This window comes from Pseudorasbora parva, chromosome 14 (assembly GCF_024679245.1).
Source record: "Pseudorasbora parva isolate DD20220531a chromosome 14, ASM2467924v1, whole genome shotgun sequence".
NCBI classification, from domain to species: Eukaryota; Metazoa; Chordata; class Actinopteri; order Cypriniformes; family Gobionidae; genus Pseudorasbora; species Pseudorasbora parva.
Window position 1 is genome coordinate 14,618,396 of NC_090185.1, and position 72,089 is coordinate 14,690,484.

General features: G+C 35.7%; 4 protein-coding genes across 5 annotated transcripts; all 4 read right to left on the reverse strand.

Moving 5' to 3' along the window:
- Positions 1-7,867: 7,867 nt before the first annotated feature.
- Positions 7,868-11,650, reverse strand: LOC137040164 (WAP four-disulfide core domain protein 3-like). Its single transcript, XM_067415599.1, has 6 exons — positions 11,507-11,650; positions 10,641-10,784; positions 10,155-10,295; positions 9,916-10,056; positions 9,127-9,270; positions 7,868-8,067 (listed from the first exon to the last, which is right to left on the reverse strand). The coding sequence occupies exons 1-6, from the start codon at positions 11,520-11,522 to the stop codon at positions 8,012-8,014; spliced, it is 642 nt and encodes a 213-aa protein (XP_067271700.1). The 5' UTR covers positions 11,523-11,650; the 3' UTR covers positions 7,868-8,011.
- A 5,757-nt stretch (positions 11,651-17,407) lies between these two features.
- LOC137039738 (zinc finger protein 721-like) lies at positions 17,408-50,293 on the reverse strand. The gene is made up of 5 exons (XM_067415015.1): positions 50,231-50,293; positions 49,172-49,339; positions 46,539-48,477; positions 44,221-44,273; positions 17,408-19,350 (listed from the first exon to the last, which is right to left on the reverse strand). The coding sequence occupies exons 2-5, from the start codon at positions 49,224-49,226 to the stop codon at positions 17,408-17,410; spliced, it is 3,990 nt and encodes a 1,329-aa protein (XP_067271116.1). The 5' UTR covers positions 49,227-49,339; positions 50,231-50,293.
- Positions 31,265-40,964, reverse strand: LOC137040165 (WAP four-disulfide core domain protein 2-like). 2 transcript variants are annotated; one of them, XM_067415602.1, is made up of 7 exons: positions 40,788-40,961; positions 39,916-40,059; positions 39,671-39,814; positions 33,561-33,701; positions 33,322-33,462; positions 32,526-32,669; positions 31,265-31,466 (listed from the first exon to the last, which is right to left on the reverse strand). In XM_067415602.1, exons 1-6 carry the CDS (start codon positions 40,801-40,803, stop codon positions 32,629-32,631), a joined length of 627 nt encoding a protein of 208 aa, XP_067271703.1. In that variant the 5' UTR covers positions 40,804-40,961; the 3' UTR covers positions 31,265-31,466; positions 32,526-32,628. The 2 variants fall into 2 exon arrangements, with proteins under 2 accessions (XP_067271703.1, XP_067271701.1); XM_067415600.1 differs by lacking the exon at positions 39,916-40,059 and having other exon boundaries at positions 40,788-40,964.
- A 15,211-nt stretch (positions 50,294-65,504) lies between the features above and the next one.
- Positions 65,505-69,455, reverse strand: LOC137039739 (WAP four-disulfide core domain protein 3-like). Its single transcript, XM_067415016.1, has 8 exons — positions 69,452-69,455; positions 69,153-69,299; positions 68,287-68,430; positions 68,064-68,185; positions 67,802-67,823; positions 67,563-67,703; positions 66,764-66,907; positions 65,505-65,704 (listed from the first exon to the last, which is right to left on the reverse strand). Exons 1-8 carry the CDS (start codon positions 69,453-69,455, stop codon positions 65,649-65,651), a joined length of 780 nt encoding a protein of 259 aa, XP_067271117.1. The 3' UTR covers positions 65,505-65,648.
- Positions 69,456-72,089: the final 2,634 nt, after the last annotated feature.

The window sequence follows — 72,089 nt, forward strand, 5'->3', positions numbered from 1 at the left end:
TGTCAATTTTGAATTTGTGTGATAATTGAATAATTTCCACTTTTTTGTCATGGTATACACTGTCGTAATTCAGCATTTTTGTCAATTTTGAATTTGTGTGATAATTGAATAATTTCCACTTTTTTGTCATGGTATACACTGTCGTAATTAAGTATTTTTGTCAATTTTGAATTCGTGTGATAATTGAATAATTTCAACTTTTTTGTCATAGTATACACTGTCGTAATTCAGTATTTTTGTCCATTTTGAATTCGTGTGATAATTGAATAATTTCAACTTTTTTGTCATAGTATACACTGTCGTAATTCAGCATTTTTGTCTATTTTGAATTTGTGTGATAATTGAATAATTTCCACTTTTTTGGCATGGTATACACTGTCGTAATTAAGTATTTTTGTCAATTTTGAATTTGTGAAATAATTGAATAATTTCCACTTTTTTGTCATGGTATACACTGTCGTAATTCAGCATTTTTGTCAATTTTGAATTTGTGTGATAATTGAATAATTTCCACTTTTTTGTCATGGTATACACTGTCGTAATTCAGTATTTTTGTCCATTTTGAATTTGTGTGATAATTGAATAATTTCCACTTTTTTGTCATGGTATACACTGTCGTAATTCAGTATTTTTGTCCATTTTGAATTCGTGTGATAATTGAATAATTTCAACTTTTTTGTCATAGTATACACTGTCGTAATTCAGCATTTTTGTCTATTTTGAATTTGTGTGATAATTGAATAATTTCCACTTTTTTGGCATGGTATACACTGTCGTAATTAAGTATTTTTGTCAATTTTGAATTTGTGTGATAATTGAATAATTTCCACTTTTTTTGTCATGGTATACACTGTCGTAATTCAGTATTTTTGTCCATTTTGAATTTGTGTGATAATTGAATAATTTCCACTTTTTTGTCATGGTATACACTGTCGTAATTCAGTATTTTTGTCAATTTTGAATTCGTGTGATAATTGAATAATTTCCACTTTTTTGTCATGGTATACACTGTCGTAATTAAGTATTTTTGTCAATTTTGAATTTGTGTGATAATTGAATAATTTCCACTTTTTTGTCATGGTATACACTGTCGTAATTCAGTATTTTTGTCCATTTTGAATTTGTGTGATAATTGAATAATTTCCACTTTTTGTCATAGTATACACTGTCGTAATTCAGCATTTTTGTCAATTTTGAATTTGTGTGATAATTGAATAATTTCCACTTTTTTGGCATGGTATACACTGTCGTAATTAAGTATTTTTGTCAATTTTGAATTTGTGTGATAATTGAATAATTTCCACTTTTTTGTCATGGTATACACTGTCGTAATTCAGTATTTTTGTCCATTTTGAATTTGTGTGATAATTGAATAATTTCCACTTTTTTGTCATGGTATACACTGTCGTAATTCAGTATTTTTGTCAATTTTGAATTCGTGTGATAATTGAATAATTTCCACTTTTTTGTCATGGTATACACTGTCGTAATTCAGTATTTTTGTCCATTTTGAATTCGTGTGATAATTGAATAATTTCAACTTTTTTGTCATAGTATACACTGTCGTAATTCAGCATTTTTGTCTATTTTGAATTTGTGTGATAATTGAATAATTTCCACTTTTTTGGCATGGTATACACTGTCGTAATTAAGTATTTTTGTCAATTTTGAATTTGTGTGATAATTGAATAATTTCCACTTTTTTGTCATGGTATACACTGTCGTAATTCAGTATTTTTGTCCATTTTTAATTCGTGTGATAATTGAATAATTTCAACTTTTTTGTCATAGTATTTACACTGTCGTAATTCAGCATTTTTGTCTATTTTGAATTTGTGTGATAATTGAATAATTTCCACTTTTTTGGCATGGTATACACTGTCGTAATTAAGTATTTTTGTCAATTTTGAATTTGTGTGATAATTGAATAATTTCCACTTTTTTGTCATGGTATACACTGTCGTAATTCAGCATTTTTGTCAATTTTGAATTTGTGTGATAATTGAATAATTTCCACTTTTTTGTCATGGTATACACTGTCGTAATTAAGTATTTTTGTCAATTTTGAATTCGTGTGATAATTGAATAATTTCAACTTTTTTGTCATAGTATACACTGTCGTAATTCAGTATTTTTGTCCATTTTGAATTCGTGTGATAATTGAATAATTTCAACTTTTTTGTCATAGTATACACTGTCGTAATTCAGCATTTTTGTCTATTTTGAATTTGTGTGATAATTGAATAATTTCCACTTTTTTGGCATGGTATACACTGTCGTAATTAAGTATTTTTGTCAATTTTGAATTTGTGAAATAATTGAATAATTTCCACTTTTTTGTCATGGTATACACTGTCGTAATTCAGCATTTTTGTCAATTTTGAATTTGTGTGATAATTGAATAATTTCAACTTTTTTGTCATGGTATACACTGTCGTAATTCAGTATTTTTGTCCATTTTGAATTTGTGTGATAATTGAATAATTTCCACTTTTTTGTCATGGTATACACTGTCGTAATTCAGCATTTTTGTCAATTTTGAATTTGTGTGATAATTGAATAATTTCCACTTTTTTGTCATGGTATACACTGTCGTAATTAAGTATTTTTGTCAATTTTGAATTCGTGTGATAATTGAATAATTTCAACTTTTTTGTCATAGTATACACTGTCGTAATTCAGTATTTTTGTCCATTTTGAATTCGTGTGATAATTGAATAATTTCAACTTTTTTGTCATAGTATACACTGTCGTAATTCAGCATTTTTGTCTATTTTGAATTTGTGTGATAATTGAATAATTTCCACTTTTTTGGCATGGTATACACTGTCGTAATTAAGTATTTTTGTCAATTTTGAATTTGTGAAATAATTGAATAATTTCCACTTTTTTGTCATGGTATACACTGTCGTAATTCAGCATTTTTGTCAATTTTGAATTTGTGTGATAATTGAATAATTTCCACTTTTTTGTCATGGTATACACTGTCGTAATTCAGTATTTTTGTCCATTTTGAATTTGTGTGATAATTGAATAATTTCCACTTTTTGTCATAGTATACACTGTCGTAATTCAGCATTTTTGTCTATTTTGAATTTGTGTGATAATTGAATAATTTCCACTTTTTTGGCATGGTATACACTGTCGTAATTCAGTATTTTTGTCCATTTTGAATTCGTGTGATAATTGAATAATTTCAACTTTTTTGTCATAGTATACACTGTCGTAATTCAGCATTTTTGTCTATTTTGAATTTGTGTGATAATTGAATAATTTCCACTTTTTTGGCATGGTATACACTGTCGTAATTAAGTATTTTTGTCAATTTTGAATTTGTGTGATAATTGAATAATTTCCACTTTTTTTGTCATGGTATACACTGTCGTAATTCAGTATTTTTGTCCATTTTGAATTTGTGTGATAATTGAATAATTTCAACTTTTTTGTCATAGTATACACTGTCGTAATTCAGCATTTTTGTCTATTTTGAATTTGTGTGATAATTGAATAATTTCCACTTTTTTGGCATGGTATACACTGTCGTAATTCAGCATTTTTGTCTATTTTGAATTTGTGTGATAATTGAATAATTTCCACTTTTTTGTCATAGTATACACTGTCGTAATTCAGCATTTTTGTCAATTTTGAATTTGTGTGATAATTGAATAATTTCCACTTTTTTGTCATGGTATACACTGTCGTAATTCAGTATTTTTGTCCATTTTGAATTCGTGTGATAATTGAATAATTTCAACTTTTTTGTCATAGTATACACTGTCGTAATTCAGCATTTTTGTCTATTTTGAATTTGTGTGATAATTGAATAATTTCCACTTTTTTGGCATGGTATACACTGTCGTAATTAAGTATTTTTGTCAATTTTGAATTTGTGTGATAATTGAATAATTTCCACTTTTTTGTCATGGTATACACTGTCGTAATTCAGTATTTTTGTCCATTTTGAATTCGTGTGATAATTGAATAATTTCAACTTTTTTGTCATAGTATTTACACTGTCGTAATTCAGCATTTTTGTCTATTTTGAATTTGTGTGATAATTGAATAATTTCCACTTTTTTGGCATGGTATACACTGTCGTAATTAAGTATTTTTGTCAATTTTGAATTTGTGTGATAATTGAATAATTTCCACTTTTTGTCATAGTATACACTGTCGTAATTCAGCATTTTTGTCAATTTTGAATTTGTGTGATAATTGAATAAATTCCACTTCTATGTCATGGTATACACTGTCGTAATTCAGTATTTTTGTCCATTTTGAATTTGTGTGATAATTGAATAATTTCCACTTTTTTGTCATGGTATACACTGTCGTAATTCAGCATTTTTGTCAATTTTGAATTTGTGTGATAATTGAATAAATTCCACTTTTTTGTCATGGTATACACTGTCGTAATTCAGTATTTTTGTCCATTTTGAATTTGTGTGATAATTGAATAATTTCCACTTTTTTGGCATGGTATACACTGTCGTAATTAAGTATTTTTGTCAATTTTGAATTTGTGTGATAATTGAATAATTTCCACTTTTTTGTCATGGTATACACTGTCGTAATTCAGCATTTTTGTCAATTTTGAATTTGTGTGATAATTGAATAATTTCCACTTTTTTGGCATGGTATACACTGTCGTAATTAAGTATTTTTGTCAATTTTGAATTTGTGTGATAATTGAATAATTTCCACTTTTTTGTCATGGTATACACTGTCGTAATTCAGTATTTTTGTCCATTTTGAATTTGTGTGATAATTGAATAATTTCCACTTTTTGTCATAGTATACACTGTCGTAATTCAGCATTTTTGTCAATTTTGAATTTGTGTGATAATTGAATAAATTCCACTTCTATGTCATGGTATACACTGTCGTAATTCAGTATTTTTGTCCATTTTGAATTTGTGTGATAATTGAATAATTTCCACTTTTTGTCATAGTATACACTGTCGTAATTCAGCATTTTTGTCAATTTTGAATTTGTGTGATAATTGAATAAATTCCACTTCTATGTCATGGTATACACTGTCGTAATTCAGTATTTTTGTCAATTTTGAATTCGTGTGATAATTGAATAATTTCCACTTTTTTGTCATGGTATACACTGTCGTAATTCAGTATTTTTGTCCATTTTGAATTCGTGTGATAATTGAATAATTTCAACTTTTTTGTCATAGTATACACTGTCGTAATTCAGCATTTTTGTCTATTTTGAATTTGTGTGATAATTGAATAATTTCAACTTTTTTGTCATAGTATACACTGTCGTAATTCAGCATTTTTGTCTATTTTGAATTTGTGTGATAATTGAATAATTTCCACTTTTTTGGCATGGTATACACTGTCGTAATTAAGTATTTTTGTCAATTTTGAATTTGTGTGATAATTGAATAATTTCCACTTTTTTGTCATGGTATACACTGTCGTAATTAAGTATTTTTGTCAATTTTGAATTTGTGTGATAATTGAATAAATTCCACTTCTATGTCATGGTATACACTGTCGTAATTCAGCATTTTTGTCAATTTTGAATTTGTGTGATAATTGAATAAATTCCACTTTTTTGTCATGGTATACACTGTCGTAATTCAGTATTTTTGTCCATTTTGAATTTGTGTGATAATTGAATAATTTCCACTTTTTTGGCATGGTATACACTGTCGTAATTAAGTATTTTTGTCAATTTTGAATTTGTGTGATAATTGAATAATTTCCACTTTTTTGTCATGGTATACACTGTCGTAATTCAGCATTTTTGTCAATTTTGAATTTGTGTGATAATTGAATAATTTCCACTTTTTTGTCATGGTATACACTGTCGTAATTCAGTATTTTTGTCCATTTTGAATTTGTGTGATAATTGAATAATTTCCACTTTTTGTCATAGTATACACTGTCGTAATTCAGCATTTTTGTCTATTTTGAATTTGTGTGATAATTGAATAATTTCCACTTTTTTGGCATGGTATACACTGTCGTAATTCAGTATTTTTGTCCATTTTGAATTCGTGTGATAATTGAATAATTTCAACTTTTTTGTCATAGTATACACTGTCGTAATTCAGCATTTTTGTCTATTTTGAATTTGTGTGATAATTGAATAATTTCCACTTTTTTGGCATGGTATACACTGTCGTAATTAAGTATTTTTGTCAATTTTGAATTTGTGTGATAATTGAATAATTTCCACTTTTTTGTCATGGTATACACTGTCGTAATTCAGTATTTTTGTCCATTTTGAATTTGTGTGATAATTGAATAATTTCCACTTTTTGTCATGGTATACCCTGTCGTAATTAAGTATTTTTGTCAATTTTGAATTTGTGTGATAATTGAATAATTTCAACTTTTTTGTCATGGTATACACTGTCGTAATTCAGTATTTTTGTCCATTTTGAATTCGTGTGATAATTGAATAATTTCAACTTTTTTGTCATGGTATACACTGTCGTAATTCAGTATTTTTGTCAATTTTGAATTCGTGTGATAATTGAATAATTTCCACTTTTTTGTCATGGTATACACTGTCGTAATTCAGTATTTTTGTCCATTTTGAATTCGTGTGATAATTGAATAATTTCCACTTTTTTGTCATGGTATACACTGTCGTAATTCAGTATTTTTGTCCATTTTGAATTCGTGTGATAATTGAATAATTTCCACTTTTTTGTCATGGTATACACTGTCGTAATTCAGTATTTTTGTCCATTTTGAATTTGTGTGATAATTGAATAATTTCCACTTTTTGTCATAGTATACACTGTCGTAATTCAGCATTTTTGTCTATTTTGAATTTGTGTGATAATTGAATAATTTCCACTTTTTTGGCATGGTATACACTGTCGTAATTCAGTATTTTTGTCCATTTTGAATTCGTGTGATAATTGAATAATTTCAACTTTTTTGTCATAGTATACACTGTCGTAATTCAGCATTTTTGTCTATTTTGAATTTGTGTGATAATTGAATAATTTCCACTTTTTTGGCATGGTATACACTGTCGTAATTAAGTATTTTTGTCAATTTTGAATTTGTGTGATAATTGAATAATTTCCACTTTTTTGTCATGGTATACACTGTCGTAATTCAGTATTTTTGTCCATTTTGAATTTGTGTGATAATTGAATAATTTCCACTTTTTGTCATGGTATACCCTGTCGTAATTAAGTATTTTTGTCAATTTTGAATTTGTGTGATAATTGAATAATTTCCACTTTTTTGTCATGGTATACACTGTCGTAATTCAGTATTTTTGTCCATTTTGAATTCGTGTGATAATTGAATAATTTCCACTTTTTTGCATGGTATACACTGTCGTAATTCAGTATTTTTGTCAATTTTGAATTTGTGTGATAATTGAATAATTTCCACTTTTTTGTCATGGTATACACTGTCGTAATTCAGTATTTTTGTCCATTTTGAATTTGTGTGATAATTGAATAATTTCCACTTTTTTTGTCATGGTATACACTGTCGTAATTCAGTATTTTTGTCCATTTTGAATTTGTGTGATAATTGAATAAATTCCACTTCTATGTCATGGTATACACTGTCATAATTTAGCATTTTTGTCCATTTTGAATTTGTGTGATAACTGAATAATTTCCACTTTTATGTCATAATATACACTGTTGTAATTGTGTATTTTTGTTAATTTTGATTTTTGTGATAATTGAATAAATTCACTTTTATGTAATAGTATATACACTGTCGTAATTGTGTATTTTTGTTCATTTTGATTTTTGTGATAATTAAATAAATGCACTTTTATGTAATAGTATACACTGTTGTAATCGTGTATTTGGCCGGACAATGTATTGTACATTTTAAAAAAAAGAAACCCACACAGAAGATTAAATCATGCAATTTATTTGGTGAAAGACAGGCCTCAAGTATGGCATGCAAAAAAAACTCCAGAGGACTCTTTCTGATGGTTAAATCAGCACTTAACTGCATTCATTTTCCAGAGCAACACTTCTGTCTCTCAGGACACTGGCCATTATTGCAACCGTTCTAGGCACATAGTCGGGTTGAGGCAGTCACCACGAGGCTTCACTGCAGGGATACAGACACACAGCTTTAGTCAGTTTATAGCAGCATTCAATCTTCGATACAGAGAACTAAACATTGCTTATAGAGCGAATTGTACTCCAAGTACTAGAGAGCATGCTGCGATGCCATTTCCCTGCCGGAACTTGTGCCGGAAAGGTTTTGTGTTTCCTGACATGAGCCCGTTTATATATTCACTGTCAGTCATCAGTTTCAAGAGTGAACCCCACATGTATATGCAGATATGGGTCTATGTATTAAAGCGTATGTGGCCACTTGTCAAGAATGGAAAACAAATTGTATTCGAATTCTGAACTCATAGGCCTATTATTTTATATTACCTAGACAGCACACTCTTTATAAATCACTAAAAGCAGGCACTAATTTAATGAACAATCTCACGGTCCCATTCAGTGAAGCTGACGACACAATGAATCTCATTTGCATGGATTGGTGCATGTGCAGGACTCAGCACTGGACAACTCGAGCGGCGAGTGGATTCGAACTTTAACGCCGTGATTGGCCTTTGCGTTTTAGAAAAGAAAACCTGGTGATCGGCTACATTATTCACCGAAGGGAAAACATACTGGAAACGTAATTTGAGGAGCGCAAAGACCGAAACAAATTAACTAATTATGCAATCATTAAGAAGAAAACTGATCCTAGAGCTAACATGCCAGCAGTTATGGGCAGCTTTTCCCTCTGAAAGCAATCAGTAGCAGAAGCGGCTGTGGTTTGAGTGAGAAAATAACACTCCTTGAAATGATGCTATGGGCAAAATTCAGGTAATTTGAGAAAGAAAAGGTGTGACAATATAACAAATACTTTAATTGGAGCTCTACACTGATGTCCACATCCATTGCCGCAGCATTTCTCAGCCTTCGGACAGTCACTGTCATCAACACACAACTCCACACACACCCCACGGTCAAGGAATTTGTTTGGACACAATCCTTGCTTTACTGTTACACAAACACAGAGACCAGATGAATGCTGAAAGTCTCATTCTTTGTAATGGAGAAAGAAAAGGAAATAAAACCCAATCCATGCATAAGTAGAACATACCTTTATACGGCACTGTGCATGTATGTCCACATCCATTGCTGCAGCATTTCTCATCTTTTGGACAGTCGCTGTCATAGGAACACTTCTCTACACACACTCCTACTCCAAGGTTGTTGTTTGGACACACTCCTGGCTTTGGTTCATCTGTTACGCGTTTGAAAAACAGCATTTCTGAATGACTTAGCATTTAAAACATACATGTGACTGTGCTGGAAAAGTGAGGACAACGAGCACTTTCGAGAGTGTTAGTCATATGCAGTCTCCATTAAAAACCCTTCAAAATGTCACAACCTTTCCATACCTTAAATCCCTGGTAATAGCAAACAAATTAGAAAAATCATGGGCTACTTTTCATTTTTGAACTAACACCAGAGTTCATTTAGAACATGACATGTTTGTACATCGGGATTGTGTCTGAGGTGTTGGAGCTGTCAGTCAGCGCAAGCGATTTCTCAGGGACAAAGGAAAGGTAATTTAAGAAAAAAAAAAAGATTTTAAAGGCATTTAATTGCCATTTGGAGCGCTAGATAAAAGTTTAACCAATTTGTGTGACAAACTTAAGATTACACGTTTCACTGGTTTTGCCTGTAGCTCAATTATCCTGTGCACTTGCCGACTTTTTGTCAACATGGGATATTTTACTCATTTTTTAAAAAAGAAAACTTTATATGGAGCTGTACATGCAGGTCACATCCATTGCTGCAGCATTTCTCATCATCCAGACAGTCGCTGTCATAGGTACACATCTCAGCACACACTCCAAGTTCGACACACGCACACAATAAATACCTGTATATGGAGCTCTACACTGATGTCCACATCCATTGCTGCAGCATTTCTCAGTATTTGGACAGTCACTGTCATCATTACACAACTCCGCGCACACTCCACGTTTAAAGACTCTGTTGTTTGGACACACTCCTGGCTTTGCTGTTACACAAACAAGAGACCAGATCACTGAATGTTTATGGTCTTATTCTCTGTAATAGAGAAGAAAACACCCGACTCCATGCGTCAGTATAACATGCCTTCATATGGAGCTCTACACTGATGTCCACATCCATTGCTGCAGCATTTCTCAGTATTCGGACAGTCGCTGTCATCTTCACACAACTCCGCGCACACTCCACGTTTAAAGACTCTGTTGTTTGGACACACTCCTGGCTTTGCTGTTATACAAACACAGAGACCAGATCACTGAATGTTTATGGTCTGATTCTCTGTAATAGAGAAGAAAACAACCGACTCCATGCGTCAGTATAACATGGCTTCATATGGAGCTGTACACGCATGTCCACATCCATTGCTGCAGCATTTCTCATCGTTCGGACAGTCGCTGTCATAGGAACACAACTCTGCACACACTCCTACTAAAGATTTGTTTCTTGGACAGACTCCTGGCTTTGGTTTCTCTGTTATGAATTTGTATAATAGCATGGCAATGAATGCTAAATGACTCATTGCATACATAAAAAAAAGAAAAAAAAGGATGACCCACACACTAATATAAATACCTGTATATGGAGTTGTACACGAATGGCCACATCCATTGCTGCAGCATTTCTCCACTTTTGGACAGTCACTGTCATTCACACACGCCTCCACACACACCCCTGTTCCATTGGTTTCACTTGGACACACTCCTGGCTTTGGTTTCTCTGTTATGAATTTAGCATAGGAATGAATGCCGAATAACTCGCGGCACGCGCTTTGGTAAAGGCTGGGATTTTTTTTTTTTTTTTACATGCAGCTTGTTAGTGAAGCACAGCTCTGTGACAAGTAGTTAATGCTGCTCAATCTGAGAGCACTCATGCAGAAGTACGCAAGTGCAAATCATTCCAGGAAATCCCCATGTCGTCATACTGTAGCTGAATAAAAATGTTTAAATTCTTAAATTTAGGCCTGTCGAGATAAGCGACTGAAAGTAATTTTAGTGTGACTAAAATAAGTGTCCTCCACACCACTAGTATGAGCTAGCGTTATGGCAAATTTCCACAGCAGTAAGTGAAGCGGAGTCGAGTGTGATTTGAAAGCAAAGGATTTCAAAGGCTGAAGGAGCCTAAAGTATGGGATTACTTCAGATTAGCCGATTAAAAATAAAAAACATTAAAAAAAAAAAAAAAAAAAAAAGGTTGTTTGTACACCGAAGAGCTTCATTGGCATACCACAGCAGCACATGCTCAATGCATGAACATCTGAGGAGCAAACATGCAGGCTATTCTGGATAATGGGCTGCCGGGAAAAAATAAGCCATTACTGCTGCTCATGTTTTTGCCCATTACAATTAACTTTGTAGGCAGGATATTAAACCCTGCCTAATACTTTTTGAAGCAAGAGAAGTTGGGTGGCGATATAAACTGATGTAATAAAGTATAAATACCTGTATATGGAGGCATACAAGCATGTCCACATCCATTGCTGCAGCACTTCTCAGCTTTCGGACAGTCACTGTCATGGGAACACAACTCGACACACTTGCTTAACACTCCTACTGTAATGTGGTCTCTAGGACACACTCCTGGCTTTACTGATATACACGAACAACAGAAAAACCACAAGTCACTGACGGCCTCATTCACTATTCAACAAACAAAAAGTGCCCCAGAATGACAATGTCAAGATTCATCAGGGTCAAACTGTGAAAGAATGGTTGAGAGGGAGCATGAAGGATAATTTTACACATCGGCTCCCGAGTCCAGATCTTAAATTCACTGAAAGTCCTTGGGATGTGCTGGAGCAGACTTTACAGGGTGCTGGACTCTTGCATTGTCAATACATATTCTTGAACAAAAATATATAAACCTCTTGATGAAAATGAATGCGGGGTGTATGGTGCATCCAGAAAATATTCACAGCGCTTCACTTTTTAGAATTGAGGAAATTATGAAGCCATTTAGGAAGAAGTCTAACATAAGATGTAGATGTCTAACACTTATTAATAATAAAATAAAAATACTCTTGTAGGCTACGAGAGAAAAATAAAATACACACCTTTACTTAGAACTACAGACATGCATCTGCAGCCTACTGTACATTTAATGTAGGCCTACCCAAAAGTCATGTTTTGTATAGGGATTCTAATAATGTACATATATTTCTTTGCGCTGTGTAACGAAATTAAAAGACCTCACCTGTTTCTAATACTTCGGCATCAGTTGTGCGCAAGCATGAGGAAAACAAAACAGAAATACAAGGTTATTCAATATAATGTCCTAAGAGTGCGTAAAGACAAAATTTGTATTTAGCTTATTTACATTTTCTTAGCGCTGTATAATGAGGTTAAAATAGTTTACCTGTGGATGGTTCCTCAGGGACTCTTAATGTGCAGCATACAGAGGGACACAATAAAACAACGACCAACAAGCAGAACAGTCGAGCTGCCATCCTCTCAACCAGCAATCTCACAATGACTGCAGGAAAATCAGCTGAATTAGAGGATATGGGGATTTTAAACGCGAAACGGGTTAAACGATTAAGTCTTGTGCAAATTAAACCCTACTCACTTTCCTGTATCTTTCCAGCAGTAGCTAGACTCTTGAAGACCGATTACCTGTTCAGGTGTGTTTGATTAGGGAAGCTGCGTTCAGGCAATTATTATAGCCTACAGCTGAATTGGGATAGTTCAAATGAACTCTGTAAACTATAGGCTTCGTTCGAAACCGCGTACTCATTGAGTAGGTACTTTATTTCAATAAGTTCTTCACCTAAAAGCGCTAAAAGAGTAGTAGGCTACTCGCCTGATCACGCATGTGGGCCCTGGCGTTGATCACAACAAACCGTGATCATAATCTGATTACCAAAAAACCAATGGAGGACCAAATTACTCAAAATGAAATAATTCAATAAATAATGATTTCAATAAAACAACAATTAAATGTACCAGTTTATTCAGAAAAAAATTAAATAATTTATTAAATAATTTATTTATTAAATATTAATTAGATAATTAAATAAATAAATGTGTCTATTTATTTTGTAAAATTACATGAAATTGTTTAGTATATTTCACAATTACCTCTTTCAAACACACTATTGTCGTGTTTAAAAATCTATTTTTTCATTATTTATTGTGCTTTTTCAAAAAGCCGTTTTTTATAATAATATGCTGCATTTACAAACTTGACACCTATTTGACGAATCATTCTAGCCTGACGAGCCAGACCCACATCAAGATGTTTGGTCTGGAAACTCACCAGGGCTCAATCCGAGGGGCGGAATAAACGGTTGTCTTTCAAACTCCCTCTGCACGCGATAGGATAGCGCTACCACCAACCAGAGCAACGAAGGTGAATCAGAGCTTGTTGATAGATTAAACATTCACCGTATCCGGTTGGCTAAACTCCGAACACATCTTCCCTTTTTAAGAATGACTTCAGTGCCGTTCTTTGTTCTTTTCTCAGAGAAAAGCTTAACTCCAAGTCTTCCAGAGTCCCGGTCAAAGCTGATTCGAAAGACCGCCATTCGCCAGTTTCTGTGTTTACTAGAATCACGCAAAACACAACTCGGCCGTCGTCATCATGGCCCCGCCCACCGACTCTATACACGATGTGATTGGCCCAGCAAGAGTTTGTTTACAGCTCAGAAGGGTATTGAGAGGTGCTAGACGACACTCGCTGGCAGATTAGGGTGCGTCTAGATTTCTAGGCTAGAATCATGCATTTCCAAAGCACGATTTTCCCAAAGATTTTTTTCATAATAATAGAGGACATTTCACAAATGCCAATCAACAGGCAGTGGGCAGTGCTTGGCACTGATTGGTTTGAAACCGAAGAGACGACAGACATGACAGATCGATCTTTGTGTGGTGTGATGACATCACAGAACACCAAGGGTGCTTCTCATTTCTGATTTGTGACTGAAAATGTATTTTGACTCTATTGAATTTTCTAAAAACCTGAAAACTATGAGAACTGTGGCTGTGTTTAAGGCAGTGTTTTTATCTTGATCAATTCCTTCCACCATATTAATTTTAGATCAATTCCCTTGTGCCCCTTGCCACTTGCCAGATCCAGACCAAAAAAAGAAGAAAAAAAAGTCATCAATATGAAAGGATTATCCAATCAGCGCCAAGCACCGCCCACTGCCTGTTGATTTGCATTTGTGAAATGTCGTCTATTATTATGAAAAAAAATCTCTGGGAAAATTGTGCTTTGTAAATTCAAAATAAATGCAAGTTCGTGGCATCAGTAACTTTACAGCTACCTAGTCCTGTTCTGTAACTACAGAAGAGTCAAGTTTTAAATAGGAAAAATATCAAAACGCTTTGGTCATTTTTGAGCGAGACGCTAACAGTCTAATCAGAATCAAATAATTATGCTGAGCTATCCTAAAAGTGCTACCACCAGACCTGGCTGAACTTGGCTGAATAAAATTTGAAAACGTTAAAGCTCACCTGTTTAACACAAGGGGAGTTTGAAAATGAGCCTATTTTCAAAAAAAGTAGTGTTTTTTTTAAGGCATAGAATTAACCGGTGATCTATTTATATAAATATAATGTTTATTTTCTGGTGGTGTATAATGATTGTATAACATAACTGTATGATAAACATATTGCTTGAAACAAATGGGGCTATCAAATGTGTGCAAACCAATTATTTGGTCATAACCGGTATGACCAATTGGCTGGGTTTAAGTGAGAAGAGGGCAAGATTTGAATCGCTTCCAGAACCTGTCAGGCTGAAGCGAGGCTTTGAACGTCATTAATGATGTCATTGGTCTAAAGCGATACAAGCCTCGATACGTACTTCAGATTTTTCCGTTGACCCAAGATGGCAGCCGGAGTGGTCACATTTTTTTTAACAGCGGAACCAATTTTACTTTACAATCCCTATATTGTTGGTTAAGTACATTTAAACCTGGACGCTGAATATTGCTTGAATATGCACCAGGCCATCTTTCTGCTTTGTTCCAGCAAAAAAAACTTTTAAATCAGCTTAATTTTTGCTTAAATTGCCAATCGTTAACTGCCGCACATGGAAACTAAGGACAGCATGGTGAAACGCAAAGGAAAAATAAGAACTCTACCTCTAAGAGGCTTGTGAAAGAGATGGAATTTGATGTTCCTGTTGGCAATAGAGCTGCTCCACAAATCGAGGTAGACCTTCAGTAAGACCAAAAACATTTAGATGTCAGCCGGTCTGATAGCCCAAGTCTCAACTAAGTTCGTACATGACTTCGATAGATACGCCACATTGCAAGACAATGGCATTATTGACATCCAGAATTAAGGAAAGTGCAAACAACCTTTAGAAAAATGATTACCAGCAACATATGAGCATCGAGGCCCTTAAGAAATCATTTGACTTTGTGTTTGAAGAAGTAAACCCCTTCTGTACAGAATTCCTGAACATTCTGATGAAAACAAGCAAAAAGTCATCAGAGTCTGTATTTCAGTTGTTCCTGATTCAAGCGTTTCTTTTAAGGATGACATAGATGTTGTGCATTGACTGGGAAAGCTGAATGAGCAGGTCAGCAGACCAAGAGTGATTATTCGCTTCGTGAGAAAATCTATGTGGGACCTGATCTGATGGCAAGCCAAGAACTCTGAATACCATAGGAATCACAAGCTGAGATTCTCCGAAGATCTGTCCCAAGCAGACAAGTTGCTGAGGATGAAGAGGTGGCCATTGGTTAAAAGTTTAAGGTTAAATGTAAGGTTTGTGTTTTATTTGCATGTAATGTAAATTACTGGAAATCACAATGGGTTAATGGTATTTGGCTCGCTCATGGGCCTGAGTTGGGGCTAGTGTTGCAGGTTTAAAAAATATTTTTCTGGGGACATTTTATTTAAAAAATTGGATAAAAATCTGTCCCAAGTAGGTCTTTAAATTCAATATACTTGTGCATCTGATGATTTCATGTGTGGATTATTTGGCTTTATTTGAAAAACAGAAGCAGGCTGAATGGACTCTGATGTAAATCTCCAGTTTAAACAGCTCTGATAAATACGGTAATAAATAGATGATATGTGATCGGCCAGTGTTAAAGTAGTTCACCCAAAAATCAACTAACCCTCAATCCACCGTATGGATTTGTCCTTTCAGACAAATGCAATCAGTTTTATATATATATATATATATATATATATATATATATATATATATATATATATATATATATATATATATATGTAGAATAAGCATCAGGTCAGAAATCACTTTCACCGCAACTAGACTTAGTGTATGGCCATTACTGGTGATTTTAGTTTATATATATATATATATATATATATATATATATATATATATATATATATATATATATATATATATATGGATTTTTTTGAGCTTCAAAAACACTCTATTCACTCCCATTACAAAAGGATTTTTTTTTTTTTTCAATTGTGTTTGATTGAAAGAAGAAAGTCATATGCACCTATTGCTTGAGGGTGAGATGCTTTATGGGATACTTTTTATTTTGGGGTGAACTAATCTTTTTACTCTATAGTGAGAAACACACAAAAACATATTTACCCTGCTTACAAAATATAATTTTCTTAAGTGTTGATGTCAATAATTATGAATGTCAGACGAGTTGGCAGTTGGTAAAATATTTGCAGTCCGTGTGTTTCTCTTTGAGAAAATAATAGAAAATATTAAAGATGAGAACTACAGACATGCTATCATTTACACATAGTTTCATAGTTATCATTTACACATGCTTCAGCACTATATTGCATTGCAATAGGTAACACTTCAAAGTCAATACCAAATCAAAACAAGTTAGCAAATAATTTGTAACTTAAAGAATTTAATGACAAAATCTGGGTATGGTTACACTTAAAATAGTTACAAAGTATATGTATGAAATAAGTATATTAATGTATCAATTTAAAAGTAGATTAATATATCTACCCAGCATGCATAGAATGTTACTTGAGGGATAGAAAGACAGAGAGAGAGAAAAAGTCAAAGAAGAGAGCATAGAGAAGAGCCAAAGAGAAGGCCCCCCAAGATAAAAGAGATAGACCAACAGTTACAATCTTCTTTCAGCTGTTCCTTGACCATGTGACTGAACACCTAATGTGAGACATTCAAAGTGACCAATCAGGCCAAACTTCCCCCACTATACTACAGGTGTGACACACATTTGGCCATCAGATCTCATTGTCTTTAAGAATTCCAAATGGCCCTTCTGATTAAAGGGAGGGGGGTGGATCTTAAGGCTTCCTTTTTGTGTGAAACTCTTCCCGACACTAATCACGTGTGCGGCTTCTCTGAAAACGCACAAGAAGGGTCCACATTGGAGATATCTCAACTGACTGAATCTTGTTATGGTGTGATCATTTTTCAAGTTTTTCTCCATTGTGAGTTATCTGGTGCAGTTTCAGTCCAGCACCTGTAACAAAGGTCTTCCCACATTCAAAGCACATGTGATTCTTCACACCATTGTGTCTTTTCAGGTGTGTTTTTAAAGAATCCAAGTGACTAAAACTCTTTCCACACAAAGAACACAAGTGAGGCTTCTCTTGTGTATGAACACTCAGGTGGGCCTTTCGGTTTGATGCTGATAAAAATGTTTTACCGCACTGATCACAGTTAAATGGTCTTTCTCCAGAATGAGAACGCAGATGTAATTTAAGAGTGTTTGCATGTGTGAAACTCTTCCAGCACTGATCACATGTGTGCTGCTTCTCTCCAGTGTGGATTTTCATATGAACATTAAGGGCTGTTTTTTGTCTGAATCTCTTCCCACACTGATCACATGTGTGCGGCTTCTCTCCGGTGTGGATTTTTGTGTGATCCTTAAGGGCTGTTTTTTGTCTAAAACTCTTCCCACACTGATCACATGTGTGCGGCTTCTCTCCGGTGTGGATTTTCATGTGTTCCTTGAGGTATTCTTTAAGTGTGAAACTATTCCCACACTGATCACATGTGTGTGGTTTCTCTCCAGTGTGGATTTTCAAGTGAACATTGAGGGAGGATATTTGTGTAAAACTCTTCCCACATTGATCACATTTATAAGGTTTCTCTCCAGTGTGGATCCTCTCATGTAATTTCAGAGATCCTGGTCTGTGAAATCTCTTGTCACAGTATGAACACTTGTAAGGGTTTTCTCCAGTGTGAATTCTCTGGTGAATTTTCAGTTCAGCATATATAACAAAGGTCTTCCCACAATCAAAGCACATATGATTCTTCACACCGCTGTGTCTTTGCTGGTGTAATTTTAAACCATTCAGCTCGCTAAAACACTTTCCACACAAAGAACACGTGTGAGGTTTCTCTTTTGAATGAACTTTCAGGTGGACCTTTAGGGATGATGCTGACGAATAGGTTTTTCCGCACTGGTCGCAGAAAAAAGTTTTTTCTCCAGAGTGAGAACGCAGATGTACTGTAAGACTGTTTGCATGTGTGAAACTCTTCCAGCACTGATCACATGTGTAGGGCTTCTCTCCAGTGTGGATCTTCATGTGTCCCCTAAGATGTTCTATTCTTGCAAAACTCTTTCCACATTGATCACATGTGTGCGGCTTCTCTCCAGTGTGGATCTTCATGTGTACCCTAAGATAATCTGTTCTTGCAAAACTCTTCCCACACTGATCACATGTGTGCGGCTTCTCTCCAGTGTGGATCTTCATGTGTATCTTAAGATGTCTTTGTTGTGTGAAACTCTTCCCACACCGATCACACGTGTACGGTTTCTCTCCAGTGTGGATCCTCATGTGTTCCTTAAGGGTTTGTTTTTGTGTATAACTCTTCCCACATTGATCACATGTGTGTGGCTTTTCTCCAGTGTGGATTACCATGTGTGTCTTTAAATTTACTTTCAATGTAAATCTCTTCCCACACTGATCACATGTGTGTGGCTTCTCTCCAGTGTGGACTCGTATGTGCCCCTTTAGAGACTCTTTTTGTTTGAAACTCTTCCCACACTGATCACACGCGTGTGGTTTTTCTTCACTGTGGATAATCATGTGTCTCTTCATGGTTCCTTTTTGTGTGAAACCCTTCCCACATTGAGAACATGTAAAAGGCTTCTCCCCTGTGTGCATTCTTATGTGACTCTCAAGGTTTACTTTTTGTATATAACTCTTCCCACAGTGATCACATTTGAACTTCTTCTTTTTGCTATGAAGTGTCATGTGAAGTTTAACACTTTCTTTGTGTCTAAATTTCTTTCCAAACTGAGGGCAAGATTTTTTGTCCTTCCTCGAAGATTTTTCTTTGTTTTTCTTTTTTTTGACATTGCTCAGTTCTTCACTCTCCTCGTTCTGTTCCATTAAGTCTGAAATTAAAAAAAGTTTTGTATTTATAAATCATTTGGCCAAACCACTAATTCCATGAGGGAGATAATTTTCTGTATATCGTTAAAAAGTTAAAGGAAAAATATATAGTGAACACTAATGACACCAGCACATAGAGAACTGCAATACAATTTTACAATAAATTTAGATTTTTTTATAATATAAATCAATTTATATACCCCTGGGACTTTCAATGAAGTTGGGCACATTGATCGAACGTGGCTTTTTAGGCAAAAAGGTGCCAATCCCATGTTTATGACAGTCTCTTAGATATTTAATTTAGTTGATTTTTTTAAATATATGTTTTATTTATGCAGTTATTAGCATTGGACCAATTGCATCTCAATCCAATCCCAGATTTTAAGACAAATTAAAGTTAAATATAAAACTATTAAAGTTAACATTATCTATGAATCAAGTTTCCCCGAATTTATGACATTCAGTTCTAAACCAGATGTAAAATACAGCCTCCTTTGTAAAGACAACTCCTTACAATTTGTTGTAAAAAGATTTCATTTTCTAATTTGTACCCAGTTCATAGAAAGTGTGTTGTATATAATTTGGTACTTTAACTGTTATTTCACAGCTCTTGTGACTTTTCTAACTACTACAAAATTTTATGAATTTAATATTAATTAATCATCAATGAGGGATCTAAAATAAAATAAAAACTACCTCTTTGTTCTTCAGTATCTTCATGTTCCATTCTGCAGGGCTCTGGATCACTCATGTTCTCACTCTTCAACTCAGTTTTCACTTAGAGGCTGATGGGAATAATCCAGTATTTATTGGTCAACTGCTGTGGGAGGAGCTTCAAATTCTGTGGTAGGAACAGCAGATCTGCTAAAATAAAAAATAACCAGTTACTGAACCTTCATTATTGCACACATTTTATTGTTTTGTTTACGTTTTCATAGATGGCTAGGTAAAGTTACATATTCACAATCTATGTATTTCTGTTTTGTTTGTGGGTAGATCTAATATATATGTTTTTGTACTATTTTATCCATCTTAAGAACAAATGGACAAAGAAATGGAACAATATAAATAAAGGAGATAATTAAAAGGTTTCCGTTTCAAATAAAATTAATAAACAGAAGATTTATAGCCGACAGAAATACATTTATCCTGGTAAATTCAAAAGTGGTAATGGTGTAGTTTGTTTCTGTTTGTTGACACAAATTAAATGAGCTTGTTTACGGGCGATTGAAGAAATCAGCATAATGAACGAGGTGAAAACAGGAAATACTGTATTGACATAGAAGCATTCCAGCAGCTGTTGATAGCGACACTCCTGAAGCAAGCCACAGGATCATCAGAAGAGATCCGTCTTTATTCTTTATTATAAGCCTGCATTTAATCTTTTAATACTGATATCCATTAATATTGTCATATGTCAACGTTTTATTTGTGACATATATATATCATTAGGTAAACCTTATGATTAATATTGTATGTATTTCGTTTTTCCAGAACAGTGATGCTGTGCTGAAGTCTGACGTCAACATCCTACTTCCTACCAAAAACATGTCCGCGAACTGCTAAGTGTGGTAAGGCCACCAGTTCCAGCAGCATCTGCCTTTGACCATGATGGAAGTTTACTGGTTTATAAAGCTGGATATATGGTCATTAAGCTCGTGGGGGAATTCGTAGTCATAGCTCTGGAGTCTAACTTCTGAAAAAAGATCAGTTCAGTTTTCCACACAGTTTGGCTAGGTAGGAAACTATTTACCAGTAGTATGGTGATAATGAGTGAGTGCGGGGGAGTAGTGTCCAGCTTGTTACGTTCCTTAACTAGGGTAATAAATCCCTCCTCTCCCATTTAATAGATGATGTTTTTGACAGAAGATTTTGTCTTTTGAAGATGCTGCAATAATAATTAAGTTTTTGACAGAAGGTTGTGAAGTTGGTATAATATATCATGTTTTTGTCAGAAGGTTTTGTCTTTTGAAGATGCTGAATCCCCCCTCAGCATTCCAGAGCTTATCCGGCTGTTTTGTGAAAATTGTGAAGTGTCTCACACAAACATTCTGTTCTTTTAAAATAATATAAATGAAAATCTACCTCACAAAAATAAAAATTTTATAAAATAGCTTACAAAAAAAAAAAAAAAAAAAAAAAAAAAAAAAAAAAATCAACTGAACCAAACATATCAGTTAAAATAAAATGGAGTCACAAAAAATTGCAATCAGTTAAATATTTATAGAGTTGAAGAAAAAACATACTGCGAAGCAACGCAATGTATGAAACGGGTTCACAAAAATTATATTACATGTTTAGAGAGTCTGCATCTGACTTTCCACATCTTTAAAAAATAAAGTTCCTAACCTGATGTAGCCATCCATACATCCTATTTCCTGAATGTCTCTCAGCCACAGGGCTGTGTGTGTGTGTGAGAGAGAGAGAGAGAGAGAGAGAGAGAGAGAGCGAGAGAGCGAGAGAGCGAGAGAGCGAGAGAGCGAGAGAGAGAGAGAGAGAGAGCGAGAGAGCGAGAGAGCGAGAGAGCGAGAGAGAGTCGGATAAATAACCATACCAAGATCTCTCCTAATGTATTTTCTAGGAAGATACAACTGTATTTAATTTTATTTAGATCTAATTTCAACATTTAAGATCATGCTTTAAAATAAAATGAGTATGAACAACATTGGCTCTGGAAAGGCATTAGCCGACTAACTTTACATGTGCAGTGACATGATGCTCAGAGGTTCATCTGGTAACTCCTCTCGTCTCTGTGTGGGTCTGAAACACCATTTCATAAAGGAGGAGGCTCATGGGCTGTATTTCACCAAAACTATCCATTTCATAAAGCAGGAGGCTCATGGGCTGTATTTCATGTCAGACTGTCACACTCAGGCGACTCCTGCGAATGAACTACATTCCAAAAACATTATAATCCGTAAAATACATTAAGAGAGATCTACAGCGGTATGGTTCTTCATCTGAACCTGTCACACACACACACACACACACACACAGCCCTGAGGCGATGCTTTGAGAGACATTCAGGAAATTAGGAACTTTAATTCAAAAAAATGTTAAAGATGTGAAAAGTTAGATGCAGACTCTCTAAACATGATGATTTTTGTGAACCTATATCATACATTGCGTTGCTTTTAAGCATTATGTTTTTTATTCAACTCTATAAATATTTAACTGATTGCAATTTTTTGTGACTTTTTCATTTTAAAAATGTAATTTTTAAATGTAATGTAATTTTTCATTTTATTTCAACTGAAATGTTTGGTTTAGTGGATTTTTTACAAAGCTATTTTATAAACATTTTGAAATTTTGTGAGGTAGATTTTCATTTATATTATTTTAAAAGAACAGAATGTTTGTGTGAGATACACTTCACAATTTTCACAGTACAGCCGGATAAGCTCTGGAATGCTGAGGGGGGTCCTGATAACAGCATCAAAACCTTGTGACAAAAACATGATTTACATTTATGCATTTAGCAGACGCTTTTATCCAAAGCAACTTGCATTGCAAATTTTTTTTTGAAGGTACACATTTTTTACATTTCTGTCAGTTCTTGCTTTCCTTGGGAATCGAACCCATGACCTTGGCATTGCTAGCGCCATGCTCTACTGTTTGAGCTACTGCAAAGCGATATATTATATGATATATTATACCAACTTCAAAACCCCAAACCTTCTGTCAAAAACATGACATATTATACCGGAGAAGAGGGGAGGTCCCCAAGGTCAAACGTTAGTTCTGCCCTATTCTGAAAGTCCCACTCCCGGAATTTCAACCTGGGTCAGTTAGGTCAGTTTTGTTCATTAGTCTTTAGATTTTTGTTGTTTTTGCATGAAACATGGTTTATGAAATAACTATAAAGTATATAAGACTATAAAGAAATATATGCTGTTAAGAGATGGAAATTGAAAATGGTCTGGTGATTTGTTCCAATGAATTGTGCTTTAAGTGTCAGTGATTTGACACCCCCCACCCAAAAAAACACACACACACACACAAAAACCTGATTTGGACGAAATGACAGAGTATTTCTGTGCCAAATACACTTCTTCGGGATTCTTCTATTAACTCTTTTAAACTAAAGTTACATACAATTATTTCCTCACTGCACAACTTACATTTTACAGACTCCATCTAAATATTAGAAAGTCAAGCAAATATTTCAATTTTGATGTCAGCGGTGGGCGAGCCTTCTGCAAGCATGCGTTTCAATCAGACGGAGCACATATAATAGGAGAGTAATAATTCTAAATATACTATTAAATATAATATACTAATATTAATTTTTCTAAAATATTTGTTGCTTGTGAACACACACATGCCATATGTAGAAATTCAAACCTTCAAGTAAGTGGATTTTTATGAGTAGCAGTAGGGTAATCAAATGCCTAACAATTAATGTGCTTTTGTTTTTATTCATTTTCATTATTAGTTTAGTAAATGTAACTGCTGCTTTGAGAAGCATTATTTTGTTTTTAGATTACAATAATGTTAGAATGTAGGCTAATGTGATTTGACCCCTTTTTGCACATAAATAGGCTATCACAGACTACATGGCTATATTGACTATATTTGCTTCTGTAGCCTTCAATATGAACATTATTTTTAGGGCAATGTTCGGCAGGATGTGAATAACATTTTTAAAATTAAATGCAGATTTTTAATCAATTCAAATAGTTATTAAAATATTATTAAAAATTATTATATAAAAAAAGCCCATATTGCCCAACACAACACTATTGCAAGGTTTAAAATCTTTATTTTAAACCTTGCCATGTTTCAGCTAAGCAGTAATTATACACATGTAACTTCTTAAATGGTTATTTAAAAATAGTAGCTCTTCAATCCTGCATAGGCCTACTAATTCAGTTAAATTTACTAAGTTTTTTATACCATGATCAAACATACCTGAGCAGGGGCTGTGAGATCACCTCCTGTAACCTAAAATAGGGCATTGTTTATAGGGACAGCCATGTAGTGATGTCCAAAACCATAGTGGACTTTTTCGACTGCACTCATTTTATCCCACAATAGCCTACCAAAACAACAAGCGTACAATTGCCTACACTTAACGACTGTCCGAATTCATTCTAAACTAGGACAATAGGCCACCAGGACCGAGTTTCAGGAACCCTAAGTTAAACAATCGTACACAAAATTGATCGCGACATAGTGGATTACTCACATGCTCGATGTCTTCAGTCTTTTCAGCCAGCAAACACCAGAAACGAAACACTGTAGGCCATTGAACAGTACAGAAATGAACATGTGGGAAAAAAATAACTAAAGTGTATTTTATAGTAAAACGACACTGTAATGTTAACTGCTCATCAACTCACCTCAGAAGACTCGCGCACGGTGTTGTGCCTATTCGACTGCCTGCCTGACTGCCAGAATCAGACTGCCCTTAGCGTGCACGCGCATGAATGAATTTCGGTGCAGCCAATGAATGTAGTGTAACCCTTTCATTTCTAATTATTCGTAATTATTGTATGTAGTTATTGTGTCCTTATGCTGATAAACATTGATTGTTAAATGTCTCGAGAACATACTTAATTGTTTTGTATTTTCGACATTCAATTTAAAAAAGACGAATAAATAAATAAATAATAGGCCTACATAATACGTTTCCTCTTCTTGTAACGTTAAAAAAGCGCTAAGAAATAGTGAAAATTAGTCTAAAGTTGAACTGAAACTAAGATTCAGTTCATATAGAGATTTGGTGTTGTTGTTTTATTGGGTTTATCAACACAAATTATAAGGGAATGTGTGAATTAACCCTAACACTCTAAAGACATTTTGTGTTTTCTAAAAACACAAGACATTTTGTGTGTGTGCCCCCCCCCCCCCCCCCCCCCAATCATGTTAGTGCCAAGTGTGCATTTGAATAGGAATCATAATATTCCACAGTATTATTATATTTAGCTAAAACTATAACTAAAAGTGTTGAAATAATTTTAGCAACATATTTGTTAGTATTCATTTAAAATAGAGGAAAGTTAATTTTATAGAACCAATTACCGTATGTGTGTGTGTGTGAGAGAGAGAGAGAGAGAGAGAGAGAGTGTGTGTGTGTGTGTGTGTGTGTGTGTGTGTGTGTGTGTGTGTGTGTGTGTGTGTGTGTGTGTATGAGCCATGAGGAAAACAGCTTATAAATTATATAAATTAATTTATTATTGAATTATTTTTTAAAAGATGTGGAAAGTTAGATGCAGACTCTCTAAACATGTAAGATGATTTTTGTGAACCGTTTCATATATTGCACTATGAATTTTGGTCTCTGGTCACTAGCTTCTCGTGACCTGTGAGGCCCTATAGCGTATTTCACGGCAGACTGTCACGCGTGTCCAACCCGGTGGATGAGTTACGTTTCAAAAGGGGCGAATTGTGTCATATATTAGGAGAGATCTGATGTGGAATGGTTATTTATCGCAACCACGTATCGGGAATACACGCACATACACACCCCCATACGCAACCATGTCATGGTATACACTGTCGTAATTCAGCATTTTTTCAATTTTGAATTTGTGTGATAATTGAATAATTTCCACTTTTTGTCATAGTAAACACTGTCGTAATTCAGCATTTTTGTCCATTTTGAATTTGTGTGATAATTGAATAATTTCCACTTTTTGTCATAGTGTACACTGTCGTAATTCAGTATTTTTGTCCATTTTGAATTTGTGTGATAATTGAATAATTTCCACTTTTTGTCATAGTATACACTGTCGTAATTCAGCATTTTTGTCAATTTTGAATTTGTGTGATAATTTAATAAATTCCACTTCTATGTCATGGTATACACTGTCGTAATTCAGTATTTTTGTCCATTTTGAATTTGTGTGATAATTGAATAATTTCCACTTTTTTGTCAAGGTATACACTGTCGTAATTTAGTATTTTTGTCCATTTTGAATTTGTGTGATAATTGAATAATTTCCACTTTTTGTCATAGTATACACTGTCGTAATTCAGTATTTTTGTCAATTTTGAATTTGTGTGATAATTGAATAATTTCCACTTCTATGTCATGGTATACACTGTCGTAATTCAGTATTTTTGTCCATTTTGAATTCGTGTGATAATTGAATAATTTCCACTTTTTTGTCATGGTATACACTGTCGTAATTCAGTATTTTTGTCAATTTTGAATTTGTGTGATAATTGAATAATTTACACTTTTTTGTCATGGTATACACTGTCGTAATTCAGTATTTTTGTCCATTTTGAATTTGTGTGATAATTGAATAATTTCCACTTTTTTGGCATGGTATACACTGTCGTAATTCAGTATTTTTGTCCATTTTGAATTTGTGTGATAATTGAATAATTTCCACTTTTGGCATAGTATACACTGTCGTAATTAAGTATTTTTGTCAATTTTGAATTTGTGTGATAATTGAATAATTTCCACTTTTTGGCATGGTATACACTGTCGTAAATAAGTATTTTTGTCAATTTTGAATTTGTGTTATAATTGAATAATTTCCACTTTATTGTCATGGTATACACTGTCGTAATTCAGTATTTTTGTCCATTTTGAATTCGTGTGATAATTGAAAAATTTCAACTTTTTTGTCATAGTATACACTGTCGTAATTCAGCATTTTTGTCCATTTTGAATTTGTGTGATAATTGAATAATTTCCACTTTTTTGTCATGGTATACACTGTCATAATTCAGCATTTTTTTCAATTTTGTTATTTGTGTGATAATTGAATAATTTCCACTTTTTTGTCATGGTATACACTGTCGTAATTCAGCATTTTTGTCAATTTTGAATTTGTGTGATAATTGAATAAATTCCACTTCTATGTCATGGTATACACTGTCGTAATTCAGTATTTTTGTCCATTTTGAATTTGTGTGATAATTGAATAATTTCCACTTTTTGGCATAGTATACACTGTCGTAATTCAGTATTTTTGTCAATTTTGAATTTGTGTGATAATTGAATAATTTCCACTTTTTTGGCATGGTATACACTGTCGTAATTCAGTATTTTTGTCAATTTTGAATTTGTGTGATAATTGAATAATTTCCACTTTTTTGGCATGGTATACACTGTCGTAATTCAGTATTTTTGTCCATTTTGAATTCGTGTGATAATTGAAAAATTTCAACTTTTTTGTCATAGTATACACTGTCGTAATTCAGCATTTTTGTCAATTTTGAATTTGTGTGATAATTGAATAAATTCCACTTCTATGTCATGGTATACACTGTCGTAATTCAGTATTTTTGTCCATTTTGAATTTGTGTGATAATTGAATAATTTCCACTTTTTTGGCATGGTATACACTGTCGTAATTCAGCATTTTGGTCAATTTTGAATTTGTGTGATAATTGAATAAATTCCACTTCTATGTCATGGTATACACTGTCGTAATTCAGTATTTCTGTCCATTTTGAATTTGTGTGATAATTGAATAATTTCAACTTTTTGTCATGGTATACACCGTCGTAATTCAGCATTTTTGTCAATTTTGAATTTGTGTGATAATTGAATAATTTCCACTTTTTGTCATAGTATACACTGTCGTAATTCAGCATTTTTGTCAATTTTGAATTTGTGTGATAATTGAATAAATTCCACTTCTATGTCATGGTATACACTGTCGTAATTCAGTATTTTTGTCCATTTTGAATTTGTGTGATAATTGAATAATTTCCACTTTTTTGGCATGGTATACACTGTCGTAATTCAGCATTTTGGTCAATTTTGAATTTGTGTGATAATTGAATAAATTCCACTTCTATGTCATGGTATACACTGTCGTAATTCAGTATTTCTGTCCATTTTGAATTTGTGTGATAATTGAATAATTTCCACTTTTTGTCATGGTATACACCGTCGTAATTCAGCATTTTTGTCAATTTTGAATTTGTGTGATAATTGAATAATTTCCACTTTTTTGTCATGGTATACACTGTCTTAATTCAGTTTTTTGTCAATTTTGAATTTGTGTGATAATTGAATAATTTCCACTTTTTGGTCATGGTATACACTGTCATAATTCAGTATTTTTGTCAATTTTGAATTTGTGTGATAATTGAATAATTTCCACTTTTTTGGCATGGTATACACTGTCGTAATTCAGTATTTTTGTCCATTTTGAATTTGTGTGATAATTGAATAATTTCCACTTTTCTGTCATGGTATACACTGTCGTAATTAAGCATTTTTGTCAATTTTGAATTTGTGTGATAATTGAATAATTTCCACTTTTTTGTCATGGTATACAATGTCGTAATTCAGTATTTTTGTCCATTTTGAATTTGTGTGATAATTGAATAATTTCCACTTTTTGTCATAGTATACACTGTCGTAATTCAGCATTTTTGTCAATTTTGAATTTGTGTGATAATTGAATAAATTCCACTTCTATGTCATGGTATACACTGTCGTAATTCAGTATTTTTGTCCATTTTGAATTTGTGTGATAATTGAATAATTTCCACTTTTTTGTCATGGTATACACTGTCGTAATTTAGTATTTTTGTCCATTTTGAATTTGTGTGATAATTGAATAATTTCCACTTTTTTGTCATGGTATACACTGTCGTAATTCAGTATTTTTGTCAATTTTGAATTCGTGTGATAATTGAATAATTTCCACTTTTTTGTCATGGTATACACTGTCGTAATTTAGTATTTTTGTCAATTTTGAATTTGTGTGATAATTGAATAATTTCCACTTTTTTGTCATGGTATACACTGTCGTAATTCAGCATTTTTTTCAATTTTGAATTTGTGTGATAATTGAATAATTTCCACTTTTTTGTCATGGTATACACTGTCTTAATTCAGTTTTTTGTCAATTTTGAATTTGTGTGATAATTGAATAATTTCCACTTTTTGGCATAGTATACACTGTCGTAATTAAGTATTTTTGTCAATTTTGAATATGTGTGATAATTGAATAATTTCCACTTTTTTGTCATAGTATACACTGTCGTAATTCAGTATTTTTGTCAATTTTGAATTTGTGTGATAATTGAATAATTTCCACTTTTTTGTCATGGTATACACTGTCGTAATTCAGCATTTTTTTCAATTTTGAATTTGTGTGATAATTGAATAATTTCCACTTTTTTGTCATGGTATACACTGTCGTAATTCAGTATTTTTGTCCATTTTGAATTTGTGTGATAATTGAATAAATTCCACTTCTATGTCATGGTATACACTGTCGTAATTCAGTATTTCTGTCCATTTTGAATTTGTGTGATAATTGAATAATTTCAACTTTTTGTCATGGTATACACTGTCGTAATTCAGTATTTTTGTCAATTTTGAATTTGTGTGATAATTGAATAATTTCCACTTTTTGGCATGGTATACACTGTCGTAAATAAGTATTTTTGTCAATTTTGAATTTGTGTGATAATTGAATAATTTCCACTTTTTTGTCATGGTATACACTGTCGTAATTTAGTATTTTTGTCCATTTTGAATTTGTGTGATAATTGAATAATTTCCACTTTTTTGTCATGGTATACACTGTCGTAATTCAGTATTTTTGTCAATTTTGAATTCGTGTGATAATTGAATAATTTCCACTTTTTTGTCATGGTATACACTGTCGTAATTTAGTATTTTTGTCAATTTTGAATTTGTGTGATAATTGAATAATTTCCACTTTTTTGTCATGGTATACACTGTCGTAATTCAGCATTTTTTTCAATTTTGAATTTGTGTGATAATTGAATAATTTCCACTTTTTGGCATGGTATACACTGTCGTAAATAAGTATTTTTGTCAATTTTGAATTTGTGTGATAATTGAATAATTTCCACTTTTTTGTCATGGTATAACACTGTCGTAATTCAGTATTTTTGTCCATTTTGAATTCGTGTGATATTTGAATAATTTCAACTTTTTTGTCATAGTATACACTGTCATAATTCAGCATTTTTGTCTATTTTGAATTTGTGTGATAATTGAATAATTTCCACTTTTTTGGCATGGTATACACTGTCGTAATTCAGTATTTTTGTCAATTTTGAATTTGTGTGATAATTGAATAATTTCCACTTTTTTGTCATGGTATACACTGTCGTAATTCAGTATTTTTGTCCATTTTGAATTTGTGTGATAATTGAATAATTTCCACTTTTTTGTCATGGTATACACTGTCGTAATTCAGTATTTTTGTCCATTTTGAATTTGTGTGATAATTGAATAATTTCCACTTTTTGTCATAGCATACACTGTCGTAATTCAGTATTTTTGTCCATTTTGAATTTGTGTGATAATTGAATAAATTCCACTTCTATGTCATGGTATACACTGTCGTAACTCAGTATTTTTGTCCATTTTGAATTTGTGTGATAATTGAATAATTTCCACTTTTATGTCATGGTATACACTGTCGTAATTTAGCATTTTTGTCAATTTTGAATTTGTGGGATAACTGAATAATTTCCACTTTTATGTCATAATATACACTGTTGTAATTGTGTATTTTTGTTAATTTTGATTTTTGTGATAATTGAATAAATTCACTTTTATGTAATAGTATATACACTGTCGTAATTGTGTATTTTTGTTCATTTTGATTTTTGTGATAATTAAATAAATGCACTTTTATGTAATAGTATACACTGTCGTATTTTTTTAATTTTTGTCCATTTTTATTTTTATGTGATAATTTAATAAATTCACTTTTATGTAATAGTAAACACTGTTGTAATTGTGTATTTTTGTTCATTTTGATTTGTGATAATTGAATAAATTCACTTTTATGTAATAGTATACACTGTTGTAATCGTGTATTTGGTAGTTTAGATTTACTAAAACTAAAATCTAATTGACTCTTAAGCATTTGCCAATTAAAAGCCAAACATTGACTTTTTTGGCCGGACAATGTATTGTACATTTTAAAAAAAAGAAACCCACACAGAAGATTAAATCATGCAATTTATTTGGTGAAAGACAGGCCTCAAGTATGGCATGCAAAAAAAACTCCAGAGGACTCTTTCTGATGGTTAAATCAGCACTTAACTGCATTCATTTTCCAGAGCAACACTTCTGTCTCTCAGGACACTGGCCATTATTGCAACCGTTCTAGGCACAAAGTCGGGTTGAGGCAGTCACCACGAGGCTTCACTGCAGGGATACAGACACACAGCTTTGGTCAGTTTATAGCAGCATTCAATCTTCGATACAGAGAACTAAACATTGCTTATAGAGCGAATTGTACTCCAAGTACTAGAGAGCATGCTGCGATGCCATTTCCCTGCCGGAACTTGTGCCGGAAATGTTTTGTGTTTCCTGACATGAGCCCGTTTATATATTCACTGTCAGTCATCAGTTTCAAGAGTGAACCCCACATGTATATGCAGATATGGGTCTATGTATTAAAGCGTATGTGGCCACTTGTCAAGAATGGAAAACAAATTGTATTCGAATTCTGAACTCATAGGCCTATTATTTTATATTACCTAGACAGCACACTCTTTATAAATCAATAAAAGCAGGCACTAATTTAATGAACAATCTCACAGTCCCATTCAGTGAAGCTGACGACACAATGAATCTCATTTGCACGGATTGGTGCATGTGCAGGACTCAGCACTGGACAACTCGAGCGGCGAGTGGATTCGAACTTTAACGCCGTGATTGGCCTTTGCGTTTTAGAAAAGAAAACCTGGTGATCGGCTACATTATTCACCGAAGGGAAAACATACTGGAAACGTAATTTGAGGAGCGCAAAGACCGAAACAAATTAACTAATTATGCAATCATTAAGAAGAAAACTGATCCTAGAGCTAACATGCCAGCAGTTATGGGCAGCTTTTCCCTCTGAAAGCAATCAGTAGCAGAAGCGGCTGTGGTTTGAGTGAGAAAATAACACTCCTTGAAATGATGCTATGGGCAAAATTCAGGTAATTTGAGAAAGAAAAGGTGTGTCAATATAACAAATACTTTAATTGGAGCTCTACACTGATGTCCACATCCATTGCCGCAGCATTTCTCAGCCTTCGGACATTCACTGTCATCAACACACAACTCCACACACACCCCACGGTCAAGGAATTTGTTTGGACACAATCCTTGCTTTACTGTTACACAAACACAGAGACCAGATGAATGCTGAAAGTCTCATTCTTTGTAATGGAGAAAGAAAAGGAAAGAAAACCCAATCCATGCATAAGTAGAACATACCTTTATACGGCGCTGTGCATGTATGTCCACATCCATTGCTGCAGCATTTCTCATCTTTTGGACAGTCGCTGTCATAGGAACACTTCTCTACACACACTCCTACTCAAAGGTTGTTGTATGGACACACTCCTGGCTTTGGTTCATCTGTTACGTGTTTGAAAAACAGCATTTCTGAATGACTTAGCATTTAAAACATACATGTGACTGTGCTGGCAAAGTGAGGACAACGAGCACTTTCGAGAGTGTTAGTCATATGCAGTCTCCATTAAAAACCCTTCAAAATGTCACAACCTTTCCATACCTTAAATCCCTGGTAATAGCAAACAAATTAGAAAAATCATGGGCTACTTTTCATTTTTGAACTAACACCAGAGTTCATTTAGAACATGACATGTTTGTACATCGGGATTGTGTCTGAGGTGTTGGATCTGTCAGTCAGCGCAAGCGATTTCTCATGGACAAAGGAAAGGTACTTAAAGAAAAAAAGATTTTAAAGGCATTTAATTGCCATTTGGAGCGCTAGATAAAAGTTTAACCAATTTGTGTGACAAACTTAAGATTATACGTTTCACTGGTTTGGCCTGTAGCTCAATTATCCTGTGCACTTGCCGACTTTTTGCCAACATAGGATATTTTACTCATTTTTTAAAAAAGAAAAAAAAAAGAAAACTTTATATGGACCTGTACATGCATGTCACATCCATTGCTGCAGCATTTCTCATCATCCAGACAGTCGCTGTCATAGGTACACATCTCAGCACACACTCCAAGTTCGACACACGCACACAATAAATACCTGTATATGGAGCTCTACACTGATGTCCACATCCATTGCTGCAGCATTTCTCAGTATTTGGACAGTCACTGTCATCATTACACAACTCCGCGCACACTCCACGTTTAAAGACTCTGTTGTTTGGACACACTCCTGGCTTTGCTGTTACTCAAACAAGAGACCAGATCACTGAATGTTTATGGTCTTATTCTCTGTAATAGAGAAGAAAACACCCGACTCCATGCGTCAGTATAACATGCCTTCATATGGAGCTCTACACTGATGTCCACATCCATTGCTGCAGCATTTCTCAGTATTCGGACAGTCGCTGTCATCTTCACACAACTCCGCGCACACTCCACGTTTAAAGACTCTGTTGTTTGGACACACTCCTGGCTTTGCTGTTATACAAACACAGAGACCAGATCACTGAATGTTTATGGTCTTATTCTATGTAATAGAGAAGAAAACGTACTCGGTTACTTTCGTAACCTCGGTTCCCTGAGAGAGAGGAACGAGTATTACGTATGGAAAACTCCTTTTCTCGAGAATATGAAGCAAAACTTTAATAAAGGTATCCATGTAAAGCGCAGTGCCGCTGAACGGCCATAGCTCAGCGCGAGGAGCGCTCTGATTGGCCGGGCCACGGCAACTGCATGAACCTATGGTGAGGCGGCTGAGAGGAACGAGCCAATGGGGGGCGTTCCAGAAGCCCGCCGAAAAAAGGTGCTTATATTTGCATACAGGAGGCTATATAAAGCCCTGATTTCGCCATAGGTGTCAGGTTTTTAGATCGACTGAAGCGATACCTGAGAAGCATAAACACGGCACGGAACGTAATACTCGTTCCTCTCTCTCAGGGAACCGAGGTTACGAAAGTAACCGAGTACGTTCCCTTTCGAGAGAGGTTCCTCGTATTACGTATGGGAACACAATGTAAAGCGCCGTGTGTGCTGACTGACCCAGTATACCCAAGCACATGTAAATAACCCCCGAGACACCGAAGAGGCGGCTATAAGGGGGGATGAAGAACCGGAAGAGTCGGTTCATTTGAACGGCTGATCGGACATAGTCGGATCTTATGATAAATGAAAGTGCTTAAGGACTGATGTGTACAGGCCAAAACTAAAGGCAATCTGCTTACCAGGGTCAAGATAGAGCCTAAATGGAGAGAAGCCCTGCTTGTAGAGCTGGAACCTCCAATTTATAGAATCTGATAAAAGTGGACGGAGAGGCCCAGCCTGCCGCCGCACAGATATCTTCCAAAGAAATGCCACACGACCAAGCCCAAGATGAGGCCATGCCTCTAGTGGAGTGGGCTTTAACGCCTATAGGGCAAGTCAGGTTTTTAGACTCATATGCCAGCGAGATAGCGTCCACTATCCAGTGTGAGAGTCTTTGCTTCGTGACAGCACAACCTTTAGTGCGGCCGCCGAAGCAGACAAACAGCTGGTCCGACTGCCTGAAGGGGGAGGAGCGCTCCAGATACAGTCTCAGAGCTCTGACCGGGCAGAGCAGATTCGCGTCCTGTTCACCCTGAGATACGGGTAAAGGAAGCAGAGTAATAACCTGTGCTCTAAAAGGGGTAGAAAGCACTTTGGGTATAAAACCATGTCTCGGTTTAAGAACAACTTTGGAGTTGTTGGGCCCGAACTCGAGACAGGACGGACTCACTGAGAGTGCGTGTAAGTCACTCACACGTTTAACCGAGGCCAGAGCCAGCAGAAACGCAGTTTTGAATGATAAAAGCTTTATGGTCGCGGTCTGGAGAGGCTCGAAGGGGGGACCCTTCATAGCGTCTAGAACCACCGCGAGGTCCCAAATAGGGACCGAAGGGGGGCGAGGGGGGTTCAATCTCCTGGCCCCTTTAAGAAAACGTACAATGAGCTCACTTTTCCCTAGTGAATGTCCCGCGACCTGAGCGTGGTTAGCTGCTATGGCGGCGACATAAACTTTGAGCGTGGAGGGGGAACGACCCGCGTCCAGTAGCTCTTGGAGAAAAGCGAGCACTTCTGTTATTTCGCATGAGCGTGCGTCGATATTTCGGACGGCACACCAGTTAGAAAACACTGACCACTTCAGAGTATAGAGCCGCCTCGTCGAGGGGGCTCTAGCTTCCGCTATAGTGTTCATAACTCTGTCAGAGAGGTTTTCCGATACCAGTTGATGGGCCATACGTGGAGGGCCCATAGTTCGGGACTGGGATGCCAGATCCCCCCCTTCGCCTGCGTGAGGAGGTCTTTCCTCAGCGGAATGGGCCATGGGGCTGTGTCTGACAGCTGGATCAGATCGGAGAACCACGTTCGGTTCCTCCAGAGCGGGGCTATTAAAAGCACCGCGGATGCTGTCTCCCTGATTTTCTTGATGGTTTGTGGTAGCATCGCGATCGGGGGGAAAGCATACAGCGGGAGACTGGGCCAGACATGGGCCAGGGCATCCCTGCGTTTGGAGAAAAATATTGGGCAGTGAGTGTTGTCTTCTGAGGCGAAGAGATCCACTTTCGCTCTGCCGAAGGTGTTCCAAATTAAGAGAACCGTTTGCGGGTGAAGAGACCATTCCCCTGGGGGAATGGTTCTCCTGGATAACATATCCGGACCCACATTCAGAATACCTGGCACGTGAGCCGCCCTCAGGGAGCTCAGGTTGTGCTCTGCCCATAAAAGGAGATGCTTCGCCATGCGGTGAAGGGAATATGATCTCAGGCCACCCTGGCGGTTTATGTACGCTACCACCGACATGTTGTCTGAACGAACCAAGACGTGGTGGTTCTTTATATGTGGAAGGAAAGCTCTCAGCGATAAGGCGACCGCTTTCATCTCTAGACAGTTTATGTGCAGCCGCTTTTCTGTTTCTGCCCACAGGCCAGAGACCGGCTTGCCCTCGTGTAGGGCTCCCCACCCCCGAGTGGAGGCATCTGTCGAGACCACTTTCAACTTCGTGACTGTGCCCATAAGCACGCCCCTCCGATACCACTCTGTCCTCGTCCAAGGAGCCAAAGTTTTGACAACGCTGTGGCTCACTTTGACGGGAAAACGGCCCCATTTCCATGCATAAGGAGGGACATGGGCGCGTAGCCAACGCTGGAGGGGACGCATGTGTAGCAGTCCCAGCCTGAGCACTGACGATGCCGAGGCCATAAGGCCGAGCATTCTCTGAAAGTGTTTCAGGGGAACGCGAGTTCCGGCTTTGAATGAAGTCGCCATGTTCTGGACGGATAGCGCGCGCTGTGACGTCAGCCGCGCGTTCATGAGTCTCGAGTCTAGAACAAAGCCCAGAAAAGATATCTTTTGAGTGGGTGACATCGAGCTCTTGGCGATATTGATCCTGAGACCCAAACAGTCTAAATGGTTGAGGAGCCAGGATCTGTGTGTTAGTAGTTCTGCTCGAGACTGGGCTATCACTAGCCAGTCGTCGAGGTAGTTGAGCACCCGCATCCCTTTCAGCCTGAGCGGGGCTAATGCCGCGTCCATACATTTCGTAAACGTGCGGGGCGCCAGGGATAAGCCGAATGGCAGGACCGTGTACTGATAAGCCTGCCCCTCGAAGGCGAATCTCAAGAATGGCCTGTGGTGGGGGGCTACCTGCACATGAAAGTACGCATCTTTCAGATCTATCGTGAAAAACCAGTCCCCAGGGCGAATGTGCGCGAGGATCTGTTTCACCGTTAGCATTTTGAACGAGCGAGTCATTAGAGCTTTGTTCAAATGCCTTAGATCTAGGATGGGCCTGAGCTCTCCGTCCTTCTTCGGAACGAGAAAGTATCGGCTGTAGAAGCCCGACTCGCTTTTGGAAGGGGGAACGGGCTCCACCGCTCCCTTCTTTACCAGTTTCAAAATCTCGGTGCGAAGCACGTGACTGACGCTGCTTCTCACCGAGGTCTCGACCACGGCGCGAAAGCGCGGGGGCCTGCGAACGAACTGTAGCGAGTAGCCCCTTTTTACTATGTTCATAACCCAATTTGATACCCCGGGCATGGCTTGCCAGGCCTGAGCCCGACACGATAGCGGCTGGAGCCGGCGCGGATAAGGATCGCCTACTAGAGGGAACTCGGTAGCGCTGCCATTTTGTGCTTGAGACATAGAGGGGGTAGTGCTTATGTGTGGCGGCGTGCACTGTGGAGTGGGCGCCGGGACATTTATAGCATGGGTGGGAGGGGTGAATGAGTGTAGGAGTGCAGACTGATGTGTGGGCACATTTACTACAGAGAAAAAGCTCTTTTTGAGATTTATTTGGGTCGCCGTGATAACGGCGTTTGTGTGCAGGCGAGTGCGTTTGACAACGGGCTCGTTGGCTGCTAAACTGAGGTCGGCAGTCACCTGGGTGCAGGGAACTGGGAGACCGGGAGGGAGAGATGGGGGTCCGGCCGAGGCGAGACCTGACCATCTCCTTTTTATCCCTGCGGCTAGGACGGCTTCGGAGGCTCGGGGTTCAACACAATCCTGGGTCGAGGTCCCCGGCGTTCAGGCCGACTGCTGCGGTTCGCGGAGCGGGAACGTTGGCGCGGTCCAGAAGAGGAGCGAGGCCGGGAAGGTGGCTCTGCCGGCTTAGCGGGTTGAGAAGGCGGGGGTCTACCTCGAGAGCGTCCCTGGCCTGAAGACGAGCTGGAGCGCTTAGGCAGGAAATGCCTCATAGCCTGCGAAGCCTTCTGCGCTTCAGTGAAGCGCTCCGCGAAACCCACGACTGACGGGCCGAAGAGACCGGTAGTGGAGATGGGGGCGTCCAAAAAGGAGGCTTTGTCCGCGTCCTTCATCTCGGTCAAATTCAGCCAAAGGTGCCTCTCTAAGACCGTCAGGTTAGCCATATTTTTCCCGATGGCTTGTGCAGTGGCTTTAGTGGCGCGAAGGGCCAAGTCCGTCGCACTGCGGAGGTCCTTCAAAACATCGGAGTCGGGGACAGACTCATCCAAGGAGCGGAGAAGTCTGGCCTGGAACACCTGAAGGACAGCCATGGTGTGAAGGGCCGCGGAAGCCTGGCCAGCGGAGGCATATGCCCGGCCAGCGAGAGCAGAAGTGGTGCGGCAGGGCTTGGACGGGTGCTGAGCCCTGGACTGCCATCCTCTGGAGGAGGAGGGCGGGCAGAGGTGCGCGGCGACAGCCTCCTCGAGGGGTGGAAGAGACTCATAGCCTTTTTCCTTAGCGCCGTCGACAACGGAGAGCGCTGGGGAAAAAGCGGATCTGGCGCGAGCAGAGTAGGGCGACTTCCACGACTTCGTAAGCTCGTCGTGTACCTCAGGGAAGAAAGGCGCGGGCTTCTGAGGAGAAGAGAGGCGGCGGCTTTCCAGGAACCACTCGTCCAGTCTGCTGCGCGTTGGCTCATCGGGCTGGGACCACTCGAGCCCGAGGTCTTCCACGGCCCTGGAGAGCACGCGGATGAGTTCCGCGTCGACGTTAGATTTGGCGCTCGTGGCGGTCTGCGTCGAAGCGGGGGGCTCCGAGACAGAAGCTGACCACTCGCTACCAGAAGCGGCTGTGGAGAGGCTGTCCTCATCATCCTCTGGCGACGGGCCACCGAAGGAAACCGAACAGGCCGCTGCATGAGAGGGACGCTGTTCCTCCTGGGTGAAGGTGACCGGCGATGGCGAGGCACGCGGGGAGTCATCCGGCGTGCAGTCGCCAGACCGTTCCGGCAGCCTCTGGTCGCGGCGTTTCTTGCGGCGCGGCCCAGCGGCAGGAGGAGGGACCTGGTCGAAGGTGGCGAGGCGAGCCCGAAGGGTCTGCAGCGCCATCTCATCGCACTCGGGGCAGCCGCCCTGAGAGAGTGCGAGCTGCGCGTGGTCCCGTCCAAGGCATGCCACGCAGATGACGTGACGGTCGCCGCCAAGGAGAGGAGCTCTGCAAGAGCCGCAGGAAATGCGAGGCATTTGAAACAACGCCCCGCGCTCTTTTAGGAGAAGAGAGTATAAAAGGATACGATCGCCGGATGGCGTAGCTGGAACGGCAGAGAAGGCGGAGAGGGAGTCCGTCGTCCTCAGCTGCAGGTTCCGCTGGTGCCTTTTCGACGGCGGTTGCTTCTTCCGGAGGTCAGCGAAGGTATCGCTGAAGGAGATAAAATCTGACACCTATGGCGAAATCAGGGCTTTATATAGCCTCCTGTATGCAAATATAAGCACCTTTTTTCGGCGGGCTTCTGGAACGCCCCCCATTGGCTCGTTCCTCTCAGCCGCCTCACCATAGGTTCATGCAGTTGCCGTGGCCCGGCCAATCAGAGCGCTCCTCGCGCTGAGCTATGGCCGTTCAGCGGCACTGCGCTTTACATGGATACCTTTATTAAAGTTTTGCTTCATATTCTCGAGAAAAGGAGTTTTCCATACGTAATACGAGGAACCTCTCTCGAAAGGGAACAACCGACTCCATGCGTCAGTATAACATACCTTCATATGGAGCTGTACACGCATGTCCACATCCATTGCTGCAGCATTTCTCATCGTTCGGACAGTCGCTGTCATAGGAACACAACTCTGCACACACTCCTACTAAAGATTTGTTTCTTGGACAGACTCCTGGCTTTGGTTTCTCTGTTATGAATTTGTATAATAGCATGGCAATGAATAATAAATGACTCATTGCATATATAAAAAAAGAAAAAAAAGGATGACCCACACACTAATATAAATACCTGTATATGGAGTTGTACACGAATGCCCACATCCATTGCTGCAGCATTTCTCCGCTTTTGGACAGTCACTGTCATTCACACACGCCTCCACACACACCCCTGTTCCATTGGTTTCACTTGGACACACTCCTGGCTTTGGTTTCTCTGTTATGAATTTAGCATAGGAATGAATGCCGAATAACTCGCGGCACGCGCTTTGGTAAAGGCTGGGATTTTTTTTTTTTTTTACATGCAGCTTGTTAGTGAAGCACAGCTCTGTGACAAGTAGTTAATGCTGCTCAATCTGAGAGCACTCATGCAGAAGTACGCAAGTGCAAATCATTCCAGGAAATCCCCATGTCGTCATACTGTAGCTGAATAAAAATGTTTAAATTCTTAAATTTAGGCCTGTCGAGATAAGCGACTGAAAGTAATTTTAGTGTGACTAAAATAAGTGTCCTCCACACCACTAGTATGAGCTAGCGTTATGGCAAAGTTCCACAGCAGTAAGTGAAGCGGAGTCGAGTGTGATTTGAAAGCAAAGGATTTCAAAGGCTGAAGGGGCCTCAAGTATGGGATTACTTCAGATTAGCCGATTAAAAATAAAAAAACATTAAAAAAAAAAAAAAAAAAAAAAAAAAAAGGTTGTTTGTACACCGAAGAGCTTCATTGGCATACCACAGCAGCACATGCTTAATGCATGAACATCTGAGGAGCAAACATGCAGGCTATTCTGGATAATGGGCTGCCGGGAAAAAATAAGCCATAACTGCTGCTCATGTTTTTGCCCATTACAATTAACTTTGTAGGCAGGATATTAAACCCTGCCTAATACTTTTTGAAGCAAGAGAAGTTGGGTGGCGATATAAACTGATGTAATAAAGTATAAATACCTGTATATGGAGGCATACACGCATGTCCACATCCATTGCTGCAGCACTTCTCAGCTTTCGGACAGTCACTGTCATGGGAACACAACTCGACACACTTGCTTAACACTCCTACTGTAATGTGGTCTCTAGGACACACTCCTGGCTTTACTGATATACACGAACAACAGAAAAACCACAAGTCACTGACGGCCTTATTCACTATTCAACAAACAAAAAGTGCCCCAGAATGACAATGTCAAGATTCATCAGGCTCAAACTGTGAAAGAATGGTTGAGAGGGAGCATGAAGGATAATTTTACACATCGGCTCCCGAGTCCAGACCTTAAATTCACTGAAAGTCCTTGGGATGTGCTGGAGCAGACTTTACAGGGTGCTGGACTCTTGCATTGTCAATACATATTCTTGAACAAAAATATATAAACCTCTTGATGAAAATGAATGCGGGGTGTATGGTGCATCCAGAAAATATTCACAGCGCTTCACTTTTTAGAATTGAGGAAATGATGAAGCCATTTAGGAAGAAGTCTAACATATGATGTAGATGTCTAACACTTATTAATAATAAAATAAAAATACTCTTGTAGGCTACGAGAGAAAAATAAAATACACACCTTTACTTAGAACTACAGACATGCATCTGCAGCCTACTGTACATTTAATGTAGGCCTACCCAAAAGTCATGTTTTGTATAGGGACGAAATTAAATGTGTAACGAAATTAAAAGACCTCACCTGTTTCTAATCCTTCGGCATCAGTTGTGCGCAAGCATGAGGAACACAAAACAGAAATGCAAGGTTATTCAATATAATGTCCTAAGAGTGCGTAAAGACAAAATTTGTATTTAGCTTATTTACATTTTCTTAGCGCTGTATAATGAGGTTAAAATAGTTTACCTGTGGATGGTTCCCCAGGGACTCTTACTGTGCAGCATACAGAGGGACACAATAAAACAACGACCAACAAGCAGAACAGTCGAGCTGCCATCCTCTCAACCAGCAATCTCACAATGACTGCAGGAAAATTAGAGGATATGGGGATTTTAAACGCGAAACGGGTTAAACGATTAAGTCTTGTGCAAATTAAACCCTATTCACTTTCCTGTATCTTTCCAGCAGTAGCTAGACTCTTGAAGACCGCTTACCTGTTCAGGTGTGTTTGATTAGGGAAGCTGCGTTCAGGCAATTATTATAGCCTACAGCTGAATTGGGATAGTTCAATGAACTCTGTAAACTATAGGCTTCGTTCGAAACCGCGTACTCATTGAGTAGGTACTTTATTTCAATAAGTACTTCACCTAAAAGCGCTAAAAGAGTAGTAGGCTACTCGCCTGATCACGCATGTGGGCCCTGGCGTTGATCACAACAAACCGTGATCATAATATGATTACCAAAAAACCTATGGAGGACCAAATTACTCAAAATGAAATAATTCAATAAATAATGATTTCAATAAAACAACAATTAAATGTACCAGTTTATTCAGGAAAAAAAATAATAATTAATTAAATAATTTATTTATTAAATATGAATTAGATAATTAAATAAATAAATGTGTCTATTTATTTTGTAAAATTACATGAAATTGTTTAATATATTTCACAATTACCTCTTTCAAACACACTATTGTCGTGTTTAAAAATCTATTTTTTCATTATTTATTGTGCTTTTTCAAAAAGCCGTTTTTCATAATAATATGCTGCATTTACAAACTTGACACCTATTTGACGAATCATTCTAGCCTGACGAGCCAGACCCACATCAAGATGTTTGGTCTGGAAACTCACCAGGGCTCAATCCGAGGGGCGGAATAAACGGTTGTCTTTCAAACTCCCTCTGCACGCGATAGGATAGCGCTACACCAACCAGAGCAACGAAGGTGAATCAGAGCTTGTTGATAGATTAAACATTCACCGTATCCGGTCGGCTAAACTCCGAACACATCTTCCCTTTTTAAGAATGACTTCAGTGCCGTTCTTTGTTCTTTTCTCAGAGAAAAGCTTAACTCCAAGTCTTTCAGAGTCCCGGTCAAAGCTGATTCGAAAGACCGCTGCCGTTCGCCAGTTTCTGTGTTTACTAGAAGCACGCAAAACACAACTCGGCCGTCGTCATCATGGCCCCGCCCACCAACTCTATACACGATGTGATTGGCCCGGCAAGAGTTTGTTTACAGCTCAGAAGGGTATTGAGAGGTGCTAGACGACACTCGCTGGCAGATTAGATTTGCTGCCGCTAGGGTGCGTCTAGATTTCTAGGCTAGAATCATGCATTTCCAAAGCACGATTTTCCCAAAGATTTTTTTCATAATAATAGAGGACATTTCACAAATGCCAATCAACAGGCAGTGGGCAGTGCTTGGCACTGATTAGTTTGAAACCGAAGAGACGACAGACATGACAGATCGATCTTTGTGTGGTGTGATGACATCACGGAACACCAAGGGTGCTTCTCATTTCTGATTTGTGACTGAAAATGTATTTTGACTCTTTTGAATTTTCTAAAAACCTGAAAACTATGAGAACTGTGGCTGTGTTTAAGGCAGTGTTTTTATCTTGATCAATTCCTTCCACCATATTAATTTTAGATCAATTCCCTTGTGCCCCTTGCCACTTGCCAGATCCAGACCAAAAAAAGAAGAAAAAAAAGTCATCAATCTGAAAGGATTATCCAATCAGCGCCAAGCACCGCCCACTGCCTGTTGATTGGCATTTGTGAAATGTCCAATATTATTATGAAAAAAATCTTTGGGAAAATTGTGCTTTGTAAATGCATGATTCGTCAAATAGGTGTCAAGTTCGTGGCACTAGTAACTTTACAGCTACCTACAGCTATGTTTTTTAAGGCATAGAATTAACCGGTGATCTATTTATATGAATATAATGTTTATTTTCTGGTGGTGTATAATGATTGTATAACATAACTGTATAATAAACGTATTGCTTGAAACAAATGGGGCTATCAAATGTGTGCAAACCAATTATTTGGTCATAACCGGTATGAGGGACAATATTATTATAAATTTATTTTTTAAATTGGCTGGGTTTAAGTGAGAAGAGGGCAAGATTTGAATCGCTTCCAGAACCTGTCAGGCTGAAGCGAGGCTTTGAACGTCATTAATGATGTCATTGGTCTAAAGCGATACAAGCCTCGATACGTACTTCAGATTTTTCCGTTGACCCAAGATGGCAGCCGGAGTGGTCACATTTTTTTTAACAGCTTAACCAATTTTACTTTACAATCCCTATATTGTTGGTTAAGTACATTTAAACCTGGACGCAAAATATTGCTTGAATATGCACCAGGCCATCTCTCTGCTTTGTTCCAGCAAAAAAACTTTTAAATCAGCTTAATTTTTGCTTAAATTGCCAATCGTTAACTGCCGCACATGGAAACTAAGGACAGCATGGTGAAACGCAAAGGAAAAATAAGAACTCTACCTCTAAGAGGCTTGTGAAAGAGATGGAATTTGATGTTCCTGTTGGCAATAGAGCTGCTCCACAAATCGAGGTAGACCTTCAGTAAGACCAAAAACATTTAGATGTCAGCCGGTCTGATAGCCCAAGTCTCAACTAAGTTCGTACATGACTTCGATAGATACGCCACATTGCAAGACAATGGCATTATTGACATCCAGAATTAAGGAAAGTGCAAACAACCTTTAGAAAAATGATTACCAGCAACATATGAGCATCGAGGCCCTTAAGAAATCATTTGACTTTGTGTTTGAAGAAGTAAACCCCTTCTGTACAGAATTCCTGAACATTCTGATGAAAACAAGCAAAAAGTCATCAGAGTCTGTATTTCAGTTGTTCCTGATTCAAGCGTTTCTTTTAAGGATGACATAGATGTTGTGCATTGACTGGGAAAGCTGAATGAGCATGTCAGCAGACCAAGAGTGATTATTCGCTTCGTGAGAAAATCTATGTGGGACCTGATCTGATGGCAAGCCAAGAACTCTGAATACCATAGGAATCACAAGCTGAGATTCTCCGAAGATCTGTCCCAAGCAGACAAGTTGCTGAGGATGAAGAGGTGGCCATTGGTTAAAAGTTTAAGGTTAAATGTAAGGTTTGTGTTTTATTTGCATGTAATGTAAATTACTGGAAATCACAATGGGTTAATGGTATTTGGCTCGCTCATGGGCCTGAGTTGGGGCTAGTGTTGCAGGTTTAAAAAATATTTTTCTGGGGACATTTTATTTAAAAAATTGGATAAAAATCTGTCCCAAGTAGGTCTTTAAATTCAATATACTTGTGCATCTGATGATTTCATGTGTGGATTATTTGGCTTTATTTGAAAAACAGAAGCAGGCTGAATGGACTCTGATGTAAATCTCCAGTTTAAACAGCTCTGATAAATACGGTAATAAATAGATGATATGTGATCGGCCAGTGTTAAAGTAGTTCACCCAAAAATCAACTAACCCTCAATCCACCGTATGGATTTGTCCTTTCAGACAAATGCAATCAGTTATATATATATATATATATATATATATATATATATATATATATATATATATATATATATATATATATATATATATATATATATATATATATATATATATATATATGTAGAATAAGCATCAGGTCAGAAATCACTTTCACCGCAACTAGACTTAGTGTATGGCCATTACTGGTGATTTTAGTTTTTATATATATATATATATATATATATATATATATATATATATATATATATATATATATATATATATATATATATATATATATATATATATATGGATTTTTTTGAGCTTCAAAAACACTCTATTCACTCCCATTACAAAAGGATTTTTTTTTTTTTTCAATTGTGTTTGATTGAAAGAAGAAAGTCATATGCACCTATTGCTTGAGGGTGAGATGCTTTATGGGATACTTTTTATTTTGGGGTGAACTAATCTTTTTACTCTATAGTGAGAAACACACAAAAACATATTTACCCTGCTTACAAAATATAATTTTCTTAAGTGTTGATGTCAATAATTATGAATGTCAGACGAGTTGGCAGTTGGTAAAATATTTGCAGTCCGTGTGTTTCTCTTTGAGAAAATAATAGAAAATATTAAAGATGAGAACTACAGACATGCTATCATTTACACATAGTTTCATAGTTATCATTTACACATGCTTCAGCACTATATTGCATTGCAATAGGTAACACTTCAAAGTCAATACCAAATCAAAACAAGTTAGCAAATAATTTGTAACTTAAAGAATTTAATGACAAAATCTGGGTATGGTTACACTTAAAATAGTTACAAAGTATATGTATGAAATAAGTATATTAATGTATCAATTTAAAAGTAGATTAATATATCTACCCAGCATGCATAGAATGTTACTTGAGGGATAGAAAGACAGAGAGAGAGAAAAAGTCAAAGAAGAGAGCATAGAGAAGAGCCAAAGAGAAGGCCCCCCAAGATAAAAGAGATAGACCAACAGTTACAATCTTCTTTCAGCTGTTCCTTGACCATGTGACTGAACACCTAATGTGAGACATTCAAAGTGACCAATCAGGCCAAACTTCCCCCACTATACTACAGGTGTGACACACATTTGGCCATCAGATCTCATTGTCTTTAAGAATTCCAAATGGCCCTTCTGATTAAAGGGAAGGGGGTGGATCTTAAGGCTTCCTTTTTGTGTGAAACTCTTCCCGACACTAATCACGTGTGCGGCTTCTCTGAAAACGCACAAGGGTCCACATTGGAGATATCTCGGCTGATTGAATCTTGTTATGGTGTGATCACTTTTCAAGTTTTTCTCCATTGTGAGTGATCTGGTGCAGTTTCAGTCCAGCACCTGTAACAAAGGTCTTCCCACATTCAAAGCACATGTGATTCTTCACACCATTGTGTCTTTTCTGGTGTGTTTTTAAAGAATCCAAGTGACTAAAACTCTTTCCACACAAAGAACACAAGTGAGGCTTCTCTTGTGTATGAACACTCAGGTGGGCCTTTCGGTTTGATGCTGATAAAAATGTTTTACCGCACTGATCACAGTTAAATGGTCTTTCTCCAGAATGAGAACGCAGATGTAATTTAAGAGTGTTTGCATGTGTGAAACTCTTCCAGCACTGATCACATGTGTGCTGCTTCTCTCCAGTGTGGATTTTCATATGAACATTAAGGGCTGTTTTTTGTCTGAATCTCTTCCCACACTGATCACATGTGTGCGGCTTCTCTCCGGTGTGGATTTTTGTGTGATCCTTAAGGGCTGTTTTTTGTCTAAAACTCTTCCCACACTGATCACATGTGTGCGGCTTCTCTCCGGTGTGGATTTTCATGTGTTCCTTGAGGTATTCTTTAAGTGTGAAACTATTCCCACACTGATCACATGTGTGTGGTTTCTCTCCAGTGTGGATTTTCAAGTGAACATTGAGGGATGATATTTGTGTAAAACTCTTCCCACATTGATCACATTTATAAGGTTTCTCTCCAGTGTGGATCCTCTCATGTAATTTCAGAGATCCTGGTCTGTGAAATCTCTTGTCACAGTATGAACACTTGTAAGGGTTTTCTCCAGTGTGAATTCTCTGGTGAATTTTCAGTTCAGCATATATAACAAAGGTCTTCCCACAATCAAAGCACATATGATTCTTCACACCGCTGTGTCTTTGCTGGTGTAATTTTAAACCCATCAGCTCGCTAAAACACTTTCCACACAAAGAACACGTGTGAGGTTTCTCTTTTGAATGAACTTTCAGGTGGACCTTTAGGGATGATGCTGACGAATAGGTTTTTCCGCACTGGTCGCAGAAAAAAGTTTTTTCTCCAGAGTGAGAACGCAGGTGTACTGTAAGACTGTTTGCATGTGTGAAACTCTTCCAGCACTGATCACACGTGTACGGTTTCTCTCCAGTGTGGATCCTCATGTGTTCCTTAAGGGTTTGTTTTTGTGTGTAACTCTTCCCACATTGATCACATGTGTGTGGCTTCTTTCCAGTGTGGATTACCATGTGTACCCTAAGATATTCTGTTCTTGCAAAACTCCTCCCACACTGACCACATGTGTGCGGCTTCTCTCCAGTGTGGATCTTCATGTGTATCTTAAGATGTCTTTGTTGTGTGAAACTCTTCCCACACTGATCACACGTGTACGGTTTCTCTCCAGTGTGGATCCTCATGTGTTCCTTAAGGGTTTGTTTTTGTGTGTAACTCTTCCCACATTGATCACATGTGTGTGGCTTTTCTCCAGTGTGGATTACCATGTGTGTCTTTAAATTTACTTTCAATGTAAATCTCTTCCCACACTGATCACATGTGTGTGGCTTCTCTCCAGTGTGGACTCGTATGTGCCCCTTTAGAGACTCTTTTTGTTTGAAACTCTTCCCACACTGATCACACGCGTGTGGTTTTTCTTCACTGTGGATAATCATGTGTCTCTTCATGGTTCCTTTTTGTGTGAAACCCTTCCCACATTGAGAACATGTAAAAGGCTTCTCCCCTGTGTGCATTCTTATGTGACTCTCAAGGTTTACTTTTTGTATATAACTCTTCCCACAGTGATCACATTTGAACTTCTTCTTTTTGCTATGAAGTGTCATGTGAAGTTTAACACTTTCTTTGTGTCTAAATTTCTTTCCAAACTGAGGGCAAGATTTTTTGTCCTTCCTCGAAGATTTTTCTTTGTTTTTCTTTTTTTTGACATTGCTCAGTTCTCCACTCTCCTCGTTCTGTTCCATTAAGTCTGAAATTAAAAAAAGTTTTGTATTTATAAATCATTTGGCCAAACCACTAATTCCATGAGGGAGATAATTTTCTGTATATCGTTAAAAAGTTAAAGGAAAAATATATAGTGAACACTAATGACACCAGCACATAGAGAACTGCAATACAATTTTACAATAAATTTAGATTTTTTTATAATATAAATCAATTTATATACCCCTGGGACTTTCAATGAAGTTGGGCACATTGATCGAACGTGGCTTTTTAGGCAAAAAGGTGCCAATCCCATGTGTATGACAGTCTCTTAGATATTTAATTTAGTTGATTTTTTTAAATATATGTTTTATTTATGCAGTTATTAGCATTGGACCAATTGCATCTCAATCCAATCCCAGATTTTAAGACAAATTAAAGTTAAATATAAAACTATTAAAGTTAACATTATCTATGAATCAAGTTTCCCCGAATTTATGACATTCAGTTCTAAACCAGATGTAAAATACAGCCTCCTTTGTAAAGACAACTCCTTACAATTTGTTGCAAAAAGATTTCATTTTCTAATTTGTACCCAGTTCATAGAAAGTGTGTTGTATATAATTTGGTACTTTAACTGTTATTTCACAGCTCTTGTGACTTTTCTAACTACTACAAAATTTTATGAATTTAATATTAATTAATCATCAATGAGGGATCTAAAATAAAATAAAAACTACCTCTTTGTTCTTCAGTATCTTCATGTTCCATTCTGCAGGGCTCTGGATCACTCATGTTCTCACTCTTCAACTCAGTTTTCACTTAGAGGCTGATGGGAATAATCCAGTATTTATTGGTCAACTGTTGTGGGAGGAGCTTCAAATTCTGTGGTAGGAACAGCAGATCTGCTAAAATAAAAAATAACCAGTTACTGAACCTTCATTATTGCACACATTTTATTGTTTTGTTTACGTTTTCATAGATGGATAGGTAAAGTTACATATTCACAATCTATGTATTTCTGTTTTGTTTGTGGGTAGATCTAATATATATGTTTTTGTATTATTTTATCCATCTTAAGAACAAATGGACAAAGAAATGGAACAATATAAATAAAGGAGATAATTAAAAGGTTTCCGTTTGAAATAAAATTAATAAACAGAAGATTTATAGTCGACAGAAATACATTTATCTTGGTAAATTCAAAAGTGGTAATGGTGTAGTTTGTTTCTGTTTGTTGACACAAATTAAATGAGCTTGTTTACGGGCGATTGAAGAAATCAGCATAATGAACGAGGTGAAAACAGGAAATACTGTATTGACATAGAAGCATTCCAGCAGCTGTTAATAGCGACACTCCTGAAGCAAGCCACAGGATCATCAGAAGAGATCCGTCTTTATTCTTTATTATAAGCCTGCATTTAATCTTTTAATACTGATATCCATTAATATTGTCATATGTCAACGTTTTATTTGTGACATATATATATATCATTAGGTAAACCTTATGATTAATATTGTATGTATTTAGTTTTTCCAGAACAGTGATGCTGTGCTGAAGTCTGATGTCAACATCCTACTTCCTACCAAAAACATGTCCGCGAACTGCTAAGTGTGGTAAGGCCACCAGTTTCAGCAGCATCTGCCTTTGACCATGATGGAAGTTTACTGGTTTATAAAGCTGGATATATGGTCATTAAGCTCGTGGGGGAATTCGTAGTCATAGCTCTGGAGTCTAACTTCTGAAAAAAGATCAGTTCAGTTTTCCACACAGTTTGGCTAGGTAGGAAACTATTTACCAGTAGTATGGTGATAATGAGTGAGGGCGGGGGAGTAGTGTCCAGCTTGTTACGTTCCTTAACTAGGGTAATAAATCCCTCCTCTCCCATTTAATAGATGATGTTTTTGACAGAAGATTTTGTCTTTTGAAGATGCTGCAATAATAATTAAGTTTTTGACAGAAGGTTGTGAAGTTGGTATAATATATCATGTTTTTGTCAGAAGGTTTTGTCTTTTGAAGATGCTGAATCCCCCCTCAGCATTCCAGAGCTTATCCGGCTGTTCTGTGAAAATTGTGAAGTGTCTCACACAAACATTCTGTTCTTTTAAAATAATATAAATGAAAATCTACCTCACAAAAATAAAAATTTTATAAAATAGCTTACAAAAAAAAAAAAAAAAAAATCAACTGAACCAAACATATCAGTTAAAATAAAATGGAGTCACAAAAAATTGCAATCAGTTAAATATTTATAGAGTTGAAGAAAAAACATACTGCGAAGCAACGCAATGTATGAAACGGGTTCACAAAAATTATATTACATGTTTAGAGAGTCTGCATCTGACTTTCCACATCTTTAAAAAATAAAGTTCCTAACCTGATGTAGCCATCCATACATCCTATTTCCTGAATGTCTCTCAGCCACAGGGCTGTGTGTGTGTGTGAGAGAGAGAGAGAGAGAGAGAGAGAGAGAGAGAGAGAGCGAGAGAGAGCGAGAGAGCGAGAGAGCGAGAGAGAGTCGGATAAATAACCATACCAAGATCTCTCCTAATGTATTTTCTAGGAAGATACAACTGTATTTAATTTTATTTAGATCTAATTTCAACATTTAAGATCATGCTTTAAAATAAAATGAGTATGAACAACATTGGCTCTGGAAAGGCATTAGCCGACTAACTTTACATGTGCAGTGACATGATGCTCAGAGGTTCATCTGGTAACTCCTCTCGTCTCTGTGTGGGTCTGAAACACCATTTCATAAAGGAGGAGGCTCATGTGCTGTATTTCATGTCAGACTGTCACACTCAGGCGACTCCTGCGAATGAACTACATTCCAAAAACATTATAATCCGTAAAATACATTAAGAGAGATCTACAGCGGTATGGTTCTTCATCTGAACCTGTCACACACACACACACACACACACAGCCCTGAGGCGATGCTTTGAGAGACATTCAGGAAATTAGGAACTTTAATTCAAAAAAATGTTAAAGATGTGAAAAGTTAGATGCAGACTCTCTAAACATGATGATTTTTGTGAACCTATATCATACATTGCGTTGCTTTTAAGCATTGTTTTTTATTCAACTCTATAAATATTTAACTGATTGCAATTTTTTGTGACTTTTTCATTTTAAAAATGTAATTTTTAAATGTAATGTAATTTTTCATTTTATTTCAACTGAAATGTTTGGTTTAGTGGATTTTTTACAAAGCTATTTTATAAACATTCAAATTTTGTGAGGTAGATTTTCATTTATATTATTTTAAAAGAACAGAATGTTTGTGTGAGAGACACTTCACAATTTTCACAGTACAGCCGGATAAGCTCTGGAATGCTGAGGGGGGTCCTGATAACAGCATCAAAACCTTGTGACAAAAACATGATTTACATTTATGCATTTGGCAGACGCTTTAATCCAAAGCAACTTGCATTGCAAATTTTTTTTTTAAGGTACACATTTTTTACATTTCTGTCAGTTCTTGCTTTCCTTGGGAATCGAACCCATGACCTTGGCATTGCTAGCGCCATGCTCTACTGTTTGAGCTACTGCAAAGCGATATATTATATGATATATTATACCAACTTCAAAACCCCAAACCTTCTGTCAAAAACATGACATATTATACCGGAGAAGAGGGGAGGTCCCCAAGGTCAAACGTTAGTTCTGCCCTATTCTGAAAGTCCCACTCCCGGAATTTCAACCTGGGTCAGTTAGGTCAGTTTTGTTCATTAGTCTTTAGATTTTTGTTGTTTTTGCATGAAACATGGTTTATGAAATAACTATAAAGTATATAAGACTATAAAGAAATATATGCTGTTAAGAGATGGAAATTGAAAATGGTCTGGTGATTTGTTCCAATGAATTGTGCATTAAGTGTCAGTGATTTGACACCCCCCACCCAAAAACACACACACACACACACAAAAACCTGATTTGGACGAAATGACAGAGTATTTCTGTGCCAAATACACTTCTTCGGGATTCTTCTATTAACTCTTTTAAACTAAAGTTACATACAATTATTTCCTCACTGCACAACTTACATTTTACAGACTCCATCTAAATATTAGAAAGTCAAGCAAATATTTCAATTTTGATGTCAGCGGTGGGTGAGCCTTCTGCAAGCATGCGTTTCAATCAGACGGAGCACATATAATAGGAGAGTAATAATTCTAAATATACTATTAAATATAATATACTAATATTAATTTTTCTAAAATATTTGTTGCTTGTGAACACACACATGCCATATGTAGAAATTCAAACCTTCAGGTAAGTGGATTTTTATGAGTAGCAGTAGGGTAATCAAATGCCTAACAATTAATGTGCTTTTGTTTTTATTCATTTTCATTATTAGTTTAGTAAATGTAACTGCTGCTTTGAGAAGCATTATTTTGTTTTTAGATTACAATAATGTTAGAATGTAGGCTAATGTGATTTGACCCCTTTTTGCACATAAATAGGCTATCACAGACTACATGGCTATATTGACAATATTTGCTTCTGTAGCCTTCAATATGAACATTATTTTTAGGGCAATGTTCGGCAGGATGTGAATAACATTTTTAAAATTAAATGCAGATTTTTAATCAATTCAAATAGTTATTAAAATATTATTAAAAATTATTATATAAAAAAAGCCCATATTGCCCAACACAACACTATTGCAAGGTTTAAAATCTTTATTTTAAACCTTGCCATGTTTCAGCTAAGCAGTTATTATACATATGTAACTTCTTAAATGGTTATTTAAAAATAGTAGCTCTTCAATCCTGCATAGGCCTACTAATTCAGTTAAATTTACTAAGTTTTTTATACCATGATCAAACATACCTGAGCAGGGGCTGTGAGATCACCTCCTGTAACCTAAAATAGGGCATTGTTTATAGGGACAGCCATGTAGTGATGTCCAAAACCATAGTGGACTTTTTCGACTGCACTCATTTTATCCCACAATAGCCTACCAAAACAACAAGCGTTCAATTGCCTACACTTAACGACTGTCCGAATTCATTCATTCCCGAAGTTATCTGTATTAGTGTACTTGAGCTAAACTAGGACAATAGGCCTCCAGGACCGAGTTTCAGGAACCCTAAGTTAAACAATCGTACACAAAATTGATCGCGACATAGTGGATTACTCACATGCTCGATGTCTTCAGTCTTTTCAGCCAGCAAACACCAGAAACGAAACACTGTAGGCCATTGAACAGTACAGAAATGAACATGTGGGAAAAAAATAACTAAAGTGTATTTTATAGTAAAACGACACTGTAATGTTAACTGCTCATCAACTCACCTCAGAAGACTCGCGCACGGTGTTGTGCCTATTCGACTGCCTGCCTGACTGCCAGAATCAGACTGCCCTTAGCGTGCACGCGCATGAATGAATTTCGGTGCAGCCAATGAATGTAGTGTAACCCTTTCATTTCTAATTATTCGTAATTATTGTATGTAGTTATTGTGTCCTTATGCTGATAAACATTGATTGTTAAATGTCTCGAGAACATACTTAATTGTTTTGTATTTTCGACATTCAATTTAAAAAAGACGAATAAATAAATAAATAATAGGCCTACATAATACGTTTCCTCTTCTTGTAACGTTAAAAAAGCGCTAAGAAATAGTGAAAATTAGTCTAAAGTTGAACTGAAACTAAGATTCAGTTCATATAGAGATTTGGTGTTGTTGTTTTATTGGGTTTATCAACACAAATTATAAGGGAATGTGTGAATTAACCCTAACACTCTAAAGACATTTTGTGTTTTCTAAAAACACAAGACATTTTGTGTGTGTGCCCCCCCCCCCCCAATCATGTTAGTGCCAAGTGTGCATTTGAATAGGAATCATAATATTCCACAGTATTATTATATTTAGCTAAAACTATAACTAAAAGTGTTGAAATAATTTTAGCAACATATTTGTTATTATTCATTTAAAATAGAGGAAAGTTAATTTTATAGAACCAATTACCGTATGTGTGTGTGTGTGAGAGAGAGAGAGAGAGAGAGAGAGAGAGTGTGTGTGTGTGTGTGTGTGTGTGTGTGTGTGTGTGTGTGTGTGTGTGTGTGTGTGTGTGTGTGTGTGTATGAGCCATGAGGAAAACAGCTTATAAATTATATAAATTAATTTATTATTGAATTATTTTTTAAAAGATGTGGAAAGTTAGATGCAGACTCTCTAAACATGTAAGATGATTTTTGTGAACCGTTTCATATATTGCACTATGAATTTTGGTCTCTGGTCACTAGCTTCTCGTGACCTGTGAGGCCCTATAGCGTATTTCACGGCAGACTGTCACGCGTGTCCAACCCGGTGGATGAGTTACGTTTCAAAAGGGGCGAATTGTGCCATATATTAGGAGAGATCTGATGTGGAATGGTTATTTATCGCAACCACGTATCGGGAATACACGCACATACACACCCCCATACGCAACCATGTCATGGTATACACTGTCGTAATTCAGCATTTTTTCAATTTTGAATTTGTGTGATAATTGAATAATTTCCACTTTTTTGTCATGGTATACACTGTCGCAATTCAGTATTTTTGTCCATTTTGAATTTGTGTGATAATTGAATAATTTCCACTTTTTGTCATAGTATACACTGTCGTAATTCAGCATTTTTGTCAATTTTGAATTTGTGTGATAATTGAATAAATTCCACTTCTATGTCATGGTATACACTGTCGTAATTCAGTATTTTTGTCCATTTTGAATTTGTGTGATAATTGAATAATTTCCACTTTTTTGTCAAGGTATACACTGTCGTAATTTAGTATTTTTGTCCATTTTGAATTTGTGTGATAATTGAATAATTTCCACTTTTTGTCATAGTATACACTGTCGTAATTCAGTATTTTTGTCAATTTTGAATTTGTGTGATAATTGAATAATTTCCACTTCTATGTCATGGTATACACTGTCGTAATTCAGTATTTTTGTCCATTTTGAATTCGTGTGATAATTGAATAATTTCCACTTTTTTGTCATGGTATACACTGTCGTAATTCAGTATTTTTGTCAATTTTGAATTTGTGTGATAATTGAATAATTTCCACTTTTTTGTCATGGTATACACTGTCGTAATTCAGTATTTTTGTCCATTTTGAATTTGTGTGATAATTGAATAATTTCCACTTTTTTGGCATGGTATACACTGTCGTAATTCAGTATTTTTGTCCATTTTGAATTTGTGTGATAATTGAATAATTTCCACTTTTGGCATAGTATACACTGTCGTAATTAAGTATTTTTGTCAATTTTGAATTTGTGTGATAATTGAATAATTTCCACTTTTTGGCATGGTATACACTGTCGTAAATAAGTATTTTTGTCAATTTTGAATTTGTGTTATAATTGAATAATTTCCACTTTTTTGTCATGGTATACACTGTCGTAATTCAGTATTTTTGTCCATTTTGAATTCGTGTGATAATTGAAAAATTTCAACTTTTTTGTCATAGTATACACTGTCGTAATTCAGCATTTTTGTCCATTTTGAATTTGTGTGATAATTGAATAATTTCCACTTTTTTGTCATGGTATACACTGTCGTAATTCAGCATTTTTTTTCAATTTTGTTATTTGTGTGATAATTGAATAATTTCCACTTTTTTGTCATGGTATACACTGTCGTAATTCAGCATTTTTGTCAATTTTGAATTTGTGTGATAATTGAATAAATTCCACTTCTATGTCATGGTATACACTGTCGTAATTCAGTATTTTTGTCCATTTTGAATTTGTGTGATAATTGAATAATTTCCACTTTTTGGCATAGTATACACTGTCGTAATTCAGTATTTTTGTCAATTTTGAATTTGTGTGATAATTGAATAATTTCCACTTTTTTGGCATGGTATACACTGTCGTAATTCAGTATTTTTGTCAATTTTGAATTTGTGTGATAATTGAATAATTTCCACTTTTTTGGCATGGTATACACTGTCGTAATTCAGTATTTTTGTCCATTTTGAATTCGTGTGATAATTGAAAAATTTCAACTTTTTTGTCATAGTATACATTGTCGTAATTCAGCATTTTTGTCAATTTTGAATTTGTGTGATAATTGAATAAATTCCACTTCTATGTCATGGTATACACTGTCGTAATTCAGTATTTTTGTCCATTTTGAATTTGTGTGATAATTGAATAATTTCCACTTTTTTGGCATGGTATACACTGTCGTAATTCAGCATTTTGGTCAATTTTGAATTTGTGTGATAATTGAATAAATTCCACTTCTATGTCATGGTATACACTGTCGTAATTCAGTATTTCTGTCCATTTTGAATTTGTGTGATAATTGAATAATTTCAACTTTTTGTCATGGTATACACCGTCGTAATTCAGCATTTTTGTCAATTTTGAATTTGTGTGATAATTGAATAATTTCCACTTTTTGTCATAGTATACACTGTCGTAATTCAGCATTTTTGTCAATTTTGAATTTGTGTGATAATTGAAAAAATTCCACTTCTATGTCATGGTATACACTGTCGTAATTCAGTATTTTTGTCCATTTTGAATTTGTGTGATAATTGAATAATTTCCACTTTTTTGGCATGGTATACACTGTCGTAATTCAGTATTTCTGTCCATTTTGAATTTGTGTGATAATTGAATAATTTCCACTTTTTGTCATGGTATGCACCGTCGTAATTCAGCATTTTTGTCAATTTTGAATTTGTGTGATAATTGAATAAATTCCACTTCTATGTCATGGTATACACTGTCGTAATTCAGTATTTCTGTCCATTTTGAATTTGTGTGATAATTGAATAATTTCCACTTTTTGTCATGGTATGCACCGTCGTAATTCAGCATTTTTGTCAATTTTGAATTTGTGTGATAATTGAATAATTTCCACTTTTTTGTCATGGTATACACTGTCTTAATTCAGTTTTTTGTCAATTTTGAATTTGTGTGATAATTGAATAATTTCCACTTTTTGGTCATGGTATACACTGTCATAATTAAGTATTTTTGTCAATTTTGAATTTGTGTGATAATTGAATAATTTCCACTTTTTTGTCATGGTATACACTGTCGTAATTCAGTATTTTTGTCAATTTTGAATTTGTGTGATAATTGAATAATTTCCACTTTTCTGTCATGGTATACACTGTCGTAATTCAGCATTTTTGTCAATTTTGAATTTGTGTGATAATTGAATAATTTCCACTTTTTTGTCATGGTATACACTGTCGTAATTCAGTATTTTTGTCCATTTTGAATTTGTGTGATAATTGAATAATTTCCACTTTTTGTCATAGTATACACTGTCGTAATTCAGCATTTTTGTCAATTTTGAATTTGTGTGATAATTGAATAAATTCCACTTCTATGTCATGGTATACACTGTCGTAATTCAGTATTTTTGTCCATTTTGAATTTGTGTGATAATTGAATAATTTCCACTTTTTTGTCATGGTATACACTGTCGTAATTTAGTATTTTTGTCCATTTTGAATTTGTGTGATAATTGAATAATTTCCACTTTTTTGTCATGGTATACACTGTCGTAATTCAGTATTTTTGTCAATTTTGAATTCGTGTGATAATTGAATAATTTCCACTTTTTTGTCATGGTATACACTGTCGTAATTTAGTATTTTTGTCAATTTTGAATTTGTGTGATAATTGAATAATTTCCACTTTTTTGTCATGGTATACACTGTCGTAATTCAGCATTTTTTTCAATTTTGAATTTGTGTGATAATTGAATAATTTCCACTTTTTTGTCATGGTATACACTGTCTTAATTCAGTTTTTTGTCAATTTTGAATTTGTGTGATAATTGAATAATTTCCACTTTTTGGCATAGTATACACTGTCGTAATTCAGTATTTTTGTCAATTTTGAATTTGTGTGATAATTGAATAATTTCCACTTTTTTGGCATGGTATACACTGTCGTAATTCAGTATTTTTGTCAATTTTGAATTTGTGTGATAATTGAATAATTTCCACTTTTTTGGCATGGTATACACTGTCGTAATTCAGTATTTTTGTCCATTTTGAATTCGTGTGATAATTGAAAAATTTCAACTTTTTTGGCATGGTATACACTGTCGTAATTCAGCATTTTGGTCAATTTTGAATTTGTGTGATAATTGAATAAATTCCACTTCTATGTCATGGTATACACTGTCGTAATTCAGTATTTCTGTCCATTTTGAATTTGTGTGATAATTGAATAATTTCCACTTTTTGTCATGGTATGCACCGTCGTAATTCAGCATTTTTGTCAATTTTGAATTTGTGTGATAATTGAATAATTTCCACTTTTTTGTCATGGTATACACTGTCTTAATTCAGTTTTTTGTCAATTTTGAATTTGTGTGATAATTGAATAATTTCCACTTTTTGGTCATGGTATACACTGTCATAATTAAGTATTTTTGTCAATTTTGAATTTGTGTGATAATTGAATAATTTCCACTTTTTTGTCATGGTATACACTGTCGTAATTCAGTATTTTTGTCAATTTTGAATTTGTGTGATAATTGAATAATTTCCACTTTTCTGTCATGGTATACACTGTCGTAATTCAGCATTTTTGTCCATTTTGAATTTGTGTGATAATTGAATAATTTCCACTTTTTTGTCATGGTATACACTGTCGTAATTTAGTATTTTTGTCCATTTTGAATTTGTGTGATAATTGAATAATTTCCACTTTTTTGTCATGGTATACACTGTCGTAATTCAGTATTTTTGTCAATTTTGAATTCGTGTGATAATTGAATAATTTCCACTTTTTTGTCATGGTATACACTGTCGTAATTTAGTATTTTTGTCAATTTTGAATTTGTGTGATAATTGAATAATTTCCACTTTTTTGTCATGGTATACACTGTCGTAATTCAGCATTTTTTTCAATTTTGAATTTGTGTGATAATTGAATAATTTCCACTTTTTTGTCATGGTATACACTGTCTTAATTCAGTTTTTTGTCAATTTTGAATTTGTGTGATAATTGAATAATTTCCACTTTTTGGCATAGTATACACTGTCGTAATTAAGTATTTTTGTCAATTTTGAATTTGTGTGATAATTGAATAATTTCCACTTTTTGGCATGGTATACACTGTCGTAAATAAGTATTTTTGTCAATTTTGAATTTGTGTTATAATTGAATAATTTCCACTTTTTTGTCATGGTATACACTGTCGTAATTCAGTATTTTTGTCCATTTTGAATTCGTGTGATAATTGAAAAATTTCAACTTTTTTGTCATAGTATACACTGTCGTAATTCAGCATTTTTGTCCATTTTGAATTTGTGTGATAATTGAATAATTTCCACTTTTTTGTCATGGTATACACTGTCGTAATTCAGCATTTTTTTCAATTTTGTTATTTGTGTGATAATTGAATAATTTCCACTTTTTTGTCATGGTATACACTGTCGTAATTCAGCATTTTTGTCAATTTTGAATTTGTGTGATAATTGAATAAATTCCACTTCTATGTCATGGTATACACTGTCGTAATTCAGTATTTTTGTCCATTTTGAATTTGTGTGATAATTGAATAATTTCCACTTTTTGGCATAGTATACACTGTCGTAATTCAGTATTTTTGTCAATTTTGAATTTGTGTGATAATTGAATAATTTCCACTTTTTTGGCATGGTATACACTGTCGTAATTCAGTATTTTTGTCAATTTTGAATTTGTGTGATAATTGAATAATTTCCACTTTTTTGGCATGGTATACACTGTCGTAATTCAGTATTTTTGTCAATTTTGAATTTGTGTGATAATTGAAAAATTTCAACTTTTTTGTCATAGTATACACTGTCGTAATTCAGCATTTTTGTCAATTTTGAATTTGTGTGATAATTGAATAAATTCCACTTCTATGTCATGGTATACACTGTCGTAATTCAGTATTTTTGTCCATTTTGAATTTGTGTGATAATTGAATAATTTCCACTTTTTTGGCATGGTATACACTGTCGTAATTCAGCATTTTGGTCAATTTTGAATTTGTGTGATAATTGAATAAATTCCACTTCTATGTCATGGTATACACTGTCGTAATTCAGTATTTTTGTCCATTTTGAATTTGTGTGATAATTGAATAATTTCCACTTTTTTGTCATGGTATACACCGTCGTAATTCAGCATTTTTGTCAATTTTGAATTTGTGTGATAATTGAATAATTTCCACTTTTTGTCATAGTATACACTGTCGTAATTCAGCATTTTTGTCAATTTTGAATTTGTGTGATAATTGAATAAATTCCACGTCTATGTCATGGTATACACTGTCGTAATTCAGTATTTTTGTCCATTTTGAATTTGTGTGATAATTGAATAATTTCCACTTTTTTGTCATGGTATACACTGTCGTAATTTAGTATTTTTGTCCATTTTGAATTTGTGTGATAATTGAATAATTTCCACTTTTTTGTCATGGTATACACTGTCGTAATTCAGTATTTTTGTCAATTTTGAATTCGTGTGATAATTGAATAATTTCCACTTTTTTGTCATGGTATACACTGTCGTAATTTAGTATTTTTGTCAATTTTGAATTTGTGTGATAATTGAATAATTTCCACTTTTTTGTCATGGTATACACTGTCGTAATTCAGCATTTTTTTCAATTTTGAATTTGTGTGATAATTGAATAATTTCCACTTTTTTGTCATGGTATACACTGTCTTAATTCAGTTTTTTGTCAATTTTGAATTTGTGTGATAATTGAATAATTTCCACTTTTTGGCATAGTATACACTGTCGTAATTAAGTATTTTTGTCAATTTTGAATATGTGTGATAATTGAATAATTTCCACTTTTTTGTCATAGTATACACTGTCGTAATTCAGTATTTTTGTCAATTTTGAATTTGTGTGATAATTGAATAATTTCCACTTTTTTGTCATGGTATACACTGTCGTAATTCAGCATTTTTTTCAATTTTGAATTTGTGTGATAATTGAATAATTTCCACTTTTTTGTCATGGTATACACTGTCGTAATTCAGTATTTTTGTCCATTTTGAATTTGTGTGATAATTGAATAAATTCCACTTCTATGTCATGGTATACACTGTCGTAATTCAGTATTTCTGTCCATTTTGAATTTGTGTGATAATTGAATAATTTCAACTTTTTGTCATGGTATACACTGTCGTAATTCAGTATTTTTGTCAATTTTGAATTTGTGTGATAATTGAATAATTTCCACTTTTTGGCATGGTATACACTGTCGTAAATAAGTATTTTTGTCAATTTTGAATTTGTGTGATAATTGAATAATTTCCACTTTTTTGTCATGGTATACACTGTCGTAATTCAGTATTTTTGTCCATTTTGAATTCGTGTGATATTTGAATAATTTCAACTTTTTTGTCATAGTATACACTGTCATAATTCAGCATTTTTGTCTATTTTGAATTTGTGTGATAATTGAATAATTTCCACTTTTTTGGCATGGTATACACTGTCGTAATTCAGTATTTTTGTCAATTTTGAATTTGTGTGATAATTGAATAATTTCCACTTTTTTGTCATGGTATACACTGTCGTAATTCAGTATTTTTGTCCATTTTGAATTTGTGTGATAATTGAATAATTTCCACTTTTTTGTCATGGTATACACTGTCGTAATTCAGTATTTTTGTCCATTTTGAATTTGTGTGATAATTGAATAATTTCCACTTTTTGTCATAGCATACACTGTCGTAATTCAGTATTTTTGTCCATTTTGAATTTGTGTGATAATTGAATAAATTCCACTTCTATGTCATGGTGTACACTGTCGTAACTCAGTATTTTTGTCCATTTTGAATTTGTGTGATAATTGAATAATTTCCACTTTTATGTCATGGTATACACTGTCGTAATTTAGCATTTTTGTCAATTTTGAATTTGTGGGATAACTGAATAATTTCCACTTTTTTGTCATGGTATACACTGTCGTAATTCAGTATTTTTGTCAATTTTGAATTCGTGTGATAATTGAATAATTTCCACTTTTTTGTCATGGTATACACTGTCGTAATTTAGTATTTTTGTCAATTTTGAATTTGTGTGATAATTGAATAATTTCCACTTTTTTGTCATGGTATACACTGTCGTAATTCAGCATTTTTTTCAATTTTGAATTTGTGTGATAATTGAATAATTTCCACTTTTTTGTCATGGTATACACTGTCTTAATTCAGTTTTTTGTCAATTTTGAATTTGTGTGATAATTGAATAATTTCCACTTTTTGGCATAGTATACACTGTCGTAATTAAGTATTTTTGTCAATTTTGAATATGTGTGATAATTGAATAATTTCCACTTTTTTGTCATAGTATACACTGTCGTAATTCAGTATTTTTGTCAATTTTGAATTTGTGTGATAATTGAATAATTTCCACTTTTTTGTCATGGTATACACTGTCGTAATTCAGCATTTTTTTCAATTTTGAATTTGTGTGATAATTGAATAATTTCCACTTTTTTGTCATGGTATACACTGTCGTAATTCAGTATTTTTGTCCATTTTGAATTTGTGTGATAATTGAATAAATTCCACTTCTATGTCATGGTATACACTGTCGTAATTCAGTATTTTTGTCAATTTTGAATTGGTGTGATAATTGAATAATTTCCACTTTTTTGTCATGGTATACACTGTCGTAATTCAGTATTTTTGTCCATTTTGAATTTGTGTGATAATTGAATAAATTCCACTTCTATGTCATGGTATACACTGTCGTAATTCAGTATTTCTGTCCATTTTGAATTTGTGTGATAATTGAATAATTTCAACTTTTTGTCATGGTATACACTGTCGTAATTCAGTATTTTTGTCAATTTTGAATTTGTGTGATAATTGAATAATTTCCACTTTTTGGCATGGTATACACTGTCGTAAATAACTATTTTTGTCAATTTTGAATTTGTGTGATAATTGAATAATTTCCACTTTTTTGTCATGGTATACACTGTCGTAATTCAGTATTTTTGTCCATTTTGAATTCGTGTGATATTTGAATAATTTCAACTTTTTTGTCATAGTATACACTGTCATAATTCAGCATTTTTGTCTATTTTGAATTTGTGTGATAATTGAATAATTTCCACTTTTTTGGCATGGTATACACTGTCGTAATTCAGTATTTTTGTCAATTTTGAATTTGTGTGATAATTGAATAATTTCCACTTTTTTGTCATGGTATACACTGTCGTAATTCAGTATTTTTGTCCATTTTGAATTTGTGTGATAATTGAATAATTTCCACTTTTTTGTCATGGTATACACTGTCGTAATTCAGTATTTTTGTCCATTTTGAATTTGTGTGATAATTGAATAATTTCCACTTTTTGTCATAGCATACACTGTCGTAATTCAGTATTTTTGTCCATTTTGAATTTGTGTGATAATTGAATAATTTCCACTTCTATGTCATGGTATACACTGTCGTAATTCAGTATTTTTGTCCATTTTGAATTTGTGTGATAATTGAATAAATTCCACTTCTATGTCATGGTATACACTGTCGTAACTCAGTATTTTTGTCCATTTTGAATTTGTGTGATAATTGAATAATTTCAACTTTTTGTCATGGTATACACTGTCGTAATTCAGTATTTTTGTCAATTTTGAATTTGTGTGATAATTGAATAATTTCCACTTTTTGGCATGGTATACACTGTCGTAAATAAGTATTTTTGTCAATTTTGAATTTGTGTGATAATTGAATAATTTCCACTTTTTTGTCATGGTATACACTGTCGTAATTCAGTATTTTTGTCCATTTTGAATTCGTGATATTTGAATAATTTCTACTTTTTTGTCATAGTATACACTGTCATAATTCAGCATTTTTGTCTATTTTGAATTTGTGTGATAATTGAATAATTTCCACTTTTTTGTCATGGTATACACTGTCGTAATTCAGTATTTTTGTCAATTTTGAATTTGTGTGATAATTGAATAATTTCCACTTTTTTGTCATGGTATACACTGTCGTAATTCAGTATTTTTGTCCATTTTGAATTTGTGTGATAATTGAATAATTTCCACTTTTTGGCATGGTATACACTGTCGTAAATAAGTATTTTTGTCAATTTTGAATTTGTGTGATAATTGAATAATTTCCACTTTTTTGTCATGGTATACACTGTCGTAATTCAGTATTTTTGTCCATTTTGAATTCGTGATATTTGAATAATTTCAACTTTTTTGTCATAGTATACACTGTCATAATTCAGCATTTTTGTCTATTTTGAATTTGTGTGATAATTGAATAATTTCCACTTTTTTGGCATGGTATACACTGTCGTAATTCAGTATTTTTGTCAATTTTGAATTTGTGTGATAATTGAATAATTTCCACTTTTTTGTCATGGTATACACTGTCGTAATTCAGTATTTTTGTCCATTTTGAATTTGTGTGATAATTGAATAATTTCCACTTTTTGTCATAGCATACACTGTCGTAACTCAGTATTTTTGTCCATTTTGAATTTGTGTGATAATTGAATAATTTCCACTTTTATGTCATGGTATACACTGTCGTAATTTAGCATTTTTGTCAATTTTGAATTTGTGGGATAACTGAATAATTTCCACTTTTATGTCATAATATACACTGTTGTAATTGTGTATTTTTGTTAATTTTGATTTTTGTGATAATTGAATAAATTCACTTTTATGTAATAGTATATACACTGTCGTAATTGTGTATTTTTGTTCATTTTGATTTTTGTGATAATTAAATAAATGCACTTTTATGTAATAGTATACACTGTCGTATTTTTTAATTTTTGTCCATTTTTATTTTTATGTGATAATTTAATAAATTCACTTTTATGTAATAGTAAACACTGTTGTAATTGTGTATTTTTGTTCATTTTGATTTGTGATAATTGAATAAATTCACTTTTATGTAATAGTATACACTGTTGTAATCGTGTATTTGGTAGTTTAGATTTACTAAAACTAAAATCTAATTGACTCTTAAGCATTTGCCAATTAAAAGCCAAACATTGACTTTTTTGGCCGGACAATGTATTGTACATTTTTAAAAAAAGAAACCCACACAGAAGATTAAATCATGCAATTTATTTGGTGAAAGACAGGCCTCAAGTATGGCATGCAAAAAAAACTCCAGAGGACTTTCTGATGGTTAAATCAGCACTTAACTGCATTCATTTTCCAGAGCAACACTTCTGTCTCTCAGGACACTGGCCATTATTGCAACCGTTCTAGGCACATAGTCGGGTTGAGGCAGTCACCACGAGGCTTCACTGCAGGGATACAGACACACAGCTTTAGTCAGTTTATAGCAGCATTCAATCTTCGATACAGAGAACTAAACATTGCTTATAGAGCGAATTGTACTCCAAGTACTAGAGAGCATGCTGCGATGCCATTTCCCTGCCGGAACTTGTGCCGGAAATGTTTTGTGTTTCCTGACATGAGCCCGTTTATATATTCACTGTCAGTCATCAGTTTCAAGAGTGAACCCCACATGTATATGCAGATATGGGTCTATGTATTAAAGCGTATGTGGCCACTTGTCAAGAATGGAAAACAAATTGTATTCGAATTCTGAACTCATAGGCCTATTATTTTATATTACCTAGACAGCACACTCTTTATAAATCACTAAAAGCAGGCACTAATTTAATGAACAATCTCACAGTCCCATTCAGTGAAGCTGACGACACAATGAATCTCATTTGCATGGATTGGTGCATGTGCAGGACTCAGCACTGGACAACTCGAGCGGCGAGTGGATTCGAACTTTAACGCCGTGATTGGCCTTTGCATTTTAGAAAAGAAAACCTGGTGATCGGCTACATTATTCACCGAAGGGAAAACATACTGGAAACGTAATTTGAGGAGCGCAAAGACCGAAACAAATTAACTAATTATGCAATCATTAAGAAGAAAACTGATCCTAGAGCTAACATGCCAGCAGTTATGGGCAGCTTTTCCCTCTGAAAGCAATCAGTAGCAGAAGCGGCTGTGGTTTGAGTGAGAAAATAACACTCCTTGAAATGATGCTATGGGCAAAATTCAGGTAATTTGAGAAAGAAAAGGTGTGTCAATATAACAAATACTTTAATTGGAGCTCTACACTGATGTCCACATCCATTGCCGCAGCATTTCTCAGCCTTCGGACAGTCACTGTCATCAACACACAACTCCACACACACCCCACGGTCAAGGAATTTGTTTGGACACAATCCTTGCTTTACTGTTACACAAACACAGAGACCAGATGAATGCTGAAAGTCTCATTCTTTGTAATGGAGAAAGAAAAGGAAAGAAAACCCAATCCATGCATAAGTAGAACATACCTTTATACGGCGCTGTGCATGTATGTCCACATCCATTGCTGCAGCATTTCTCATCTTTTGGACAGTCGTTGTCATAGGAACACTTCTCTACACACACTCCTACTCCAAGGTTGTTGTTTGGACACACTCCTGGCTTTGGTTCATCTGTTACGCGTTTGAAAAACAGCATTTCTGAATGACTTAGCATTTAAAACATACATGTGACTGTGCTGGCAAAGTGAGGACAACGAGCACTTTCGAGAGTGTTAGTCATATGCAGTCTCCATTAAAAACCCTTCAAAATGTCACAACCTTTCCATACCTTAAATCCCTGGTAATAGCAAACAAATTAGAAAAATCATGGGCTACTTTTCATTTTTGAACTAACACCAGAGTTCATTTAGAACATGACATGTTTGTACATCGGGATTGTGTCTGAGGTGTTGGATCTGTCAGTCAGCGCAAGCCATTTCTCATGGACAAAGGAAAGGTAATTAAAGAAAAAAAAAAGATTTTAAAGGCATTTAATTGCCATTTGGAGCGCTAGATAAAAGTTTAACCAATTTGTGTGACAAACTTAAGATTATACGTTTCACTGGTTTGGCCTGTAGCTCAATTATCCTGTGCACTTGCCGACTTTTTGCCAACATAGGATATTTTACTCATTTTTTAAAAAAGAAAAAAAAAAGAAAACTTTATATGGAGCTGTACATGCATGTCACATCCATTGCTGCAGCATTTCTCATCATCCAGACAGTCGCTGTCATAGGTACACATCTCAGCACACACTCCAAGTTCGACACACGCACACAATAAATACCTGCATATGGAGCTCTACACTGATGTCCACATCCATTGCTGCAGCATTTCTCAGTATTTGGACAGTCACTGTCATCATTACACAACTCCGCGCACACTCCACGTTTAAAGACTCTGTTGTTTGGACACACTCCTGGCTTTGCTGTTACTCAAACAAGAGACCAGATCACTGAATGTTTATGGTCTTATTCTCTGTAATAGAGAAGAAAACACCCGACTCCATGCGTCAGTATAACATGCCTTCATATGGAGCTCTACACTGATGTCCACATCCATTGCTGCAGCATTTCTCAGTATTCGGACAGTCGCTGTCATCTTCACACAACTCCACGCACACTCCACGCTTAAAGACTCTGTTGTTTGGACACACTCCTGGCTTTGCTGTTATACAAACACAGAGACCAGATCACTGAATGTTTATGGTCTTATTCTATGTAATAGAGAAGAAAACAACCGACTCCATGCGTCAGTATAACATGCCTTCATATGGAGCGGTACACGCATGTCCACATCCATTGCTGCAGCATTTCTCATCGTTCGGACAGTCGCTGTCATAGGAACACAACTCTGCACACACTCCTACTAAAGATGTGTTTCTTGGACAGACTCCTGGCTTTGGTTTCTCTGTTATGAATTTGTATAATAGCATGGCAATGAATGCTAAATGACTCATTGCATATATAAAAAAAGAAAAAAAAGGATGACCCACACACTAATATAAATACCTGTATATGGAGTTGTACACGAATGCCCACATCCATTGCTGCAGCATTTCTCCGCTTTTGGACAGTCACTGTCGTTCACACACGCCTCCACACACACCCCTGTTCCATTGGTTTCACTTGGACACACTCCTGGCTTTGGTTTCTCTGTTATGAATTTAGCATAGGAATTAATGCCGAATAACTCGCGGCACGCAATTTGGCAAAGGCTGGGATTTTTTTTTTTTTACATGCAGCTTGTTAGTGAAGAACAGCTCTGTGACAAGTAGTAAATGCTGCTCAATCTGAGAGCACTCATGCAGAAGTACGCAAGCGCAACTCATTCCAGGAAATCCCCATGTCGTCATACTGTAGCTGAATAAAAACGTTTAAATTCTTAAATTTAGGCCTGTCGAGATAAGCGACTGAAGGTAATTTTAGTGTGACTAAAATAAGTGTCCTCCACACCACTAGTATGAGCTAGCGTTATGGCAAAGTTACACAGCAGTAAGTGAAGCGGAGTCGAGTGTGATTTGAAAGCAAAGGATTTCAAAGGCTGAAGGGGCCTAAAGTATGGGATTACTTCAGATTAGCCGATTAAAAATAAAAATAAAAAAACATTAAAATAAAAAAAATAAAAAGGTGGTTTGTACATCGAAGAGCTTCATTGGCATACCACAGCAGCACATGCTCAATGCATGAACATCTGAGGAGCAAACATGCAGGCTATTCTGGATAATGGGCTGCCGGGAAAAAATAAGCCATAACTGCTGCTCATGTTTTTGCCCATTACAATAACATTGTAGGCAGGATATTAAACCCTGCCTAATACTTTTTGAAGCAAGAGAAGTTGGGTGGCGATATAAACTGATGTAATAAAGTATAAATACCTGTATATGGAGGCATACACGCATGTCCACATCCATTGCTGCAGCACTTCTCAGCTTTCGGACAGTCACTGTCATGGGAACACAACTCGACACACTTGCTTAACACTCCTACTGTAATGTGGTCTCTAGGACACACTCCTGGCTTTACTGATATACACGAACAACAGAAAAACCACAAGTCACTGACGGCCTTATTCACTATTCAACAAACAAAAAGTGCCCCAGAATGACAATGTCAGGATTCATCAGGCTCAAACTGTGAAAGAATGGTTGAGAGGGAGCATGAAGGATAATTTTACACATCGGCTCCCGAGTCCAGACCTTAAATTCACTGAAAGTCCTTGGGATGTGCTGGAGCAGACTTTACAGGGTGCTGGACTCTTGCATTGTCAATACATATTCTTGAACAAAAATATATAAACCTCTTGATGAAAATGAATGCGGGGTGTATGGTGCATCCAGAAAATATTCACAGCGCTTCACTTTTTAGAATTGAGGAAATTATGAAGCCATTTAGGAAGAAGTCTAACATAAGATGTAGATGTCTAACACTTATTAATAATAAAATAAAAATACTCTTGTAGGCTACGAGAGAAAAATAAAATACACACCTTTACTTAGAACTACAGACATGCATCTGCAGCCTACTGTACATTTAATGTAGGCCTACCCAAAAGTCATGTTTTGTATAGGGATTCTAATAATGTACATATATTTCTTTGCGCTGTGTAACGAAATTAAAAGACCTCACCTGTTTCTAATACTTCGGCATCAGTTGTGCGCAAGCATGAGGAAAACAAAACAGAAATACAAGGTTATTCAATATAATGTCCTAAGAGTGCGTAAAGACAAAATTTGTATTTAGCTTATTTACATTTTCTTAGCGCTGTATAATGAGGTTAAAATAGTTTACCTGTGGATGGTTCCTCAGGGACTCTTAATGTGCAGCATACAGAGGGACACAATAAAACAACGACCAACAAGCAGAACAGTCGAGCTGCCATCCTCTCAACCAGCAATCTCACAATGACTGCAGGAAAATCAGCTGAATTAGAGGATATGGGGATTTTAAACGCGAAACGGGTTAAACGATTAAGTCTTGTGCAAATTAAACCCTACTCACTTTCCTGTATCTTTCCAGCAGTAGCTAGACTCTTGAAGACCGATTACCTGTTCAGGTGTGTTTGATTAGGGAAGCTGCGTTCAGGCAATTATTATAGCCTACAGCTGAATTGGGATAGTTCAAATGAACTCTGTAAACTATAGGCTTCGTTCGAAACCGCGTACTCATTGAGTAGGTACTTTATTTCAATAAGTTCTTCACCTAAAAGCGCTAAAAGAGTAGTAGGCTACTCGCCTGATCACGCATGTGGGCCCTGGCGTTGATCACAACAAACCGTGATCATAATCTGATTACCAAAAAACCAATGGAGGACCAAATTACTCAAAATGAAATAATTCAATAAATAATGATTTCAATAAAACAACAATTAAATGTACCAGTTTATTCAGAAAAAAATTAAATAATTTATTAAATAATTTATTTATTAAATATTAATTAGATAATTAAATAAATAAATGTGTCTATTTATTTTGTAAAATTACATGAAATTGTTTAGTATATTTCACAATTACCTCTTTCAAACACACTATTGTCGTGTTTAAAAATCTATTTTTTCATTATTTATTGTGCTTTTTCAAAAAGCCGTTTTTTATAATAATATGCTGCATTTACAAACTTGACACCTATTTGACGAATCATTCTAGCCTGACGAGCCAGACCCACATCAAGATGTTTGGTCTGGAAACTCACCAGGGCTCAATCCGAGGGGCGGAATAAACGGTTGTCTTTCAAACTCCCTCTGCACGCGATAGGATAGCGCTACCACCAACCAGAGCAACGAAGGTGAATCAGAGCTTGTTGATAGATTAAACATTCACCGTATCCGGTTGGCTAAACTCCGAACACATCTTCCCTTTTTAAGAATGACTTCAGTGCCGTTCTTTGTTCTTTTCTCAGAGAAAAGCTTAACTCCAAGTCTTCCAGAGTCCCGGTCAAAGCTGATTCGAAAGACCGCCATTCGCCAGTTTCTGTGTTTACTAGAATCACGCAAAACACAACTCGGCCGTCGTCATCATGGCCCCGCCCACCGACTCTATACACGATGTGATTGGCCCAGCAAGAGTTTGTTTACAGCTCAGAAGGGTATTGAGAGGTGCTAGACGACACTCGCTGGCAGATTAGGGTGCGTCTAGATTTCTAGGCTAGAATCATGCATTTCCAAAGCACGATTTTCCCAAAGATTTTTTTCATAATAATAGAGGACATTTCACAAATGCCAATCAACAGGCAGTGGGCAGTGCTTGGCACTGATTGGTTTGAAACCGAAGAGACGACAGACATGACAGATCGATCTTTGTGTGGTGTGATGACATCACAGAACACCAAGGGTGCTTCTCATTTCTGATTTGTGACTGAAAATGTATTTTGACTCTATTGAATTTTCTAAAAACCTGAAAACTATGAGAACTGTGGCTGTGTTTAAGGCAGTGTTTTTATCTTGATCAATTCCTTCCACCATATTAATTTTAGATCAATTCCCTTGTGCCCCTTGCCACTTGCCAGATCCAGACCAAAAAAAGAAGAAAAAAAAGTCATCAATATGAAAGGATTATCCAATCAGCGCCAAGCACCGCCCACTGCCTGTTGATTTGCATTTGTGAAATGTCGTCTATTATTATGAAAAAAAATCTCTGGGAAAATTGTGCTTTGTAAATTCAAAATAAATGCAAGTTCGTGGCATCAGTAACTTTACAGCTACCTAGTCCTGTTCTGTAACTACAGAAGAGTCAAGTTTTAAATAGGAAAAATATCAAAACGCTTTGGTCATTTTTGAGCGAGACGCTAACAGTCTAATCAGAATCAAATAATTATGC

Coding starts and splice junctions, on each gene's coding strand:
- LOC137040164 (XM_067415599.1), bottom strand. Junction 10,296..10,640: donor GTGTACAACTCCATATACAG/GTATTTATATTA, acceptor TTTGTATAACAG/CAAAGCCAGGAGTGTGTCCA. Junction 10,057..10,154: donor GTGTAGAGCTCCATATGAAG/GCATGTTATACT, acceptor TTTGTGTAACAG/CAAAGCCAGGAGTGTGTCCA.
- LOC137040165 (XM_067415602.1), bottom strand. Junction 39,815..39,915: donor GTGTACAACTCCATATACAG/GTATTTATATTA, acceptor AATTCATAACAG/AGAAACCAAAGCCAGGAGTC. Junction 32,670..33,321: donor GTGTAGAGCTCCATATACAG/GTATTTATTGTG, acceptor AACACGTAACAG/ATGAACCAAAGCCAGGAGTG.
- LOC137039739 (XM_067415016.1), bottom strand. Junction 67,824..68,063: donor GCAGCAATGGATGTGGACAT/GCGTGTACCGCT, acceptor GGATGTGGACAT/CAGTGTAGAGCTCCATATGA. Junction 65,705..66,763: donor ATGCACAGCGCCGTATAAAG/GTATGTTCTACT, acceptor GTATCCCTGCAG/TGAAGCCTCGTGGTGACTGC.
- LOC137039738 (XM_067415015.1), bottom strand. CDS start 49,226: ATGAGTGATCCAGAGCCCTGCAGAATGGAACATGAAGATACTGAAGAA. Junction 44,274..46,538: donor AATGGAGAAAAACTTGAAAA/GTGATCACACCA, acceptor TTTGTGGAGCAG/CTCTATTGCCAACAGGAACA. Junction 19,351..44,220: donor CTTTCACAAGCCTCTTAGAG/GTAGAGTTCTTA, acceptor TTTTAATTTCAG/ACTTAATGGAACAGAACGAG.